General features: G+C 40.6%; 1 protein-coding gene across 1 annotated transcript; it reads right to left on the reverse strand.

Moving 5' to 3' along the window:
• Positions 1 to 7,991: 7,991 nt before the first annotated feature.
• LOC144512778 (rho GTPase-activating protein 6-like) lies at positions 7,992 to 49,379 on the reverse strand. Its single transcript, XM_078243701.1, has 14 exons — positions 48,982 to 49,379; positions 23,590 to 23,749; positions 20,264 to 20,335; positions 17,372 to 17,520; positions 17,111 to 17,239; positions 16,327 to 16,522; positions 16,158 to 16,213; positions 14,308 to 14,458; positions 14,065 to 14,204; positions 11,722 to 11,901; positions 10,638 to 10,729; positions 10,284 to 10,534; positions 10,018 to 10,101; positions 7,992 to 9,401 (listed from the first exon to the last, which is right to left on the reverse strand). The coding sequence occupies exons 1-14, from the start codon at positions 49,021 to 49,023 to the stop codon at positions 8,842 to 8,844; spliced, it is 2,262 nt and encodes a 753-aa protein (XP_078099827.1). The 5' UTR covers positions 49,024 to 49,379; the 3' UTR covers positions 7,992 to 8,841.
• Positions 49,380 to 72,089: the final 22,710 nt, after the last annotated feature.

Consider the following 72,089-nt stretch of genomic DNA (forward strand, 5'->3'; position numbering starts at 1 on the left):
CCCAGACGGCAATTTGAGTCTCACCAGGCATAAAACATAAAAGCATAGATACATGTATGAAAACACAAAATACGCAGCAGATTATAGTATGGCATACACATAAATTACACGTCAAGCAAGACATACCATCACCCTATCAACAACAACAGTACAGTACAGTACTGTACAAGTACAGTGTGTACTGTTACTGTCACCCTATCATCATCACCATCACGATCATCAACAACATCGCATTTTAAACAACCTTCAAATGTGGTTTGGATGCAATTAGCAAAAATCACACTCCACGTGGTTTAATTCCTGCCCAGACTTTCTAAAATCAATCTGGATACAATATGGATATTGCTTTAACATTGTGGTAGGGCATTGTTGAATATGTGTGTTACCTTGTTGAGTTTGAGTAAGTTTGTTACTCAAACTTGATTGAATGAAAGTAAACGGTCACATTTCCCACAGTCGTCTATCACTATGTGCATTTTGATGTTCATCCAGTGGCTAGTGCAGCCTTGGCGGAGGTATGCGATCTCAAAACTTTTTAAGGTCAAATATGTGATTGAAGCTGTTATCTGTTGAGCCTTCTCTCGGTAGTCATCAATGCATGGGTGAGAATTTACTGTAAATATGATGTATAAATGATTCACAGATGGGTAAATTCAGGTCAGGAACCCTTTTTCGCGTTTCCTAACATTTCTATCTCCAGGCCACTTTTTGGACTGCGTGAAGCAACACGTGATGAGAATGAATAGACTGGGCCTGCTAATGAGGACCTTGTGGGTATGAATTCCTTTCAGGATGTGTGCGCGTCCATGTGTTTCTGCATGTGTCTAGGCGAACGAAAAAGTGTTGTGCATGTGCTGCTCCAATTGTAGTGCTCATAAAACATGAACAACCTCACATGCCCCTCCAAAATGTGATAAACCAAACTGAAATCTTGTTTACTGACATGCATTCCCTCCAGGAATGGGGGTGAACTATTGTACTGGCAATTACAAGTGTCTCTCTGTGGATGAGTTCATGCATACCTGTTTGTGCATGTGTGTTTTTCTGGCAAATTTTCTTTTAGCTTGGCCAACTGGATAGCGTTACTCCAGGCCAAGTCATTAGCCACTGAAATAAAGCAGCTTTGTTTTGTTGTCATGGTCCACAAAATTCTAATTAAAACCAGGCTCCCTTCCAGAAACCTGACAAAAATGGGACAAAAGAAACTAGAAGAAGTGCACTCAGAGTACAGTATGTGAAAAAAGAACTACCTCTAGAACACTGATGACAATTAATCAGAACCTCCTCCTTGAACTGAACATGACATGCTCATTTTAAACATCACTGGCACACAGTACACAGCAAAAGCTTTAATTGGTGTTGTGAGGGATGGACACTGGAGTGTGTGCATTTCCTCAGATAAATAGTGGGGGGGAGTAAAGTGGAAAGGGGTAGCTGACAAAGCAAAGCAAAATGCAACTAATATAAAGATCCTCGGTTTGTCCTGTGTAGTGTGTATCTGACTGTGAGATCCAAGAAAAGATTCTAACTTCTTTTCAAAGTTTGCAGACTTGATCTTAACTCTGATAAGCTGCTAGTAAGAGAATGGTTGAATTGACTTTATTCTCATTTCTCGAGTCCGTCACAAGGAATGAGAGAAAGCAAGTGTTATAGTGCACATTGTCTCTATTTGAGTTATTAGCTCGCATCTGTCAGTCACACACTCTCCGTCTCTGTCCCCTCACACACGGAGTTAGAGACTCAAATGCTCATCCACGACCTTTCACAATGTGTCTAATGGCCTGCGAGAAGCTAATTTAACTTCTCTGGGTGTCTGTTAGGTGATTTAATATGCTATCAGGCATGGCTGAGGAGAATTGAAACCAAAAGCCATGAAATCGTTTTAATCGTTTTGTTTCTCATTCCATTTCCTTTATCTCTCCATCACAAATCCATTAACATTACCATACATATTCCCTTTTTTTTTAAACTGTGTTATAGGCGTACCTGTATTTGTCACCTTCTATAACTAGTTTTGTGTAATTCATTCTTTATCAGTTGTGGTTTGGGTGGTATGGAAGAGACAAATGAGTTCATTTGGCCTCAACCTCAGTTGTATCTGCTTCAAAAAGCTATCCAAGGCTCTTGACTGACCTCTAGTGGTATATGTGGGAAGTTACAACGAACACATCCAGCACAAGATTCTGTTTTCTGAGCTCTAAAATATACCAGATTTTTTCCCCCCAAACACTACAGACACATTTAATTAAGGACAGTTGTTCAAGGATTGAAAAATATACTCTATATTAGCTGCCAAAAAAATCAAGCAAACACAAACATGAATTGAGTTAATTGTGTATACCATGGATCACATACTGTATAGTGGACAAAACAGCTACAGGAGACCTTGGCTTGCAGTTTCCCTGCAGTTCTCCTGCAGGGCTGTGACATCCATTTTTCCACAAGAAGCTCTGTTATTCGTGTTGTAATGCTGAGCTGGCTGAAATCTGTTGACTTAAAGTTACATTTCCATCCTGGGCAATGCCACATCAAATGATGCATATTTGTACCAGAATATCTTTGTGTTTATTAGCATGCACCTTTCCTGTTAAAGGGTTAAACAGAACTGTCAGACTTCTTCTCTGTGCATGTAAACAAGCTCCCCAACTTGTTGTCTTCACTCACATACTTGTCTGTCTTTTTGAAGGGGCTTTTTTTCTTTTTTTTTTACCATTGCTCACTAGACCACCGCCTCTATTTTTTGCAACACTTCGCTTGCAGACATGTATTTTTCAGATGTAATAAAGGGTTTACGCACTACAGCTCAACCATTGTACACCGCCCTGTCAAGTCTTTGAAGTTGAGGCTTTCAAACTGCCTGCTCATGCCTCACTTTGACATTTACAGTTGAGTGACTCAGAGTTTTTGCTCTGTTTGTCCTTGCTTCTGAAGCCAGCCATCAGGGCGAAGGGGTGAGAATGACATCTTTCTCTCAGACTCCCAGGCCTTACATTGCTGGCTGGTCTAGGAGCCTTCGTGGCTGAATTTCCTCTTTTATGTCCTACCTCCTAACTATCGACAGTCTCTATACATAGCGTTAATCTCTTCTTAAAGGCAAAATCTTCCAAGACACACACATACTGTACAGTAGAACAAATAGAAGAAGAAAAAAATTAATAGTTCTTTGAAATATATATGACTTTCATATCAGTTTCCCTTCAGTTTGGAATTGAAAATCAAATTGCATGCAAAAAGAAGTGCAAAATGATGGCATGATCATAATGAAAAATGTCTTGAAAAGTAATGTTCCATTTATCTTTTATGAAAGCAAAGCTGATTAGTTAGTGCACTCACTCACTGTGTGAGTAAGGGAGTGAGCGAGAGAGCTCTGTGAATCCTTGAGTGGACTGTGGGAAAGATTACACTACTATGACCACACCACACAAACAGTAATGGTAAGCCACCCACCAGCAAAAACACAGCTCTGCACTGCAGGCAGACACACCCAGGACTCTTTGGGGATCTTAAAAAGTAAATGGTAACCTTTTTGACTTAAAAGCCTTAAATGGCATGGGCTTGTGTAGAAAATACAACTACAGTACGTGGCTTCATCTATAAAGAGGACACTGCCAAACTAAATCACCACACGGCTCATTTACAAACTAAAAAGCTCTTCTCCAGTAGAAATGATTGACATTTGCTCTGCTAACTGAAGATAACTGAGATTGACACTTGTTTTATTAAATCAAAATGAGGGAAAGCAGAATTAACATACCCTGTTAACTACAGCTGGGATACCTGTTTTTATGTGGTTGTGATGATGGACAGGTTCGTTCTAGGGTGTCAGAAATCTGATGATATTTTTTCTGCTTGTTTGTTTTTTTTGTCTTGTCTACTTTTAGTGTCTCAAGTGTTCACACGTGGATTATTTTCTATCACATAGGCTAATATAGTATTGTTTTTGTTATGTCCCTCACCTGTCTTGTGCTGCATCACTTAATAATAAAAAAGGAGCTGAACAGCAGACAGTAAAGCATTATTCTGATATATGTCTGCAAGTACATGGTAGTATACTGTAAAACATGACGCATCATTGCAGGAAAAGCACAGGTGTAACTGATACCATTAAGGAGTGCCCTTGCATTGCGCATGCTGGCTGACGTGGCTTCCTACAGGTGTTTTCATTTACCCGGACTGATTAGACCTTTAGTCTTACTATAACACAATATTATATGGCAAACTGTATGGGCCACTTTGACATAATGCATCTGTACTCGTGACAAAATACCATACAATAATATGCCATATCATGGCATATTGCATACTGTACAATAACAATATACTATGATGTAATATATTATGGCATACTGCACTGTAACATTATCTAATACTGTCCAATGATGTATCATACTAAGACATACTGTACTATCACACTGCTGCAATTATGAGATTTTATACTATCATATTAGTTATATCTAATCTTCTGTTTTATCCTTTACTGTTATATTTTACTGTCAATTGTATTTGTTTAGTTTCCTTTATTCACTAATTTATTTATTTTTTTAATGTTTTTTTTACTTAGATATTTTTTTAAATAGGGTTAGGGTTATTGTATATATTTATCATTTTTACGTATTTATATATAATGTATTACTATTTTTGTTTATTTTTAATTAATTCCACTTTCAGTTAATATTATCACTGTTACCATGTCTTAATCTCTCCATTTTAGGGTATTTTTGTACATTTACATGTCCAGAAATGGCCATTGAAACTTAAGATACGACTGAACTGCTGATCCATGTACGTCCTGAAAATTTCAATAGACACAACTGTGAAAAAGAAATAGTTCTATTTATATTATGCTGTCACACACTACATTCTCTTTCCTTGTCTGTTTCCAAACAGTGTCAATCATTTTCCCAAAGCATTGACTTCAACAGCAGGTGTAAACTTTTATCATATTTAATTCCATTGTAGCATATTGATGATGGCACGCAGTACAAAAGCAATTACCAGACATTCCATTGACAACTTGGACCCAGTAAACCCCACCAAAAATATATAAAATAACAATAAAAAACAATAAAAACACCATAACACTAAGTCTCTCTTAGTTTCATAGTAAAGTCAACGAGACTAACGCGGTCTTGGATTGGGGAGACAAAGTTAGGATCATTAGGAATATTCCCACTTAATTTGTTTTTCTCCTTGAATAAAAACTGTTATATTGTATTTATATATTACAACACTCACCAGAAAACAAAGTAATACAAAACATTCACAAAATAGGAACCTTGACCAATGCGTGAAGACATTTTTTTTTAAGAGCAAGCCCTATGGCACATTTATTTCCTCACATGGATTTACACAATATTCACAAAAAGGTGCTTATAATCACAAGCTAATTGATTCTAAACTGAGCACAGATGGATCCCATGGAAACAGTGGACTGTGGGAAGCAGCAACATGCTAATGCACATGGTCTGACAATAGATGGCGCCATACACCTTACCACAATCCTTCTACTTCTTGCACTTGTGATGCTCTCTTCCGATGACTTCTCAAAGTAGCATACTGTACAAGCAAACCAAGACAAAGAAGACAAAAAATTATACAAAATGTGTCACTAGATTTAATGATGACTTCAACTGAGCACATCATACTTTGCAAATGTGAAATATTTGCCAGCAAATACCCACTTGACTGACATTTGAGAGGATTTGGACAGGGTGGCTGTGAAATGCTTTAAGGCTCTTAGATAGGCCAGGACTCGGCACTCAGTTGGCATATTCAGTCCAGCATGAGAGGTATAATATCATGGATCATTCAAGAGTCATTCATGTGAATGCAATACTGTTGATATGATCATACTTTATTGGATTTTTATAGTTTTTCGATCAGGTTACGATCTTGAAAAATGCATTAGTGTAAATTCATACCAGTTTTTGCATTGAACATGGGAAATTAAGTTCCAGACTGTAGTTCATGTTTTACCTTGATGTAACCAGATTTAGGTCAAATAATACATTCAAATAATTCTCAATCTTAAAGACCAAATGGACATAGAATACTTGGCAATGCGAGAAAACATTTTATACATTGAATTCCGATACATTTACACACAACACTGTTTTACATTTTTCTCTAAAACCTCTGGCCTTCCAGACATGATTTCAAAAGGCTAAGAATTATATTAAAGTAATAATCTCAAAGATTTGAATTTAAGTAAATGTCTCTTAAAGGGCAACAGTATTTTTCAACTTTTTCAACCCTATTTCACATGTTTTTGTGTCTAAGTTGCTATCTATCGCTGAATGAGATAACACAATGGGGATTGAGCCTATGGCCCATTGATCAAAAGCCCCTGCATTTGCAGTATTACGAACTGTGTGTGGTGACATTCCCGGGAAAAATCACAAGCAATGCACAGTAGTGACGCATTTTCCATCACCCAGCAGTGGTTGGTCTGCCAGAGAGAGTAGGCGGAGCTAACGCAACAGACTCGCTCTTCAATTGCCAGCTGACTGACGTCACACAGGCGTCACAGTTTTGGATCTTTGGTGGGGTGAGATCCAAAATCTACAATAAACCGCTTATCACCATAGGTGACGCCAAAGAGAGCAAATGGATATCTTCGAGATTGTAACTTTAAAAGTACTATTTCACATATCTGATATCTAACCATAACCCTGACTCTTATTTATACTACTATATTGATGTATTTGTATGCACACTGACCTTTTTTTAAAAAAACATTTTGATATTTATTATGTGGGCCACTAAGGCTTGGTCTTTCTTTATCTTAATTTAAGTGTTTGAGCATCATGAGTCAGTCATTTAATGAATAGTCTGAAATATGATCCTGGGTCCCATTTCAGAAAGCAGGTTTAGTGAAAACTCTGAGTTTGTTAACCCTGAGATGAGGGAAACTCTGGGTTTTCTGTTTCAGAAAAACAGAAAGACAACCCCGTTAGGCAGACTATAAAACTTTTTTTTTTTTTCTAAAAACATGGCATTTCCTTGTGTCGACGATCCCGTTGATGAAGAAGCTGCTTTACTTCGCAGGGTGTTGTCGGGAGATGATACTGAAGCCCCGACATTTTCATTTTCAGATAACTTCCTATTTGAGCGGTATCGTTTTTCTTCCCAGTCTCTTATCCGTCCACATATCATTAACGTCACCCATCTTGGGCATGATCTACATCCCAGCAGATTATTTGTGTCACATAATTCGGCAGTTTTCTTTACAACATTGGTGATGCGGAGCATTTTAGTAAAGCCACTGTATAGCAAAGCGCCGTCAGAAGAGTGTGATGCTCTGAAACATGTTTTAAATGTTTTTGTAGTGTTCCCTGGACACAAACCAGTAAGAGTCATTAAAAAGGAGTTCCACATGATTGCAGGTGAATGATGTAAACCCTTTGAAATAAAAGATTATGAATTATAATTCTGTTAATGATGGTGCTGCAGCCTCAGAATGGGATTATAGGCCTAGTACTTTTTCGCCCGCAGGATTGCACCTAAATTAAATAGATTATAGGTTCAATACCATTTCACCAGTAATATTAGGCTATACTTATGATTAAATATGATACACCATATTGGAATATTTACTCTAGCAGCAATTTTCTCCCAGGCAAATTCTCTCTCTTTTGCAGCAGCCACTGTGTTGTTTTTTGAACTCGTTTGTGCGCATGAGTATTTCCGCCGACACGTTTTTTTGTGGTTGGTACCATGGGGAATCGTAGTATCACGGCTCCATTCATGCTGCCTTTTTATTGTGGTGGTGCACGCACGTGAACCTACTGAGTTGATTGAAGCAACTCAAATCAGCTGTTCTGTAACCAAAAACTCAGTTTCCCATCTCAGGATAAATCAACTCAGACATCAGGGTTAGACTCAGAATTTGTTAAACCTTATTCCTGAAATGGGGCCCAGATTATGTCATGTTAGTGTAAATTAGCCTCCTTTTCTTATGAAATTCCTGACAAAGACGTGCCAATGTCACAAGCTTTTGAGTCTTTTATTCAAAATGAACTGGATGAAATGAACAGTACGATAAATATTGTGAAGTAAAAAAAAATTGTGACTTTGGCACAGTGTTGCTGCTTTGCAGTAGGTGGCAAGAGCACATATATAAGCAAACTTACAGCCAAGTGCTTTATAATTAAACACCAACATTTAGACTGCCAGTTAAAGAGCTGACTTGCTTTTAGTAGATTGGCAAATTATATACTTTACACGTCAATTTATATATAATGTGTATGTATGTTTGTATATATACATTTTTAGACAGATGTGGCTGAACTACAATACCAGTACGCACACAAAAGTTAGACATTTAGCAGCATTTACTAATGGGTACATCTTGGTGTCTGTATGGAGAAAAAGTGTTTTTTTTTAATTATGAATTGAAAACAAACTAAAGAAACAAATGTGTTCCTATTATTTTCAATTGAGATATGAAGACTGAACTCACTCTGAATAGAAAATATGGTTGTGGTAACATTCTGAGAAACTACAAAAGGATAGTTTTTTTGAGGTATTTCCGGTGGGCATTTTTTATGCTACCAACTCAACTCAGCTCATGTCATTATGGACAAGACATATGGAAAGCAACTTTTGAACATCCATTTTAAACAAGAAATACTAGTGGCTCTTGGATGTAAAAGTCTGTGTAAGGCAGCAGCTGCACACTTAAACAACAACGCCATGGTGCTAGGATGCAGGAGAAGCACAGAGGGATGAAAGACGGGCTGAGACAAAACATGAAATGAAGGTAGAGATAAGGAGTGATTGTCATTGGATGGGGTTTGATCACGCCATTGGTTGGCTAGCGGAGCAGTTAATGGTCTGAAATCACACCAGCGTTTCAGGCAGTGCATCGGCATTGTCCGAGGACAGCAGCTGCCAGATCTGCCACCGGTCCCGCTGCCAGTCCTGCCACTCCGGGCTATGCGGCACCATTTGGTTCTCTGTCATCAAGGCAGAGTTACTTTGCGCTGCACTCAGCCTCCCGCGCTGCAGAGGGGGCCGCTGAGCTGTTGAGGGCTGAGGCGAACTTTGGGAACTAGACAGTTGATGGTGGGCGTTATAAGGGGGACGAAAGCGGATGTCGTTACGAACAGCAGGGCCACCATCGCCAGTGTTCACCCCGCTTTGAGGTCTTGAGGTCGGGTTAAGTCCGTGTCCGCTTGCTCGATGGAGGCCTTGCGTGCTATTGAGGTGTGACGTCACAGAGGGGTTGGTGTTGAGCTGGGTACACACTCTGGTGACCGGGGGATGGGGTCTGCACTCGGCGATGCCAGGCGCTGTCTGAGTCCGTTGCAGCGTTGCCTGCTGCCTGCCATCGCCATATTGTCCGTCGAGACCTTCCTGTGAGCTGCGGGAGCTTCCCTCTGACATGTTGCCATGGGAACCTAGAAACAGAACATCAACTACATCAGTGGAATTAATTAGTTTAATGAGTATCACTGAATGCATCACTAGTTGATGCTTGACATTAAAACATTTTTTTTATTGACAAACCTTTTGGCAGGCCTTATTGCATCTTTGATGGTAAGAGAGAAATAAAAAAATAAAAAACTTCTGATAGTTTTTTCTTTCATTTTTATGCAAGGTCAATTTAGAAATTACAACTCCTTTAAATTTGTTAAGCTGAATAAATTTCCGGTGGGCATTTAAAAAAAAAAAAAAATCTGCAGAATTTTGCACATTTTTAAACCTAATACAGTAATGTGTTGGTTTTCTGCCCTCACAGCTGAATGCATTTACCTAGCATCATATTTGTAAATTAGTTGCTAATTAGATGACTAAAAATGAATAAAAAAGCAGCGGGACTTTGGTTTTTGATGATCAGAAAACAAACAGCTGGGTACTCAGTGCTGCTCCTTAATTTTAAATGTCCTGCAGCTTCTTGTTCCACTGATAGTTACTGTAATAACCAGCACCAGGTGTCAGACACTTACTCATCTGGCTCCTTAACCACTAGGAACAAAATTTGCAGAGGGCCTGCACTGACTGAAAACAGTTTACCTGTGTATGCTTGGTCCTTAAGTGTTGGTTTCAGAGTAGTGTGCCACGTCCCCCAAATGTTAGCGTGCTCCTCTGATATAGCATCTGAAGGAAGCAAAAGGCCGGTCACATTCCTCTCCATACTCAGTTACACAGTAAACAAGGGCACATAGAGTAAGAACCAACTTGCTTCTTAATACCTAGCAAAAACGTTTTAAAAATCAAAGCTACAAATTACAGAAATCAAATCATCTAGCACTGAGAATCATAAGCACTATACAGTTCACCTTTGGCACCCCAAGGGTCAGCCCCAGGCTCTCTGCTCCAGCCGGCCACCTGACCCACCAGAGTGTACTGTTCTGGGACACGGAAGAGAGGCTCGCTGCCCGGGCTTTCTGGCTCTCCTCTCCGCTCACTCAGGATTGGGGAGTTGTTGTCATAAGGGGACACCTCGCCGCTGGACACCTTGTTGGAGTCGCTGGAAGAATGGCGCTCGCTCAGGGCGAAGGGCTCCTCTGACTGCAACAGGTCGGGACTCCTGTTGTTATTTACAGAAGGATGAAACGGGCAAAGACGGACGGAGAGAAATGGCAGACCACGTGTATGTGAACACCTCCTGTGTTTACGTGTGTGGAACTCACTGTGATGCTTTTCTTCTCAGCAGGTAGTCCACCACATCTGGATCCGTCTCCAACAGATTCATCAAAACCTCATTTTGCAGATCAGGAGGCACCTAAAAAACATGGTTTCTTTATTCATTTATTTCACTCAGATAGTTTTGTTAAAAGTTAACGTTTCCTCTACTCATATGCCCGTTTTAAATCATACCTACAAAGTTAACCTGCTTAAAACAACTTTACAATAACAACATGTATTTTCCAAACAGTGGTCAGGTACCAATTCTATATATATATTCTCATAAATTGCATTAACCTAAACATGTGATATTAAAGTGCACTTGAGTTCTAGTGTATATATAATAAAATAATAATAAAACTGGAGGAAGAACCCTGCCCAAATACACTTACTTTCTACGAATTATCCTCAAATGCTTTGAAGGCATAAGCAAGTTAGGAAACAACTTTCAGATGTCATTCAAAGTCCTTGAGCTGCCTACAAATCTGTTTTTACTCACCAAGACTGAGTAAGTCAGTCCCAATTCACTATACACGATTAATAGCTCTTTATTGGCTTACTGCAGGAATGTAAGCCTCAGGGGAACTACAGTGGCAGATTACAAAACATAATGGTGTAAGGTTTCGGACCTGAAATGACCTGAACTGTCTGTCTGAACAGAAAGGAACAAAAGCAAGTGATGATGTGTGGTAATCCGTGCATGAAGGCTTTCATGCCTGAATTTTCAGCTTTTATTTTGGAAAGAATAAGTTCAAAGTATCACAATGAAAAGTCCTTGATGTTATTGTAAGTACTAAGAAGAATTTAAGAATTCGGGCATGATTTTGACTAAAAAACACTCCTATCTGTCATCTTGCACTCTTAATTGTTTTTCTTTTCTTTCTCCCCACTAAAATGGGCAGAGCTCTGTTTTCATTTACTTAGACACAACCATTGTCTGCTAAGCCAGGCGGGATTGTCTTCCTTTAGGCCTTCATGGGAATGCGAGAGGGGAAATTGTGCATGAGTGAATGTGTTTAGCGGAGGAGTGGAGGAATGAAAGGAGGAAACGAGGATGAGCGTTAGAGACACACGCGCCCAATGACTGACCATGAACAGGGTTTGGTAGCTGGCGATCATCCTCTGCAGCACGGCGATGACGGCTGTGCTCTCCTCTGCCCTGGCCGAGCTCTGGACGCTGAACTCCTTGTCTGAGCTCTTCTGCTTGTGGAGCAGATTGGGGCCAAAGATGGTGGCCAGGTTCAGAGATGTCATCTTGTTCCCTGTGATCTGGATTTGGAGAAACAAACAGTTTGGATTCAGACCATAACAAATCTGTAAACAATGATGGGACGTAGCATCAGTGACGTCACCCATTGGTTTATGGAGTGCTGTTTTAAAGCCAGGAGTTTGCATTTTGACCATCACCATCTTGGTATTTTGGATTAAGAAGTGACCATATTTGGACAAGAGGGCGGAGCTGGGAAGGATGACACGGTTAGCTAGCTAGCTTTGGATGGCAAGGTGCTACCGAATGCTGAACAAGCCATTTTTAGGCAACCAAAATGTTCCAATTAACTTTCATGACGTTAAAACACAGTGACTGGGTCAAAGTTTGAGATGTAAACATCGACTGCACCCAAAAACAAGTTCACGGCTATTAATGTACACAGTGCCATGGATACGCATTGCTAAGCCTCTGTCCTGATTTAACCACGCCCTAAAGCATCCCTTGCTTTATTGTCTATTTTAAAATAAATAGGACCATAATTTACCAAATGAGCATCATGTTGTATTGAAGACGTCTTGAAATGAGTGATTGAGACCATAAGCCCATTAGAAAAATGTTTACTGAGGTAATAAATCAAGTAAAAAGTAGGGTAATTTTCTCATAGACTTCTATAGAGTCTGACTTCTTTTTGGAGCCCTGCTGGAAATTAGATAGAATGCAGGTTTAAGGCACTTCCACATTGGCTTCACTTTTCCAACCCAGATGTTGCTGCTTGGTTTAGACACAGAAAAGTAGATAATCAGGTACTTTCTCTGTAACCCATTGAGGAGGCCTTGTTTGAATGAAGGATTGATGGTGATCGTTATTGCACAAAGAATGACATGTGCTGGCACAGTGAGAAAGAAGCAGAACTTCTGTATCTTCTGAAAGTGTGCACCTTCTGGAGAATCACATGGAACGAGACTGAGCAGCCATGCTAGCAGCGCTGTGAGGCTGTCGAACCAGATAGATGGACTTTATTAATCCCAAATTGGGAAATTACTCTGTTACAAGCAGCAAGTAGCGATAAGTACTGCAGAAATGACATTACACTGTTTTGCTGCAGTTACATGGTCCTTGGAGACATTTCCTCTCCTCCCTCTTGGCTCTTCTCTCCCTTTACTTCTCCAGTTCCCACTGACATCTCCATCCTTCCATGTTGATTTTCTCACCTCTCCCTCCAACATTCTGTTTCTCTTGTCACCCCCATCCCCTCCACCCTCTCTGTTTTCGTCACGTTAACAAAAGATGGCTAAAGAGTTGGCACATGGGGTTTGTTAACACTAAAAGTGTTGGCATGTATGACAGCTGAATCTGTTTCTGCTAGGGTTGAGCGATGGTGTAGTACATCCTGTGACACAATTGGCACCTAAAGTTACAAGCCCTTCAAAGCTTTCACAACTTTTTTTTTTAGAGAAATATTCATTTTTCTGCTTCTCTCCACATTTCCTCCATTTCCACTCCCAAAGGAGAAACAGTCACAGGAGCCACAAGCGCCCAAAAGTATGAATGTATTGTTCCCGGACGAGTGTAAAAAACGCTCCCGACTTCCTGTCACAATCTCGGATAAAGATACTGGAGTCATGCTTTTAGTCCATTCTCATGTATACGCACGAAGGCGACAAAACACACTTCCATCTGCGCACAGACTCTCTGCTTCTCTCTCACACTTGAACAACACAGTCACACTCCCTTGCAATCCCCCACACACATGCAGAGACATAAAAACAGTTTTTGGGTTTTTTTAAAGTAAAGAAATTGATGCAGCCAGCCAGAGAGATCATCTTTTTTATTCCACGCTTTCTTCCCTGGTCAAAACCAGGCGCCTACATTACACACAATGCAACTGGACTGCAGACAGTTTGATAGATTTAAGTGCAATTTATAAGACTTTGAGTAGCTCCTTCTGAAGCCATGATAAGCTTTATACAACTTTTTTTAAGACTTGAGCCACACAAACTGATTCCTATCACTTCTTCAGTAATTTCCTCCCAATGAGGTGGAAAAACAAATCAAACAAAATGTGTAAGCTGCCCATAAGTACCCTGTTTGCACTTGACTACTATCTTTGAATGTTTTGGATATGTTTTTTTTTCCTCATGTTATCGTTTGCTACTTAATTCCTGGATTTAATGAAGGACCTTTTTAAGTCGTATTCCCTGTTGATACAAACTGGCACTCACCTCTTTGTCCTGCCGGTCATGGGCGTGGTCGGCCACAGTAGACAGAAACTCCAGGAGGCGGTGGAGAGTATCACTGTTGCATGCTGGGAGTAGGTAGACCAGTAGCTGAGTAACACTCTGCTGCTCATCTGGATCCAACACTGCAACACAGATTAGGATGGATAAGGTTCAATGAAGACAAGAGAGAAAATGAGAAAGGAGGTCAGGCAAAGAGGGGAATAAAAAAGGGAAGATGAAGCTTACATGTGGTGTTGATGAAGGCCGTGTAGAGCTCCTTGGTGAGGAGCGGGTCAGGCATGTCCCTGAGGAACTCCTTCAGCAGGGCAGCCACATCGTGGACGCTTTGTTCCTCATCCAGCTGGACGTCAATGCCGCGATCGAACTCGTCACGTAGCTGAAGCAGGGACAAAAAGAAAAGAAGGGGCAAAGGAAAAAGAGAGGAAAAGGGCGATTCAGAAACGACCTCCACACATAACAATGGACATTATTTTCTAGGTAGTGCACACACAGGCACATACAAGCACACACATGCACTCACTTCCTGTTGGTCCTCTTGGTAGACTCTGCGCTCAAACTAGTTTCACCAGTAAGCATTTTAAGCTCTACAATCTGACTTTTGGATTACTTCCAGAGAATTAGCCTATTGTCGGCCACGATGATGGATATATCGGGGTCAATCTGCTCAGTTTACTCTCGCTTACAGCAAATAAGATGATACATTCTTATTTCAGTAAGCTGACAATGGTGGCAAATGCATTAATGTTGACATTGGATTGTATTAACAAAGTCTAGTAGAGAATGTCAAGAATAACATACAGATGTGTGAATACAAACCATTTCATTCAGTGCGTTTACAATAAAGACGAGGTGTTATAAACATACATGGGGGTAGAGTGGTCCCTCTAATAATAATTAACACTTAAGTATTATGTATGGAGCCTATTCCGACTGTGAACATTTTTATATAAAAGGAGTTAAAAAATAATTTGGTCCAAGTAATTCTCCTCTTTGCGCATCGTTGAAATGTTGTTCCGTAAGGTCCCACACTGACACACAGGCCAGAAAAAAACTGTATTTTAAAGGCAGGAAGAGTACAGCTGATCAATCCATTAAAAGGGACACAGTGATTCAATCAAATGAATTGATTACACAATGAAACCAAGAGAAATTGAATGTCTTTTTATCTGAAGGTCAGTCCTATATTTCATTAAAATGTAATAATTCAAGTGAGACCTCTAGCTGAAGGTAAAAGACATGTGCTTGTGCCCGTTAGTGAATGAATAACCTCCCTTCCCTCAATAAACGATACGTGTCTAGTTCCCTGTAACTGCTACAAGTGGAAAACAGTTTTATAAAAACATGCCACCGACAAGATTATGTAAAAATGATGCTGCCCAAACTGGATGAGCCATGAAGCCTAACCGTGATTTTCTTTGCAGTGTATGACAAATACATTGCTTGAATAACTAATACAGCATTAGGACCAGATCTGTTGGATGTTTTTTTTTAGAAATATATTAAAGTGTTTTTTTTGTTGTGTGTTGGCTTTGGCACCATGGATAACTGTGTTGGTTATTGCACATCTGTTTTAGAGCTGGGCAATATATCGATATTACTGTACATCTATATCGTGATATAAGACTAGATATCGTCTTAGATTTTGGATATCGTAATATAGCGAGTGTTGTCTCTTCCTGGTTTTAAAGGCTGCATTAAAGTGATGTCATTTTCTGAATGATGAACTTACCAGACTGTTGTAACTGTTCTATTATTTGCCTTTACCCACATAGTCATTATATCCACATTACTGATGATTATTTATCAAAAATCTCATTGTGTAAATATTTTGTGAAAGCACTAATTGTCAACACTACAATACCGTTGCGGTATCGATATTGAGGTATTTGGTCAAAAATATCATGCTATTTGATTTTTGCCCTGATCTGTTTATAAAAAGGTTTTGTTTGTTGCGGTTTACTTTTTTTCATAAAAGAATATGAGACGAGCAAAATTAGTCTTTGATTTGTTGTAAGGAACCCAACAATGTCACTTCAGACATCGCTCTCCATCACCAAAACTCCGAATGACCTCACCTGTCGGACTCTCTTCTTGGAGCTTCCAACTCTAAAGATCCCCACAGTCTGCAAACCTGAGTGGAGAAGAAAGAATATAAATTTGATAGATGTCTCTAGCACCTGTCGTAACAATCAAAGATGAATGAATATATATGTTGGCGACGGTGGTAGAGTATTATATGCTCACCGTATTTCTCAAGGTGCTGGCAGCAGCTGTCGACCACCCGGGGCACCTGGCGGTAGATGGGATTGAGGCTCAGCCTTTTGTCCCGGTGCTTCTCCTTTTTACTCAGCGTTTCGGCCGGCAGAGAGAGCTGCAGGGCCTCGAGCAGGCGGGACTGGTTGTCGTCCAGGTCCGTGATCGAGTCCACTGACATGCCTCCCTGAAGGATAACAGTGCATTTCATTCAGACAGATTCAACTGAAAAAAAAAGAAGGAAAAAAAACCTGGTCCCAGGTCTGTAGCTCAGACTGTAGTCTATAGCGACGACATTTCATGTCCGGGATTGTCCAGGTGCGGCCGGAAATTCCGCTGGATGTCCCTCATTTTGGCAGGATGTCCGTCACCTTCCGCTTTCTTTGTGTTGGCATTTTAAACTCCTGTCGACTTATAAGGACTATGGTTAACTGCTCCTCAGATCTCTGCAGGGTAAATCCAGACAGCTAGCTAGACTATCTGTCCAATCTGAGTTTTCTGTTGCACGACTAAAACAACTTTTGAACGTACACGTTCCACCAAAATAAGTTCCTTCCCGAGGCTATTTTGCAGCAGCACCGTTGCTTTGTCTGGCGCTTAGCAGCGACCAAGACGAATGTGATTGGTTTAAAGAAATGCCAGTTAACCAGAGCACATTTTTCTCCCATTCCGGAATGCTGTGTGGACTAGCCAGACCCTCCTCCGCAGCACTGTGGAGGAAGGTCTGGCAATGCGAGACTATTCAGACTGGGATTAATGTATTGTTTTGTCTCACCCTCCTGCGTGCTCGGGGTGCAGCCTCAGGCGTGTTGGGTGATGTTGACTCATTGGCTGTCTCAGATGTGGAACTCAAAGAGGAGTTACTGCTGGATAACTCCTTATTGGACGGCCGCTTGGTGGCAAACTGCAGGAGAGATGATCCAAGAGTTAGTGGCTTGTCCTACATATACTACAAATGGGACAATTTGTCTTATTCTATATATTTCATAAGAAAAATTGTCCTTTTTAGAAAAGGAATTCTCTGAAATTGATAGACCTGTAAAATGGACGACACAAGGTCGGAGGAGTCCTTGTGCTCCTCGCGCTGTGGAGGGTCCTGACGATAGCTGTCCTGACGCTGCCTGTGTGTTCTGTCATTAGCGATGACCTGGGAGAGCACTATACTGAAGGCCTGGGGTATACATTCTGGTGAAAAAGAAGATGAGGATGAAAGAGACAAGGACGAGGAAGAAAAGAGGCAGAAAAGAAAGGGGATGAGTGCAAAAAAAATTAATAAAACTTTGTGGATGAAAACTGAACAAGAAAAGCACAACGTTAGCTGCAAGAAGGGGGGGGGGAGGAAATGAAAGCTCTATTAGCAACATCCAAAAATAGCTCTTAGACTCTTGTAACAGGAACTTCAAACACATCTCCAATTAAACTTCTGCTGCAGCTCGCCTAGCTTTTACATTTGATAAAAGCCTCACAACACGTTTACTACTATGTCAGTTCAATTTCTTAAAGCACTACTATAGTACATCTGTTTTCCAAAACAAGACATCACGGAAAGAAAGTTGGCAAAAAGCTGGCTACGACGGATCACTTATTCTAGTGCCTTTGACCAAAATAACACAACTTTGATTACTCACACCTGCAAGCAATGCCATGTTCTAACTTCCTTTGTTGTATTTACACTAATTTTGACATATGACAGAAGTACACAGAGAACAGTTTGTTTTGACAAGAAGTTGCAAAAGGCATATTCTTAAATTGAGCAAGAGTTTACACAAGAATCTGGTGAAGCGAAACCATAGCAATTAATTTAGGACTTGCAAATGTGTGTTACTGCTGAGGGATGCAAACACTTGACCGAGCTCACTTCAGAGAGAAATGATGTCACATTGGGCCATCACAGGCTATATATTCCATTATACCGAATCCCAAAGCCTGAGCCAACAGATGAGGAAAAACAGTCTAGCTGTGTGTGTGTGTGTGTGTGTGTGTGTGTGTGTGTGTGTGTGTGTGGAAAAGAGGCAAAGGAAAACAGAGGGAGAGAAAGCGAAACGCATTCCACAACCACAAGTGGAGAGCTGTGTTCATGAACAACTTGACCACTAACACTGTGACACAACGAATTTGCTTTGCAGCCTCACAGCATTAACAGGGTTTATGTAACCTACACATGCACATACACAGTCTGGATCGCATTAATGTACAATGCTTTGCTAACGTAATGCAAAGTACTTCACATGCATCCACGGCCAGACCACATTTATCAAACCATGTCAGATTTTCATAAATCTACATTTTCCAGGCCTACAGCTTCAGTCTTGATTTTCAGCAACATTTGTTTTATAGCTATTTCTTATTTATGTCCATGCAATGTGTTTGTACTAGCTGGATATGTTCTATGTCTGTGCAGAATGTCAGGAAAGTTATAAATAATACAAAATGTTTGTTTTAATGTGCACAAAGTGCCAGATGGGTGGAATTTACCACACAGGACAATACAGTGAAAGTGCCAAAAAGTGTTTTAGAGACTAATTTGTAATTCTTTACTTTAACTGACAACTTGCTTGATACTATCTGAGGTAAAATAAATAATAAAATAATAATTACCCATAAAGTACTCAAAGCTGATTAAACTATTACATCTTATTTGCAGATATAGTTTGACTGAGGTCTGGCTACGTCAAAGGAGCCAGCGTTCTCCTTGTCTCTCCGTTTCTGTCTTGCAGAGAAACGGGTGTGCCTGCTTCAAAGTGAAATGCAGGGCTGGTATTCAGAGACCCTGGGAGAAAATTAAATTTCCATCCATTTGGCAGGTTAGACCACGGGTACATCTAAGCCATCTGCTCTGGAGGGGCAAAGCCAGGCATGTAGTGGAGGGGAAACCCACCTACACTCGGCTCCGAGCTGTACCCTGACATAACTGTTACATACAGTATATGGAACTCAAAGTATTTGTCCGAAAATGTACGATGGTTTACCTCACCAACTGTAGTAATATATTTACAGTTGCCCTTGACAATATCAGGCTGGCCGAAGCATGTGCATTTCTTTTCAGACAACTCATACTCATATTTATTCAAGCAGTAAATAATGTTAATTCCAAGGATGACAAAGATAGCACTGAAAAAAGTCCAATTTTAATTTTCCAAAATATGAACAATACTTCTGATTCTGGAAAATAATGCAGACTACATGAGATACTTGTTGTTTTTTTTGGATACTTTTTGCATGCTTGCCAGAGTCAGATGAATGCATGCTTTGTATGTCTATGAACTGTTTATGAATACTTGTCATAGCTCAATGTCTTAAGTGCATGACTGTATAAAACTTAACTAAGTAATTGCCATTATTTACTAATTTGTAGTTAGTTCCGTGAGAACACTGCAGCCTAAGCAGATATCGTCACCGGTGTGTGTATTTTTGACATTTCCATGTGTATTTATTGTAAACAAAACCTGGGATCAGTACAAATCTGACAAGAAAAGCCCAATTCATTTTGCCTCCTGCTCCTCTCGGCAACTGGGCTCCTTTCTGCTTAGTGCAGCAGAGTGGCTGCTTCTCAGAGCCAGTCCCCTTACAAGGAGTCCCTCCACTTAAGCTAAATATAAACTGTCAAAGCCCAGTAAACAGAAACTATGTTTTTCTAACCCCGCTGTTCACCTGCCTGAGGGGCGGGGACCACAGACCGGCCCTCTGTCTCGCTGCCAGGGGGGGGGGAGAGGGAGAGGGGGAGACCGAGAGAGAGAGAGAGAGAGAGAGCGAGAGAGAGAGACGCTGGGCGAAAAATGGATATTGCCATCGCCAAGGTAACAGGTACCCGGGCGGGAGATGAGATAGCAGTGGCATATCAAATAATGCCAGTACTGAACCCCAGGAAAATCAGGATCTGTGTTCAGTATTTTCTTTAACCTCTCATCAATCTAGTCAAGGCGCGTACCTTTGTCTTTACTCTTCTCTTTTGCTAGCGAGTCCAACTTCCTCCTCAGCGACTTTTTCCTCTTCTGTCCATCTGTGCCGGGAAAAAAAAAACAAGAAAATAAATCATCTGAAACAAATGGTTTCCATATCTTATCTCGCTTAATATATCTAATAAGCTGATGTCAGGAATGCAGACATAAATTAACCACAGAGGGGAAAGCCGTCTGTGAACTCAAATCCATTTAACTGAAACATCAGACAGGTTCAGCTATGGTCTTAGCCTGCAGAAAAGCATATTAAATTGATCACCCACTGGCTCATATGTGTTAAGGATTTTCTTAGTTTTGGAAATATTGGACTGCAATACTGTGTGTGTGCGTGTGTGTGTGTGTGTGTGTGTGTGTGTGTGTGTGTGTGTGCGCGCACTTTACATCCAGGTTTTGGGCTGGAGTGCTCTGAAAGGAGGAAAAGCCACTTGTCAGCTCTCAACTTGATGAATGACTCCTGAACTTGCTGATTAATGATCAGGGAAATCTGGAAGCCGTGGCACACGCAACTTTAAAAGTCTCCAAGTCCTCGTGTCGCGCCAGGATGTCAGTTTGTGAAACCTCAGCAGCTTTTAATGCCATCATTCGGTCGCTTTGCTGTTGGTTTTTTGGTATCCAAAACCAACTCTTTTACACACCAGATCATTGTGAATCCACCAGAGAGTCTTTGCTTTCATCTGCTGGTTTAGCAACCTCAGTTTGAACCCCCAGTTGTTCCTGTCAGCTGTATCGAATGAGTCACTTTGCAGGGTTCAGGTATTTTATCCAGCCCCAACAACACGCTCAATAGTAGCCTGCTACGTTAAGGAGCAGGTTGTTTCCTCATGTGTCCAACCGTCTCTGACAAATCTGAACAAGTTCAACATTGCTGCTGTTCTTTGATAATCAATTTATTGCCACTGTAGTGATATATGAGAAACGTGCATGTGCTTTTAAGACTCCAAGCTGTAAAGAAAACGCTTGGAGTCAGAAGGACAAGAGGGGAAATCTTAGGGTCTATAAGAGAAGAATAAGTGAGGAGTGGGTGTGAAATGAGAGAAATGAAGCAGATGTTGTGAGAGTGAGGGCAGCGAGAGCGAGTAGGGAGAAGCAGAGATAGGAAATGGTTTGGATTTTTGACAGATTGCTCTCAAAGCGTAAGGAAATCCCCCGAACCTCCAAACTTACCCAGTCTAACTCCTAACCAGTTGGGAAACTGTCTAACGAGCCTTTTGTTTCTTCTCTCTCTCATCACATCCTCGTCCCATCCCTCTTTCTCTCTCTCACTTCTATCTCTCTTTATTGTGTTTTTCGTTCTTGAAGAAACATGACCCCTGGCACTCGGATAAATATGAGAAACAGCAGGGCTGAAAGCCCACATTAGCACAGCTGAAATGGCACACACACACACACACACACACACACACACACACACAAAACTCTTACACACGAGTTGAAATATTTCCCTAGCAAGCACATGGCGGCCGTTAGGGGCTCTGGAATTCATAAGCAACACAGACAAGTACGTATTAAATCATGGCTGGGAGAGGTTTAACCTTCAGCTGGAATGCAAGGCCCTGGATAATCCACCGGCTACACTATACTGCTGCTATGGCGGCCACTCCACTCCTATACAGTGCAGGGAAAATGTGCTGCACACTGTGCGTAACGTGCATCTGTGTGAGCATGGACAGACCGTTCTAATAGCAAGGCTAAATCTTAAACTGAAAGTAAAATTAGTAAAAGTTGTATTACAACTTGGGTCCGTTTTTGCACTTTTGGCCATCATTGTTATTGATCATGACCTTGTATTGAACCAATTGCTGAGGTCTGGAAACAGCAACAACACTATAAAGAAATATTTTGTGGTAAGAAACAAGAGTTCAGACAAACACTGGTTGTAAACAAGCCAACTGTTTAGCCAGACTATCTAAACCAGTGGTTCCCAACCTGGGGGTTAGGGGTCAAAGATCTAGGGAGTCATGATGGTGATGACTAACAGGACAGGGAAGCAGAAACAGAGCTGTTTGGAGCAGTTTGTGAACAGTGTTTTCTCTGGAAGATGGTAAGTCCCTTTTGGGGTGGACTTTGGGCTTTTTCACTTTCTAAATCTGTAACATGCACAAAAAAGACATAACATGACAAAGGAAAGGGAAAAAGCCAAAAAGCATAATATGAGAAGTCTGAGAAAATAACCCTGATGATGTCTCAGTTTAAAGTTTTCAATTCTTTAACAAGAAGCCTGTATTACAAACTAGGAGCATGGAGAAAAGACATGGGCATTTACCAGGAAAAAGAAACAGGTGAGTTGCGTTATGGGAAATGTAGGATCCAGAGTTTTTGGAGGTTAATAGGGAGTAAAAGTCTTTCTGATACTACTAGTTCAATACTAAATCCCTTTCTATAACATCTGCTTTTAAATATGTTGTGCATTCCAGTATTAGTATTCAATCTGATAACAGAATTATAAAGGTTATTAACTTGTTATATCTTCCCCACGTGTTTGCATTAAATTGAGTGGGATTATGTATATTTTCCTTTTCTATAAACTGTGCATGTGGACATTCTTAGCATGGGCGGGCCCTGTAGGAAAAACCACCAACTCAACCAGTTCCAGTGCAGCGCTCTGCCCATTTCTGCTATATCTGGATTAATTTGTCTAATTTTGTCATTTTCCAAACCCTAGTTCATGTAATGGTTTGGTTTACATGACCAAAATACAGTTGTTTTGCTTTAAGATAGGACCACAAGGACAAATACAGCCTTCTATTGCAACATAAAGGACTTTTTAATAGTGTAGTGACTAGTGGGGTGACTACACTCTGCCTCGGCTGCAGCGGAAAGGGAGTCGCGTGGCGTTATGGAGAGGTCAACCCCCTCTGGTCAACAGATACCACCTCAAACAGGAAGCACCCGATCCCAATGTGATGGATAGCTCACATCTAAAGTCTTGTTGTCACAACTTCCCCAAACATAGACCATACATGACTTCACTTGAGGGATGGTAAGAGGAAGTGGTCAGAGGCTCGAGCTTTGGCTTTACTTTATGGGACACTTGAAAGTAGCTGTGCAAGCTTACACAGCAAACCCGGGTTAGGAACATCTAACGAGTAGCATTTGCAACATGGAACAGTTCCAGAGTCAATCACAGATGTCACGGTTAAAAGGCACATAAATTGAAGGGTCTTGAAAAACTGATGTTATCTGAAGTATGCTGAAGCAGTAAACCCTAGCAACCCGGAACTAACAAACATTAAGATTATGTAAGCGTTTAACTCAGGTCTGCAATATGTGTAAAAACACACACACATGCTCCCACCTTTTGGCATGGTTATCTGACATCCCAGATCATAGTCCTGGTGTAAACGGGTGTAGGCTACTTCCTGCAGCTTGGCCCTCTCCAGCTCAGATAGACTCTGGATGGCAACGGGCGTCAGACGCACGCTCCGCCCCGACAGGCTGCTCCACGTGTAATCACCCTGGGGTAGACAAAAGAGTATGATAAGACTATTAGAACAGGCAACACATAAATATAATGTATGGTGGGTTTTCATGTTATGTAATAAACATTCCTCCCAGTCAATCTTCAACAGAACATTAAGGTTCCCTGGACTTGATGCATGTGAAACTAAGTAAACCCTTGGCCTCTGCATTCTTTGGGTCAACAATTTTTTTTATGATTCTCATAGATGATGAGTTTGGGAGTAGATTATATTAGATTAAATGTAGTACAACCAACAATTACAGTTGGGAAAATATATGGAACACATATGAAAAGTCTGCAAAATATGACGTGCACTGCAGGATGTTACTTTTACAAGAACATGAGCCAAACTAAATGTATAAAACTGAAGTATAGACAAACAGAGAGACAGCCCGTGCTAAGGAAAAAAAGGAGCGAGTGAGGACATGAAGTGGCCTTACACTGATGGATTTGCAATGTGCTTTCCACACACGTAAAGCAGTGTTAAGAATGCGTAGCATATGTGGAGGAAGAGATGTGATTCCTATGGGGCCAGAGTATATAGAAAGCACTTGTTTTTCAGCCGCCGACAGGTTTACTTCGCAGCTTCGCCTTAATCTGTGATCAAGGTGGAATCGAATTGAGGTGAAATGTAATGAATTGCTTTGGCTTTGATGAACACTTGAGTCATCTGGTCATGCATTCCTCTCTCTCTAGTGAGAGAAGAGGTCAGGGAGAGGGAGAGGTTAGGCGGGAGAGAGAGAGAGAGAGAGAGAGAGAGAGAGAAGACCTTGCTGCAATTTATCTAATGCCTTATCCAGACAGAGGGCTTACAAGTGTACTCTAATGTGTCTGTGTTTATCTTTATTTTGTGCTGCTGCAAGCAGAGAGAAACCATTTTACATCAGTTTATATCTTGAACAAAAATATAATTTTATCATGTCATCTCTTGAATTATGTTTATTCCTTACATCTTGTAGAAAATGGGTTTCTCTGAGATGCACTGAAGACTTTGTCACTTTGCTTTTCATGATTTGGCATCTATCACAATATTTTCTCCAAGTCATTCCTCCCGCTCTTGTTATTTGACCCCACTCAGTGCAGTGAAGCAACAGAGCTGTCATCCAGCCATGGGAAAACAAGATGTGGACACAGGCAACCTGGAGAGTGTGTGTGTGGGTGGGTGTTGTGTGAATGAGCCTGTCAACAAGTCCAGTGAAAAGCAAGTTGCATGTTGCCCCCCTTTTAATAGAGCATTTCATCTAGCACAGCTGTTTGTGTATATGCCATTCCTTATAGCTGACTGAGGAAGCCCTTTTCCCTGCCACTTGACCTCACACACAGCTTGAGGGGGTGCACACACATGCCTGTACACACACACTGCAAAAGAAAAGACAAACAGTTGGAAAAGTTAAATAAGAGGCCTCTCCTCGGTCGAGCTGGTTCTGCCCAGAAGGATTTCTGAAGGGGATGGATGAGCTTCAGTTCTTAAGTGTCGTGGAATGCTGACAGAAGAGTGAAAGGGCCAGGCTAAATCCTGGTATCACTGTTGGATTCTGGCAACAATGAGCTGAAAGCCTGCGTGACATGCTGGGACACCCATTCAAATGTACAAACTGAGACGTTCCAAAGCCAACCCACACAGTTTAACTTTTGACAAAGTAGATCCTTGTTGAATGATGTCACATAATTTGGTGTCATGTGTGATTTGAAGGGGTCAAAAAGGCACACCACATCTGCAACCACCGTGTCATCCCTCTCATATATTTTTTCACTGCACGTTCATCGTGGTTGGACTTGTCTATATGCACCACAATTCAGTCTCACGGCTTTTCTTATCACAGCTACGCAGAAGACACCCAACTAATTCTCTCCTTTCCGGAGTCTGAAACTCGAGTAGCAGCACGTATCTCGGCCTGTCTGAGTGACATTATTCATTTCTTCTTGGATGTCCACACACCATCTGAAACTCAACCTTGACAAGACTGAGCTCCTTTTCCTTCCAGGGAAGGGTTCTCCTACCCAAGACCTGACTATAACAACTGACAACTCTGTGGTAGTCCCCACCCAGACTGCTAGAAACCTGGGTGTGACACTTGAGGACCAACTAACCTTCACTGCCAACATTGCTGCAACTACCCGATCGTGTAGATACATGCTGCATAACATCAGAAGGATACGTCCCCTTCTAACACAGAAGACGGCTCAGGTTCTGGTTCAGGCTCTAGTCATCTCATCTCTAGACTACTCATGTGCCATCCGGTCCCTGCAGCTTATTCAGAACGCAGCAGCTCGACTTGTCTTCAACCTCCCCAAGTTCTCTCACACTACACTGCTCCTCTGCTCTCTTCACTGGTTACCAATTGCTGCCCGCATCCGCTTCAAGACACTAGTACTTGCATACAGGGCCGCTGTCCTGGCTCCTAAATGGTGGAATGAGCTCCCTACTGACATCAGGATGGCCGAAAGCCTATATGGCTCTTTGTAGTTTTTCTTATTTAAAGCTTATGTACTTGCACTTGCGTCAGCTAAATGACATGTAATGTAATGTGGCTAACAATGCAGATTAATGTGTTCAAACCAGAGCTGTCGCAAATGTCAATTTTGCAGTTTCACACATTGAAATCAGCAACATACTGTGATGTGAAAAGAAACTAGTTGTTGGTAGTTGCAGGCTTCTGTACCCGATGTATACATTAAATTATATAGAAAATTCTTTATTCTGTTTGGAAGCCATCTCCACACTTGACACTTCCAGGATTAGCATTATGATGGAGAGATACATACTCTCTTTTTCTGCCTAAAATTTGTCAAATTTACAGTTGAAACCAGATATTTACATACACTTCAGAAAAAACAAACTTTTATTTCTTTACTGTCATACATTAAATCAGAGTAAACTTTTGTTTTAGATCAATACATTTTAACATTTTTTGCATTTGTTAAATGTCAGAATCGAGCGAGGGAGAATCTTTATCTGAGGCCATGGTTCTCAGCAGGAAACCGATGGAGTGCCTACTCCAGGTAGGGAATGAGTCCTTGCCCCAAGTGAAGGAGTTTAAATACCTTGGGGTCGCAAGTGAGGGACAATGGAGCGGGAGATTGGTCGGAGAATCGGCGCAGCGGGGGCGGTATTACATTAAATTTATCGCACGGTTGTGACAAAAAGAGAGCTGAGCCAGAAGGCAAAGCTCTCTCCCTATGGTCATGAAGGCTGGGTCATGACCGAAAAGAACGAGATCCAGTGTACAAGCGGCCGAAATGGGTTTCCTCAGGAGAGTGGCTGGCATCTCCCTTAGAGATAGGGTAAGAAGCTCAGTCATCCATGAGGAGCTCGGAGTAGAGCCGCTGCTCCTTCGCGTCGAAAGGAGCCAGGGGAGGTGGTTCGGGCATCTGGTAAGGATGCCCCCTGAAGACGCCTAGGGAGGTGTTCCAGGCACGTCCAGCTGGGAGGAGGCCTCGGGGAAGACCCAGGACTAGGTGGAGGGATTATATCTCCAACCTGGCCTGGGAACGCCTCAGGATCCCCCAGTCGGAGCTGGTTAATGTGGCTCGGGAAAGGGAAGTTTGGGGTCCCCTGCTGGAGCTGCTCCCCCCGCGACCCGACACCGGATAAGCGGATGAAGATGGATGGATGGAGTCTAAGTACTCAGAAATCTCAGAAATCATAAAAAAAGTGTTTTTTTGGTAGAATGAATACAACTTTTCCACAGTTTGCTATGACCCCCAAATCCCCAGAATGAAATGTGTTAGCATTTAACAGCCCTGTCCAACACCAGAAAGACAAAAGAAGCCTCTGTCGAAAAGATGAATATTTTTTTCGATTCAAATACGATGCAGAGTGTGTGGAAAGTTACCAATTTGAACTTACTCACAATCTTACTCTACTTAATGGTGCAAAAAACGATGATTTGGGATTCATTTTGGCCATCAAGCATTGAGAGTCGACGGCCAAGTTTACCTCGTCAGACATCCAAGCCTGGTCTTAAGAGCAGCAGACACAAACACAGAAGCGTATTGCCATGGAGAAGTCATTTTGAATTCATGATTAAAATTATTAGGAGTAGAGATTCATGTTTTCATGACTCATCCTCCCCAGTAAGAAAACGGCTCACATCCAATAACCGTCATCTAATCGAGTGCTCATTTTCTCACTCTCGAGATAATGATAGTCAGCCACTATTATATATCATAGTAAATGCTAATTTGTTTGGCTGGATCAGTGGAGTTAAGCTGGATGATGTTTTCACCAACCAATATCCTATTTTATACTCAAACCTGTTGAGGTCCTGTTACTGGACCACAATTTGCATTCCAAAATCATCCATTCACTGCTCACATCTAACAAATGTCAAGCCACACTGCAGCGTAACACTGAATGCCTTTGGAACATACACACATTCATTATGTTGGACCTCAGTATGACGTGGACGCTTAGTGAGATGTAACACTGTTTGAATAGCCTGTATAGAGACAAATCTGCCACACAGCTACCGTCACCATCATTTAACTCCTAATGTTTGTCTCCAAAATATAGTTGGTTGCTATGCCTTTACAGAACTGCCATCATCTGTTTTCCTCTGTATTTATTAGAACTATTGAACCCCCCACATATGCTGTTTGCTGGAATGGCTGAGCAGATCTAATCAGATAATCCTAGCTTTAACAAATTGGATTTTCTGCCAGTTTGCTACACTTAATTTAATTTTATATTAGCAGAAATAAACCCCAATAAATCACGAATATGCTTTGCAAGAAAGAGAGAAAGAAAAGGATTAGACATGTGAGATAAAAGAATGCAAAGAGTGATTTAAGTGTGCAGTTCATCAAAGCTAAACAGCTTCGTGGGAAGTGCCTGGGTGTTATAAACCATTTATAGTGTTACCAGTGCATGTTATGTATACAAAATGTTCCTTAAAGCCTTAGTACAAAGCTTCTATTAAGCATGGGATTCAACACTTGTTGTCATTGTTGCTGTTGCTTTGTGCTCACAGCTGACCGATGTTTCATTGGAAAGATTGATGACTTTGCTGACATGACTGGCACTGTGCAGTTAGATGACTAAAGCCATTTGGACATGTGGTGCACTGCAGCATGTTGTTTCTGTTCGACAAAGGAACGATGGTGCAAAAAGCCATGGGCAAAGGAATATGTCAGTTTCCGTGGTAACGCATACACAGACAAGCATGAGGGCCAGGAAGTGAGAGAACTATTACTATGGTAACGCACCTGGAACACACACACAGAGGCAGAGGTTGCTGTGATGCACTGCGTGAATCATTCCCAAAATTATTCTCTTCTTTAACATTGTTAATAATATGAATCATCACCGTTATACAGCACATGTTTGGGTTTCATTGCCACTTGATGTGATTGTCCTCTCTGGATCATTATTGTTTTTAATGACTAATTGACAGGACCATGCCTTATTGTAGCCAATAATAAACAACCCAGCCACCCCTTTCCCACTCAATATTCCATATGCCAGAGACAGCAGTGGGACCATAATTGGCCTGGAGCGCCATGGCAATGCATTGGCAAAACTGTGTCCCCATCTGGTCATAGGCATGTGACTGTATGACTGTGTTTGTGACATGGGAGAGAGAGCAAGAGAAAACATTCCCTCCTCTTCCAAAGTAAAGGCTGATTTATGGCGTAGGGTCCGTATCTATGCGAACCTACGTAGGTATTTACAGTGTAGATTCAACACAGAACCATAAATCAGGTTTACACATGCATACACACTCTGCCTTCAAGTGCTGTTGGAAATATCCTTATTGCAACTATGTACAGCAGTAAATAGTGACAATGATGCTAAGCCTATTTTTGACAAAGAAATCTACTATAAAGTCTTTAATCCACTGGTTTGAGCAACAGACAGGGTAAACATCCTGCAAAACTCCAATGAGTTTTGACTCTAAAGAAAGCATGTATTACAAACGTCAAGGCTGTAGGCCATGAATTAAAGCTTTTCAATTTGTGTCATGGTGAGCCTTGTTTTATATTTTGATATACTACATGTATAACAGCTTTTTACATAAAGCATTGCTGTAGAACTGTAAGACGAAAGTGCGGGATGTTTTTACTTAAACTTAAATATCTGTTGCGGATTGAAATATCTTCACTTTTTTGCCATGGAATTTTGTGCAGACATTCATGGTTCCTAGATGATGGATCCTACGTACTTTGATGACCCCCTGACTTTTCATTTAGTGACACCAGGTGAAATATTTTCACATATCCAGTGAAATATTTGCTTATGGATTACCATAAAATGTTGTGTAGACAATTGCGGTTTCAAGAGGATGAATCCTAATGATCTCTGACTTTTCCTCTACTGCTACCATAAGGTTGACATGTGTGGTTCTGAGTGAAATGTGTCAACAACTATGGGATGGATTGCAGCTAACAAATCTGCCGGTGGAAGGAAAACACAGGTAGCCAATTAAAGGGGCTGTACTTGATAGATATACAGGGCTCTCACAGACCGCTTCCCAACTCGTCAAATATAGACGCTTTTTCACGGCCCTTAGCATCAGATACCGACGCACAAGGCACTCGCATGCACTAACATGCACACAAAGCCGGACCACCTATCAAAACAAAGAACCAGAGAATCTCAGATTACAACACACACAGAGGGAGTGTGACTTCATTCTCTGCTCAGGATGCCATTACTCCACTATATCTATACAGGAAAAAGTTGTTTACTGATATATTAATGTTCTGAATATCCAGTACAGCCCCTTTGAGACACGGACACTACTGTATCTCTGATTAATAGCTGTGTTTTCTTCAACCATATGCATTGCATACTCACACATCTGTAATGGCAAAATCATGATGGCTGGCTTTGTATAAACTACATTCAAGAATGACGTATGTAGTAATATTCCAGGAAGGTATCAGAGGCCCAGGAAGACATCACTTATAGTGACTACAGACACTAAAGGAACATTCCAAAATTCTTCACATCGTACTTTTTGGGTTTTTTTTTTTTTCCCTTTTGTGTTGCAGCTGGCTTTAAATGACCCTTGAGCAGAGTTTCTGTGCCACAACAGTGATCCAGAGGAATGCACTAGTATGTTTCAAAAAGTTTTTTTTTTTGTTGTATTTTACAGGTTGGCTTCATGCATGCATGTAATAGATTTCTTTCAAGGTCCTCAAGGTTTACATGTGCTTGTAATTAGTGATCACCCTCTGCCTGTGTGTGTGTGTGTGTGTGTGTGAGTGAACGCACGTGCGTGCGCGTGTTTGTACATGTATATGCCACATAGTAACTGTTATTAGGCTTCTCCACCTGTTTTGCATTGTCCCTTACGATGCCCGAGGGGGAAATAACCACCGAATTTTGGATCCCTGTTATCCACACACAAGTTACACAACCCAATGTGAAAGCTATTCAGCGGTATCAGGCTAATCATTGGTTGTAAAATGTGAGGTTATCAATCTCCAGTATGGGAGGTCATGCAAATGGAGTATTATGTGAAAAAAGGAAGCTGTTGTGTTGGTAAATGCAATTATCATACCACCCATATCAATGCAAAGCAAAGGGCAGCTGCTGTGATTTAGACATAAATGGTTTCGTCTATATGCAGCTATAACAGAAATTATTTAATTATCCCTAAAATGATAAGTCTGTATATCGATTAATCAATCACATGAATACAGGTACAGTATATTCTGTCAGTATGAGAAAAATAGTGGGTTTTTTTAACATTAAAATTTTTTCTAGTAGAAACCTAAAATACAAATAAAATCATGAACCTAAAAATGAGCATCATATGTCCCCTTAAAGTAAGTTGTATAGTAAAATAACTAACATTTGTTGTTCCAGCTGGGTTCAATAAGTATCTTTGCTTGCTATAATGATGTATGGTACTGTATGGGAATTAAAACGATATTATGGTTACATAAGTTGCATTTGGTCTGGCCAAGATTAGGGGTGAGTATACTGTGATAAAATACACCTGCATAAAATCAGTGGTGAAAAAAATACCCTCACTCATAAATTAGCGAAGTTACACAACTTTCAGCCAGTTTTGTCCTTCCCAGCATGCAGCGAATGCCAACCTCCAATCACATTCTAACAACATAGGGGATGTTTACTTAAAGGGGAACTATGCAGTTTTTTTTAGCTTAATTTAGCGCCTGTGAGCAGAAAAACCACCCTTGCAACTTTTGCAACTCAGCATCAGGAAGTATCGTGTGATATCAGGTCTTGCGATGTAACGAATTGCTTCACGGCACTGCACACATACGCCCATTCAGGAACCGGCTAACAAGGTAGCGATGGAGTTTTTCACACTATCGTCATGGCTGAGCCGGCAAAAAAGAAGCAGAAAGCTACGAAAAGCATTGTCGGAGGAAAAGAGAAGGAGTAAACGGCAGACTGACCAAGCGAGGAGTCAGACACAAGTAAACATAGGAGCTGCCAAATATCTATTCCGAAGCTGTAGGGGGAGCTCTATAGAGAGACCTGCAAGAAAAAGTGACAAAAACAGTGAAGAAATGGGCAAAACTGCATAGCGCCCCTTTAAGCATAATATTGTGGTGAACATTTATCTTATTTTCTAAAATGAACCAAAATGCAAAACTTGGCTAAGCATAACTGTCAAAACAACTTTTGTCTTGACTTCCACACTTAATGTTCTTGATTACACAACTTATTCCCTCAATGCACTTGATTGATTCAGTTGAAGTTTATAAGCCCTTGCACTTTTGAAAGTACTTCATCATGTTTTTATATATTTATTATTTCTTGTGGATACAACAAGCAATACATTTTAAAAAATCCATCCACCCAACATTTGTGACTTAGGTCTTGTTATTTTGATTAACAATAAATGTGTGGGGCCATCACACATTAGTGAGGAAATAAAGGATTGCAAAATTAGCACAAGCACTTATAGAGAGAGAGATAGTATTATCTTACACTGCAATTAGTTGTTTTTTTTGTCTGCCTTTGCATTTAATGAGGGCTTCCTGGCTTACTCGCAAGAATGAGCAACTTGGAGTGTGTGTGCCCCCCCCCCAATTGGCAGGCACATCTAAAGCCTCGGGAAAACTTCAAACATTTTAAAGACGGATTAATATGAACGGCCCATAGCAATAATGAGGTCCGACCTTGAAGATTGAGATCTTGCATAATGGTTACATAAGCTGCAAAAGCAAAGAAAGTCAGGTATTGTATCAACACCACAGTTGATAGTAGAAGGAGAAGTTGAGGTAATTTGGGGTTTTAGTGTGTGTGGTTGTATGTGTGTGTGGGGGATAAAGCAATGTATGGATGGCAGTCCAACCACAGATTACATCCAAAAATCAGTCGGCTGTCATTGGCAGACTGGGTTTATGTCAGAAACATTATACTCCTGTTTGCAACACTGACCTTTATGCATACTGACCTCAAGTATTAAGACTGTGGGTTTTTGTGTGTATGTGTGCTGGAGAACAAACTTGAGACATTTGAAGTCTGTGCACAGGCTCTACTAACCTTTTCCCCGATTCTGGCCAAAATAACAGCTACAATGTCTGTCTCTTAGAAATTGTCATAACCTTTCAACAGTAAATATGACATATTTGTCTGTTGTCTCTGTGTTGGATTTCTACGCCTCGATGCTACAGTTTTTTTTTGGATAGGTGTGAATTATAGAAGCGCACCGTTGTGACGAAAAGAGAGCTGAGCCAGAAGGCAAAGCTCTCAATCTACCGGTCAGTTTTTGTTCCTACCCTCACCTATGGTCATGAAGGCTGGGTCATGACCGAAAGAACAAGATCCAGGGTACAAGCGGCCGAAATGGGTTTCCTCAGGAGGGTAGCTGGCGTCTCCCTTAGAGATAGTGTGAGAAGCTCAGTTATCCGTGAGGAGCTCGGAGTAGAGCCGCTGCTCCTTTGCGTCGAAAGGAGCCAGTTGAGGTGGTTCGGGCATCTGGTAAGGATGCCCCCTGGGCGCCTCCCTAGGGAGGTGTTCCAGGCACGTCCAGCTGGGAGGAGGCCTCGGGGGAGACCCAGGAATAGGTGGAGGGATTATATCTCTAACCTGGCCTGGGAACGCCTCGGGATCCCCCAGTCGGAGCTGGTTAATGTGGCCCGGGAAAGGGAAGTTTGGGGTCCCCTGCTGGAGCTGCTACCCCCGCGACCGACCCCGGATAAGCGGATGAAGATGGATGGATGGATGAATTATGGAAAGTGAAAAATCACAGCTCAAGTGTGAATCTCCACATTAAAATGTCCATAAAATTCTGCTTCATATGAACTAGTCATTGCTCAGTGAAGAACGTCTTATATGACTATACATCATATAGACAGGTGACATAGCTCCTATAGTGATGTAGTACAAAGCTACAATGCTGAATTCTCTGTTCACATTGAGTTTAACTTGTCTATCAAGGAAAACCAGGGTGAGGTAGAGTACAGCTGTATTTACAGTAACATGCTAGTAATCTGTCCGACTTTGCCTTGCAAACCATTGATTTGCTTGAAAAGGCGTGTTGGGAAACCTTCAAATAGCTTGGGACGGTCAAGGAGCAGGACCACAAAACAATGGCTAACTTCCCTGTTTTCTCTCTACATCCTGCTTTATCTGCATTCTGCACTTTCATCCATATCTAAGGTTGTAATTTGAGAAAGGGGGGTTTCAAAATCCCCATTTTTGTCCCTCCCAGTTTTACAGTTTCAGTTTGATGTGCTCAAAAGGAATATTGTCTTCATAGTCGAGATGAGGCACGTTTTTTACAGTGTGCAGACAGCATGGTTATAATGGCTTGGTGATCTTTTGTTGCACTTGGCTGCCTCAACCCTCTGGTAGAGGTTGTTGAAGCCGTACACAGCCTGATAGGAAGTCGATACAATTAAACACTAATTAAAGAAGTGACAAGAAAGATACCACTTCTTATCCTTACATTAAATGTTTTAGATTCATTAATAAGCAATTACTATAAAATGTATAATTATTCACTTTTTTAGAAAACCTAAAACCTAATATCATTATGAGGTGCTACTTGCTAGAATGACACCCCCCCCCCACACACACACACACACACACACACACACACACACACACACACACACACACTCTTCTGCATCCTTATCTATTACCTATTGTCCTTTCTCCTCAGCCAATATGTCCTCCAGCATTTCATCACCCTTTTTTTGTTGGACAGACATACACACAAATCAAGCCCTATTTTACTGTACAGTATACAAGTCTATAAATTCTCCTCCTTTGTCTCCATTACCAGACTAGCCAGCTGATCTAATGAAGCTGGTTAATCATTACTAATCCTGTATGGAGAGTAGAGCACTTTTAGGGATTGTTGCGCGTGAGCAGATTTAAAAGTGATGTGGGGATCATGTGCGTTTTAGCATAAATACATGGAAAAATGCATTGCTTGCTCCACTTGAAGTGAGACAAAAATGATTGTGGCCTCTTGGCAGCAGTGGAGACGGTCTGAGCAATTGGTACTTGCAGTCCTTGACCTGCATGCATGTGTGTGTTTATGGGAGTAGGCATTCATCTGTGTTATGGAGTGATTTGAAACTCAAATGAGGTCACAACTCAGCAGTAGCCTAACCACTGCCAAAGAGAACTAAGCAGATGATAAATGCAGTCTTTCAACCACCAGAGGTGAGCGTAATTTTAGTCAACACAACAGACACTTCACAATCATCAATCAATGTTTAATTGAGATACTGATGTAGTTTAACAAATTAAAATTCATGTATTTGGTATTCCGCATTTAAACTGCTTACATTTTTTTTTTTCTGTGATAGTACCCGGCTCCAGCCAATCAGAACTCTTTATACAGTGATGTAATGGCCGTGGATCATGCATACATTTTTCTCTGTGTCCATCAAAGCAATATCAAATTCCTAAACTGATTGGAGGGAGAGATTCATTCTACCCCACCTTCATCCCCTTCCAGATCCCACCATCCTCAATGCAGGCAGCCTGCAGGAGTCCACTGACAAAAATACGATCCCTCAGTGGCTTCCCAACTGTGTGTATGTGCTGTGCCTAATGTCCTGACTACCACAAGCTTTTTTTTAGTTTTACGAATGTAACTGATTATTTTCGTCATCAACTAATGCTGATTTTAACTATCATAAAAGAAACCAGCAAATATTGGAGATTTATTGCTTAAAAGGAGCTTAAAGTAATCAATCGATTTTCATTGATTGTCTAATCGTTTAGTCAATAATCGTTTCTGCTCCATATACAGTTATGAAATAGAATTGTTGAATTCAGAGTGCCTCCATTAATACAGATAGACATTCAACACATCGTCATGGGTTTGTGTGTGTGCACTTTATCAGTCAAAATGGTTGCGCAAGTAGCCCCATGGGAATCTCTCTTTGCAGTCTGAGCACTCTACTATGTCAGCACCGTGAGAACGGGCTCTCACACACACACACACGCACACATGCACAGGCTTCACAGAAACCACTCCCAGAAAAATAATGTGCCACTCCATCAATCCTGGAATGTTAAAAAAAAAGAGATTGAGAGATTACAAATGGCATCTGTGCCAAAAAAAAAGCCGTACTGCATGGGGCCTCTAAATGTAAAGTGGGAATGCGACTTATGCGGTGACTTGGCTTCTCTTATTCGTCACAGACCAAAATCCAACATACATGCAGGTTTCCATCATGGTACCCCAAGTTTTCCCCCTCATACCAATAACACCCACCCACCTCCTAAACACCTTCTAAGTCACCAAGAACATTCTGACAATCAAATGTCAAAATATTTCAATAACAAGCAAAAATGTACACAGACACACGCCCATACACATTAACAGTCACACAACAACCATACCAGTGACCCAGACAACTTTGTCCCATTCTTTCCTGCTGTCCAGACAGACACATGGCCGCTATGACGCTGGAAAACTGAGGGGAAGCCCTTTTTCTTTTTAAAGTGTAACTTCAACAAAGCCAAATAACCAAAGTTAGACTGTTTCCAAAGGTCTTAGGAGATGTCCCAAAGCACATAATAAATTCAAGAATGTATGGCAATTAATTTCTAATTCCAAGCAACCAGTGTCATTAATCTGTCATTTCAGAAACAGCTGCTGTCTTCTGAACATTTTTCACAGAAAGAGCTTGAAATCTTTCTCTGCTTGTCGAATTTCACAACAAACTTGATTTTGCTGTGTGGCTGTAGACGTTTCAGTTGCTCGATAGTTTATTTGCAACCACGGACTGAGCCTCCTACTTGCCTAAGAAGATTTCCTCACTGAAAAGTAGGATGAGTTGGCATTTTTTGAGGAAGTGGGGTTACAACTGCCATTTAAGGTGAGACTTCTGACTGAACCATTTCAGAAGCACATTGCTGAACTGGTGTTTGCCTCTGTGGGCTTTCTAAGGGTGCTTCGGTTTCCAACTAAAGTCCAAAGACATGCAGGTTAAGATTAATGGGCGACTCAAAGATAAACTGCCCACAGGTTTATCTGTGTCAGTGTGTCACCCCACCGCCCCAAGACCCTCAACGATAAGCGAGTAAAGGCTAATGGAGGGATGGATTCTTAACTTGATAAATGCAGAAGTTCAACTCTTTCATCTTAACCGTTTGTTCTCATATTTTCTGCATCTATGTAGCTCCAGAAACCTTCTACAGATCAGAGTGCATTGACTTAACACCTCGGCCTTTATTTTTCATGGATGTAAGCGTGTGCAAAGATTATATGTTGATCCCATTAGGTGAATAGTTAGTTTATTTTTCAGCCCAGTGGCAAGAGCATGAGCTGACAAAAGTACAGCACATTCCCTTGGTTTTTTCTCTCTGTGCTTCTTCCACCGTATCCATTTAACACAGCGGGATTAGAGCAAGTCTCCATAAGACTCTTTATTTTCCACATGCGTGCCAGATCCCCCCCCCCCTCCCAGTTAATCCTGTGAGGTAGTTAAAGAGCGGGGATTATAACCTGCTGGTCTGCGCTCCTCAGAATCCACATGATGTTGATAATGAAGATGACAGAGTTGAGACAGAGTCGTGGTCAATTTATGAGACACATGGCAGCGTTTACGCACAACTTAAATGCAATGCGTGCGTACACACGAGCCACGCATGCAGTCGCACACATGTTCAGAAGATTGCACATGTACTTGAGAAAAAAAAGGCTAAAAACAAGGCTGCTTGCATTCAGAAGATAACAGCCACCATGAAAGATGAATCAATAGTTCTGTCTTGTGAGTTTGACAACGTGCTGCCACTGTGTCTGGTCGAAGCTGACCTTCGGGAAAGCTGTCTTCTTGTTGCTGCTTTTCAATCTGTATTTTCTCTGTATTTTCAGTGACACGTGACATGGATTTGATCAATGTTTTCTACTTTATTTTTGGTCCCAAACCATTTAAGGGCCCCTCTTTTACCCCAGGGCTCTTCCTGCAGCAGGAGGTGGAGTCTGGACTGACTTTGTAGCTTCCGATGGAGATTGAGTCTTCCATGACTGAACTGGAATGTTTGACAGGGCTGAGACACATATTTCAGCCCCTCGGGCTACTGATATCTAAACAATTACAGAGCATGTTGTTTATGCTTCATACTTGTAAATTCATATCATGGGCTCGCATCTGGCCAAAGGCTTTTGTCACATATCTTACATCTTATGCCTCTGTTTCTCCATGTCTTAATTCAATCTTCACTGAAAAGTTCATATAGTTCATAGCTTCTTGCAGCATGAAACATTTTGGTGCACTGGGACATAAAATCCAGGTGGAAATTGGCCCTTTTTTTCAAAAGAAATTCAGGGGTTTTTTTTTCAATAAAACTTGGTAAAAACAAGGAGTGTTAAATATAATTGAGCCAATATGACCATAAATTGATGATACTCCGCTGAATCATAAAGAGATGTAAATCATTCCAAAAAAAAAAAACACTGTATATGGGAGAAAACACTTCAAAAGTAATGAAATCAACATTGGCCTGGTTTCAGTCCAGGAAGTTTTAGCCAAGTGTGACTTCCTGTAGACCCACGCCACACCCAAAACTGCAAAGCGATGCTTTGTTCTCTCTGGACAGTGAATGTGACACTGTATGTGTGTATGTGTGCGCATGTGTAACACAGGTCATAGTGGGGTCAGCTGGTCTATTATTGATTTCCTGACGGAAAGAGAATGAACACAGCGCTCCAGTGCCGCTGGACCACCCAACACACCAACCAACCTTTCAACTGACTGAAGTGTGTGTGTGTGTGTGTGTGTGTGTGTGTGTGTGTGTGTGTGTGTGTGTCAGTAAAGAATGCTATTAAGTGTTAACAATAATGACAAGGTGGAAAACACTTTAAACAGAGGCTGATACGTGCTAACAGGGTGTTTAATTAACATGTTAAACTACTTATCACCTTCCCACTGGCACTACTCAGTCAGAGCAATCACAACTCAAACAGTCTGTTTCTCACTGGGCCTGTTAAGTGTAGGTGTAATAAGTGGTGAGAGTTGAGAAACTAGCTCCTCATAGCATGTACCGCAAGGTAATCAGCACTGAAACGTGATGAAAACAAAGTCGTCCAAAGTTTCTTCTCCACAGTTCTTTGCCGACACTTTGACAAACAGTGTGTGAAAGTAAATGCATGGAATTATCCCTCAAAATTAGATGGTTTGTAACAGTTAAGGGATGTATGAAAATGGTTTATCTGGGGAGGGGGGCTGAATCTTATATGGTACATCTAGGTTCTAACTACTAATTGTGATGTAGAAAATAAAGGCTTGATGCAAATACATGATTGTTGTCCTCTGTACCTGCACCTTTATGGTCCAAGGTGCACATAAAACTATTCCGTTATTTTTTTAAATCTAGAAAGACAAATATGAAATAAAGTATAGTTCTGAGGCAAGAAAAAACTAAAGACCCACCCCTGCTCTCCCAAAACAATTAGACAAACCCTTCTTTAAACTGTACTTGAAATACTGAGAAGAATCAGTCTGGACTGGGATTGCCTCCACACGGCTCTCATCAGAGTTTGATTGACATTTAGAGTCTGGGCCAGGCATACGAATACGAATACGAAAAACCTTATTGTCCACAAATTCTTCTTCGGTTTCACCACAAATACAAGAATACACGAGAGACAGGCATGGCTGCACATGGCTAGCTCACATTCGCGATGTTCATTCGTCCCAACCGGGACAGATATCCAAAACAAAGAACATAGAAACTCAGATTGCAACACACACACACAGGGTGAGTTCAACATCATTCTTAGTCTATGTTATCTTTACATAGCAAATACTTGTTTACTGCTATATTAATGTTCTAAATGTCAAGTACAGTCTGTTATTTCAAAACATGGTGAATAATTTCAATGGAATCTGGTGAAATGTTAGACATTGGGCTGAGGAACAAGTCCCTGGATGGCTCTGAATCTGAATTAAAAATTATTTCTTAACTTTGCAAGATGTTAGATCCATTATGCCGTTTTCCCTTGAGCACTGACTTGAACTAAATAAAAATAAAAAATCTGGCACAGGAGAGTTATATTGACACAAACCATCTTAGTATTTCCAGGAATAACACATCAGATGTACCGGCCTTGTTAAAATATATTCAGAATAATATAAATCCATTAGTAAAACTAAAAAAATCTTCCTTTGAACAATACTAGTAGATGCCAACTATAAGTCAACACAGTAAACTATTCACAAAGGACACAAATGATTCTGTTGAAACATTCCCATCTGTTTTGAGAAATAAACTAATACTGCCTCATATGACCACTGCAGCCACTTAAATAAAACTAGAAACACCTGTCTGAAATGTTGACATGGGAAAGGACACACACAAAAGGAGATGCTTCTTCATGTAACACATGCTGCTGACTTCCCTCAAGCCAGCATAACTTTGTCCTCCAAACTAAGTCCATCCTAATACCACCATACCATCTTCAGGGAGAGACAATGGCTGTCTTTCATAGCTTACAGTTCACTTTAATATTCAAGGAAGAATTCGTGACCTGCAAAAGCTTTTCTGCAAACAAAACGTGCAAACATTCGCTTAATCAATTATCATAACACAATAACTCTTATGTAACGAGGTGATGGCACACGGCTGCATAAACGAGTGAAGATGCAGCCTTGCAGAAGTGAAACGCTGCAACCACAAACACTGCGTGATGGATGGAGTTATTCATCCACTCATCCATCATTCTGCGCGTGCAGGTCCTCACGTTTCCTGTTTATACGCTCTCATCAGTTTTCGATAAGTCTACCAGCCAGATGGTGATAAAGCACCCTGAAGCTTTTTCATTCATTCGTCTTTTATGGCTTTTGCCTCTTTATTTATTTTAATTTGTAGTCATATGCTTTTGGTTCAAAAAGCAAAATACAATGCCACCCTCATCTTTTTTAACAAGTGATGTAAATGATAAAAAAAAAACAGAACGGAAAGGAGAGAGAGTGGAGAAATATTAATAGACTGTAATAGACTGAAAGGTAAATAGTGAGTGTGCTGCGATGAAATGGGTGTGTGTGTTTGCGCATGCACTGCCACAACAGCCTTGTTGATCCTCGCATTCCAGTGGCAGCCTTAGGAGCAGCTAATCCAGTCTTAGTCAAAGGCCCCTTGAACCTGGGTCCCACTTCTAGAGTTAAATGCATGGGCACACACATTAAATGGGTTTGTCCTGTGTGCAAATATGTGCATACTGGGCACATGAATGCACACACCCGCTGCAGGTATGCAAATGTGTGTGTCGCAAAGAATCTGTTATTCCTGGCATCATCTGTGTTATTCCTGGTTTAACTTGAAAAATTTCCTTCATTCAGGCTCTTTGAGATGTTACCAGACTGGAATTTTGACTTCCACCTTGTGTGTCAGCTCTTATCTGTCTGGGTTTGATAATATCTGTCCATATGTCTCCATTGGTCTGTCTGTATGCTTTGCAAGCTAAATCACTAATGCTCAATGGAGCGAGCGTTTTCTGGGCAGGTCACGTACGCAGCGACTAGCAGCTAATCTCTGACAGGCAGTGATGGCCATCATGACTGACTGAGAATCAAAGTTACATATGCTAATTTCCCCCTTGAGGCGTCATACAGTGCAACCAGAAGTAGGAAGTGGAGCCGCGTTGTAAACAAAATATGCTGGTTTTATTTAGACAAAAGTTTGACAACATTTTAACTTCTTTCCAAAGGGAAAAGTGATTACGGCTTTATATATGTTTGGTTCATAATGATTACAATGTAACTTGCCTATTTTTAACCCATTACATCCATGTCCATTCCAAAGAAATATAATTATCAGGGGGATTTAAGAACTTCATATTCGCCATTTCCTTGCTGGAACATTTCACTCTTCATGAAAACCAAGCTAGGAAAACAAAGCTTGGCATTTTGGTCACATTCATTGTTATGTTGATCATGTCCAATATATTAGGCAAAAAGCTCTTCTGTGCTGTTGCAGCGGTGGGGGTTCTTCTTCAGCAAAAACCGTCCACCAAGGAAAAGAGTAGTGACATACATTATCATTGGGAAAAGGTGTATGGATGTTTCCGATGTTGTTTGCACTTCTTTCCGAAGCTTTGGCCATTGGTTTTATTTCTGTAATTGTGCAGAAACCGGAAAAAAGAAAATGTAATTTCAGCAAATTAGCTGTAGAGAGCTGAAGTAAAACCGCAACTTCCAGTTTATTACCAAAAGTAAGAAAAGCTCATTCTCCTTTCAAAATAATGCAAATTACTAAGAATCCATCCCTGGAACCTAAGTGACTGTTCGTTATTTATTTAAGGGGCCACCGGAGGAGTTTTGGGACCTTTAGCCAAAAAAGACATGACCCTCCCCTCACCATTTCTGTGACCTTCCAAAACGATTTGGAAAAAAGGCATGACCCTCCCCCAGCAATTTATCGATACCTTCTGTACTGGTTTGCACTTGGCACATATACAGATTCCCATTGTTTTTTAACAGCCATGACATATGTGACTAAACCTCTGCATTCTGATCTGACGCATCACACTCCTCTGTTATGGTGTGGTGGCCATTTCAGTAGATTTACTCACTAACATTGTTGTGGAAACAAAATAAGCATAGAAACTAAATGCACACTTCCTGCATTACTTCAAATACTAAGTTACTCCTCTAGTAAACTAGTATTCACATGAAATAAAACAATAAAATAGTGAGACCATTCAGCAAGGCACTCTGGGTAACATTCAACACACAAACCGGTTGCTATGGACTCGTCACTAGGCTTCATCCACTTCGCCGTTTAAACAAAGTGGAATAAACGTATTAAAAGTCCAAATCTACACAAAACCCGCAATTAATTAGTAAGCTGACATCAAATGTGGCATTTAGGAAACCTTTATTGCAACCTTGGCACGGTAAGATGTCCAGACTAGCAACAGTCATTTTCGTTTTTTACGTCCTGCTGCTCCCATCGTCAGCCAGGAAATACTTTTTTTTTTTTACTGAAGCATGAAATCAGATGTATTACCTACCACCATTTAGTTGTGTTATTTAAGATATTTATAAAATATCTGATCATGTCAGACTTAATTATTCCACTCATTTTTTAAATAATGCAATTATCCGTTTCAGCCACCAGGGGGCAGCTCCCCCTGCCCCATATGTCTATGCCCTGCCCCACAGCAAACTCATGGGTCAGACCCATCTGGTAGCGAAGGAGGGCAGAGACTGAGAGAGCTACATGGAGCTACATGGAACAATATGCACCAAACAAGCCACTTTGAAATTTTGCTGTTTCATGAATACAAAAGTTGGATGACCCTCCCCTCAGCAAAGAATAAAAAGACACGACCCTCCCCTATTTTCCTCCGGTGGTCCATTAGATAAATACCGAACGGTTCCTAAGCTTGTTCTACAGTATGTTGTGCAGTTAATCCTATTGGTCATTTGACAGGGATGGTGCTGTAACAATGCAATATCCAATTTATTTAATGTCTCATGAATTCTTTGTTATTTGATAGAAATACATCCACTGTGGGGACACTTGCGGACACACTTGACATACTTTGCCCTGTCCCCTTTGAACTGAAGCAGTAAACCACATGACCTGATGCTTTTTTGACTCGTTGACCCTCTGTGAAACCTTCCTGGAAATTCCTAACCCCTAGTATATGGTATGGCTAAATGTATTTTGCTGCAGTCCCAAGTCTGCAAGCATTACTAGTCCTCATAAGACTGCTATGAGATGCAAATACGCTGATACAAAAATGTGTGGGCTGTGAGATGTATTAGCTGTGTTGCTAAGGTCAACCGGAGAGCAACAGCTGTCTGAGGTGTTGGAAATAAGAGCAGAGATTTTCTCCACTGGACAGCACAATCTGTTATTATTTAGCATCTAATTCTGCTTTGTGTGCATGTCTCATATGCATCCATGTATGGCTGTGCAAACATCAGGGTGTGTGAAGTAGTGGATTACAAAACTCTTCATACCCAGGATGGGAGACTTGATTAGTTCTGTTTTGATCCATTACGCCGGTTTGCAGCGAATCAGGAAGAACACTCTGTTATAATTCTTTTAAAGTTCCCAAACTATGATGTAATACTGCTGCACTTCACACAGCAACATGGTGATTGACATCATGCCCTCAAAGGCTTTTACACAAACAGCCCGAAAACGTGGTTGGCCTTTTCTTGAACCTACTGACCAACTCCCTTAACTTTCCCCCGAAGAAAGAAACATCACTGGATGAAGTAATGAAGAAACGAGGGCAAGAGCTTCAGCTCTAAATCAAACTCCTTAAAACATCACATATTTTGCTCAGGCCGAGAGAGCGACTCCTGCCTCTGGTAGCACATCTCCCTCGGCAAACAGTAGATCAGATCTTGCCAGAACTTTCTCTTCTGCCTTTCCTCTGCTCTGTTTTCCCCTCAGCCTTCGACCATCTCCATAAAAAGACAAGTCTTGGGGAGGACGGACTTCTCTTTTGCTGTTGATAATAAAACAAGTGCCTTCCACCGACGGGGTCTAGAAAGCAAAACGAATGATGGACGGCGTTGTCCTGACGAGCCAGAAGTGACAGCTGTGGAACGTGGAGAGGCAGTTTTAGACTTTCCCTTTTTCTGCCATGCTGGAGCTGGGCTATACATGCCAGGTTAATGAATGTGTGTCATAAAACATGGCATGCGAGGGTAACAAGCCCTACATGCATTATGAAATGTATTCAGTATCTGTGTGCATTCCCAGAAAGTACACTCCTGCGAACACAATGTCTACACTCCTGCTAAGTTCTCCCTCTGAGTCAGAGTGTGCTTAGCAAAACTTGTGATCAATGTAAATAAACTCGCTGTGCTGATGACTAAGAAGCCGCATTGGATGGGTGATGCCATCTGCCCACACATGCACGAGCAAAGCTGTTCATTACAGACACGAGAGCATCCAAGGATGGGCATTCATGACTTTTCACTTTTGGATAACACTTAAACAATAATGATTTATTCATGAATCCATTCCGTAAAAAACTTCTTTCTATTTGGCATAAGACTTAACCTGTGTCTGCCAGAGCTGTTTGTACTGGGAGTGGCAGAGGAGTACAACAAACACACATACTGCATTAGAACCAGGTCATACATCAGCAGGTAAGGAGAGCGAATAAAACATGTTTGCTCTCAGCATTATTGAGTCAGAGAGGAAAAGCAGGGTGAGAGGATTTGAAGTTTCTGAAAACAATGGAAGTCCATTGTCAAGAGAAGCGGCAAAAAGAAGAACAATTGAAAACAGGCGAGGAGGGGTGGGGGGGGGGGTGTTTGTCTAAACAGGTAGCTGCACTCAGGCTGACAAGGGTCCCTTGATGGCTAGAGGAAGACCAAAAGAGTATTCTCTGTTTGGTCAGTGATGAGAGACAGAATCCAACGGACAAAGAGAGACAGAGGAACAGATGATAGTGGAGGAGGGTAATTAATCATTTCATCAATGCTTCCTTTGTGTTGTTCTCGGTTTGCCTTCTAACTCCTCTGCAACAACCACAGCAGGGGCACATCTCTAAATCCAGTCTGAGCTAATTGAAAAATCAATCGCAAATCTTTTAACACTCAGATCCCCTTGAACTGTTTCACCTGTAAATGCACAGTCTGCAAAAGGATGCAACAAAGCCTACTTGTACAAGTTGTAACAGCTTGCCAACACTTGAAAGCACAAAACACGTGAAAAAGGTTTTGGGACAAAGACAATCATTATTTGACTATTGGCAAAAGCCTCAGCGCTGGCTGGCTCCACTCCAGGAGTGTTGTGTTCCAAAACTTCCCTGTTCGTTCATTTCTGTTATCATTATGTGACTTTCAGACAGCATTTTACTTTACGCTGCACATGACTCACGACTCAACTTCAGTCAAGACCCCTAATCAGTCAGAGAAAACCATTGTTGCAATTCTAAAATGTGTCCGTTTGGATAAACTGACAGTCCCCTGTGACAGTACATGACTTAGATTTGTTGCCTGACCTAACGTGATGAATCATAATATGTTTAGTAGCAAAATAATGAGTTAATAGCTCATCTGCTGAAGCTAAATCTGTCTACTGGGCTGAACAAACCGTTTAGTTGATCAAATGATACAGACAAGATTGATTAATTTGTTCAATCGATTCAATTTCATGTTGGTGTGTGCCCAGACAAACTTGCTAGGAATTTGCTCCTCTTTTCATCACCTTAGCATGTGAGGGTTTTGCTTACATTGGCTAAAGAAGTTACCCGTGTATCATTCTTATAATCCTCGTAATATTGGAAAACATAACTCCTTCCAAGATGAGAGCTGAGTGATCCATCCAGAGTGTTATGTTATCCCTGCTGGTATTCCATTAGTACAACTTTGACGCCATAAGCAAAATGCATAACACGTCACTACTCTCGCACTTTCTTTCTGGCTCTGTCTCGCCGTCTTCTCCATCGCTGTGTGTCTCCAGTCTGCTAACCTAGAATCTGAAATATTTTTCTGCCCTGGCAGGAATGACGAAAGCCTGCATTTGTTTAATCATCGGCGGAGAAAGAGCGGCTTCAAGGGGCCTAATCCTCCATTAACACAAATGCAGTTTTCTTTGGAACTGCTTTTTTGTTGTATTTTAACTGCATTCTTCTACCAAATTCAACTAAGTGTTAAGAATCAATGAGACAGCAATAAGTAGCCTGGCTGAAGGTCCACTAGCATGTGTGACGTGATGTCAGGACATAACTATTATGCTTTTACTTGCTGTTTTTTTGTTATAAGGTTTCCTGAGGAAATATTTCATATATTTCAATCACTAGATGCTGCCCAAATGAATTTCTTACCTTATATAGCATCCAAAAATGAAATTACCATCCATGACTTCTGTTAATACGCATTTTCCAATGCAAACTATATTGGCTTTTACAGTTATGGCTAAGACGAAGTGCACACTCCAGACTTTCTTTGCTAGATAACAAGTACTGTAATTTGTACTGCTTGCTCGTGAAATGTAGAGCATCGACAGAAACTGTTCAGACGTGTTCATATGCCTTCAGCAGCCCACATACTCCTAGTGTGTCCTCACATAACAATCTGCTCAATCAAAGAGCTGGGACACTGTCTATAATAGGTTCCTAATTCAATATTTTTGATCCAGACAAGCACTTTGAGCAGTCTGATTCCCTGCCATAATCCCCAGAATGCACATTAGCCATACCAATGACTTAGATAATTGATAAAGAGCTGACAAGATTGATTAATTCATTTAAAAGAAAATGCAGCGATTTACAATAGATGGTTGATTTGTTGTTTAAGTCATTTTTTTTTCAAGCAATAATACAAATAATTCCCTGGTTTTAGCACCTATAAAGTTGCTGTTTGAAAGAGCACGCTATTGTGATGTTACTTGGCCCTTGGGACATTTTTAGGGCTGAAACTAATGATTATTGTCATGTTGATCTACTAATCATTTTCTCCATTCATTGTTCGGTCTAAGACATGTTGAAAGATGCTATATTCATATAGGTATTCTACATAGTGTGTCTTTTCACTTTGTGTTTAAAATGTGTCAGTTTTGCTCTTTAGTCCAATCAGATCGCCCATTTTGAAGACCACTGATTTTCCATTATGTATTTATTGGGTTCACAAAAGGAGACAAGTAACAGCCCAGATACATCAAAGTTTAGTGTCTCTAGAAAGATGACATGCCCTGTAGTGGAGAAGTGCATCAAGAACAATTTGGTGAGTGCACTGATCATCAGCCTGTGTTGGATGAATTTTAGACACCGTTACTGTGGGCCATGTGGCAACGACTTTCACACCACACTAGCCACACTAAAAAACACAAATCTAGACCACAGCGTGCCACCAGCCGAGCCAAAGAAAATGGAATTGTTTTCCAATCAATGCTTGTAGCTTTATGAGTGCTTCCAGCCACAGAAACATTGCTTATAAAGAGGAGACAGACCACTAGAGCAGTCAGCAGAGGATTCCTCACCACCAGAGAGGAGGAAGAGAAAGGGTGAGGGGGGGGTGGAAACAGAAGGAGGGGTCCGAGTAGAGAGGGCTGATGATAAAACACTAGCATGTTTAAATCGGTGTCCACGACACGAACCAACTCAATTCCCACATTCGTATAAACCTGTTCTGCAATCTGCCAAATATGAGCTCCAAATTGCTGAGTTTCATTTTGAAGGTGCAGTTCTCATCAGAGCCCTCGTTGGTCTGTCCCCAAGGCCTCGACCCATATCTGTGTGTTTTGCCCTCATGTGGCCACCGAGCTTTGAGGTGTAGAGTGTCAAACACAACACCTGTGGCTATAGCAGCAGTCTGCTGCAGGCTTCTGTGTCTTTACTGAGCTGCTTTCAGAGCAAAAGTCTCCTCTTTAAAACCAGGAAACATGTGTGGTCTTGTGTGCCTGTATATGTTCAAACTCTAACCACCACATGTCACTTAAAACGTTCCATCACAGGAAGTTTTTGCATGTTGAGGCCCCCCCCCCCCTTTTCTCTGTTTCATAGTTTCTGTTTTCCGTCACTGACATTCTACAGCGAAATACGTTTTTTGTCAGATTTATATATTGCATATCTTAAAATGCATGCAAGTTTGTTTACTAAAATACACAAAACTAATTCTGCACTTTTCATGCACAATATCAGTATGCACAATATCAGTAAGACAGAGAGATGGTTTAAATTCGATATGCAAAATTGTCCTAAAGTCATGCAGGAAATAAACATATGTTTCCCTCTGTTCCTCACACACGCACGCACACACTAGACGTGCACACGCGTACGCGACAACAGAAGATGCAAGCCTTCAAGCCGCGTTCATTATAATGAATTTATGGCCAATAAACCGAGTACTTACAAGATAGGAATTTTGCCTTTCGAAGAACACGGAGTCTCCCATGGTCCCGAAAAAAGTATCCACATATAGTAAACACCCAAAAATGTAGATGCAACAAATTATATCCCCTTAGCAAATAAGTCCAAAAGAAAGTGTGTGTGCGTCGGAGCGGAGCGTAGAAAAGGGTCTCCGCGAATCACTTGTCTTCTCCCTCTTCTGCATTCAAAACAAACAATGTCCTTGGACTTCTTGTTCACTGCAAGTCACCGCAGCTTTTAAGAGTTGATGTCATGTCTTTACACCAGTCAGACGCGCGTGTCAGAAAACCATCTGTGCCAGGAAGGACACCATAGCGCGTAATGCGTAACGGATCCATACCGCGCGCTCCGTTGACTCTGGTGAAGGCAGATGCTGAAGCAAGCGAGTAGAGGCAGAGAGAGCGCTGTCAGTGTGAGTTGGGGCTTCCGGTAAAGATTTTCAAAATATAATCGGCTTTGGCCAGGGTTGTATTTTCAACAAAAATACCAGAATGGAAAGGATGGCAACTGCGTGTAGCATATTACTGAAAAAAATATCTCGAGTCAGACGTGTATAGAAATTATGTTCAATATAATAAAAAAAAATTCTAGAACATAATTAAAATAAGAGTGACGGTGCTTGTTTTAGAAAAGGTGTTTTAATAATTGGAATTATTTAGAGATTTGAGTCACATAAGGTCACTTTTGACCATGATACAAATGTGGCCAACATTAGCCATGACATATCTAATACTCCTTTCAATCCAAAACACCTGTTTGTTCACCTCAGTCCTACTTGTATGCATATAATAGCATGCATTTATTGCATTTTAGCTATATATTGAAGCATAAGGACACAGAAAAATGGAGAGAGCCAGAGGGGGGAGGGGAGGGGCACTAGAGGAGGAGGTCTAGTAGTGGAAGAAGCTTTTGATTATCAACAGCAGGGCTGCTCAAATGTTTTCATGTCAGGGATCCACAAATGGAGCTCCGTAGTTGATAAGATTTGACTCTGGAAACTCCATATAGGGAGATTCTAGTTTTTTTGATAGTTATTCGTAAATAACTATACCTGTTTTTGCTGTAAGAAGGAAATAGTGTTGATAATTACACATTGAATTCCATGTGGTATCTCAAATTTATCAAAACGAAAAAAAAATTAATTACAGTCCAATGCTGCCATTTAAATTATGGCGATTTTAAGTCTAAAATTTAATTAATTTTATTAATTTAGTTAATTTTTTTCTTCTTTTTTTTAAACTGGATCTTCTGTGAGAAGAGCAATTACTGCCATCCTCGCTGGAAATATGCAGAAATGCATCATACTCACTTATCTGAGCTTGTGGAAAGTTGATATTTTGGAGATAAAAGGTTTCTTCCTTGTGACAAATAGCTTGCTGTAGGCCACATTAGAGTAGCAAATAAATCCCAGCGTAGAGAATTTACTGGACAAACCGCAGAACCAAAACTGTGATTGCTTGCTTCCATTGTAAAAATCAATGGTAATTTTAATTTATGAGCATTCCTTTTGAAATATGGTCTTACAAGAGCGACCATGAAAGGGCCAGTCCACCACTGGAAGATTTTAAACAGGAGGGGGAGGCTTGTCTGGGTTTGTGTAATGTGGAACCAGCATTGAGTAATCTTGTGTCTAAAGACCGCGCTTGCATCGTAGCTAGTGAAAAAAACCGAAGCATCCAAAACAAATAGAGCACAACCCGGTTTTATCGAGGACGAAATAGCTGAAGAATATAAGCTGACCTCATACACACACACACACACACACTTACTGAGAGTTAATGAAAACATTTGCTTTGCGTTGCAGGAGTGGGTTTATCGAGGACACAAACACAACCACATTCTTTTCTCAAATTTTTATAAACATTATGTGTGAATGAGTGAGTGGGTTAATGAGTGAGAGAAAGACACTGAATTCCTCTCTGCTTATCAGATAGTGCCGTAGCCATTTAAAGTATGCTGAGAAGTTAAGAGGAACACTTACTTTACTCTAAAATCTAGAGATAACAGATAAGCTAAGCGAGTCAGTGATAAAGCTGGCGCTGTGCTGTATGTGTGTATCTCACACAAGCATCATTACAATCCTGCAGTATGATAAAGTTACAGGTGATGGAAAACCTGTTCTTGCAGGGAGTAGCATAGACGGACTGCATATCAGATCTTGTCTAAATGAGGTTGGTCAAACATTTGAGGTGTTGTATAAAATTGTCTTGGAACAGAAGGTGGAGTCTTTAATCCTCAGTTTTGCCACTTTTCTGTTATTTATTCAGCTGCATGCAAGTCATTTGGGATAAAAATGACTATTGATGTGAGGATATAAAGAAATAAAAGTGAATCCTTGCCCAGTTTAAATATTTTGACAAAGGAATCCCAACCTAACGCCACTTACTTGTTTTTCTTGTGCCTTCAACCATATCATGTAGTCTTCATCAGTAGATGTGTTTTCATCAGTTGTCATGGAAATGAATCTGTTGATATGCGAGCTCAGTAGCTGTTATGATTTTATCCATATACTTTGATGTCTCTTAATCAGCATTAGCAGTGTTAAGCATCGATGAAGACAGTGTGATGTGGTTTAAAAAAGCCAGGGAAAAACTTTGAGTTGGGATTGTTTTGTCAAACTATTTTCAAGGTAAAGAAATGGACTTTCATGCTTAATGACAAATTGATTAATACTACAAAAGTAAATACAAGGTCAATATTTGAATTGCTGTTAAATAACTGTCTTGCTATTGCTTGCTAGAACAAAAGAAATAGTCCTAACATATGAACATATGAAAACTACATTCCTCGGGATGATGTTGAGGGAATATAGAAAGGAGAAAGATATTTTCCTTAAATTTTCTCCTTAAAAACACTTTTTTGGTCCTGTAGGAGGAGCCCAATGTCTCCTAAAATGGTGTTTCAATTGTCCCAGTATGACCATGGCTCACACAATAAACAGAGTCCTGTGGGAGCAGGAGGGAAGACTTTAGGAGAGGGAGTACAAGAAGAAGAGAAGGGAGGAGAGGAGAAAAAGGCTGACATGGATGTGCGTTTTTACACGCATGTTGCAATTGGCAGGAATCGGCTCCTACTGCACGTTAGAGCACGGTGACATTGTTTGCAAAGGCCACTGCAAAGCAAAGTTTGAATCTACACGTCCCTTGAGCCGGCCATCACTTCTCATATCATCTTGAAATTGTTAAAATGATGCTGAAATGAGGCCCTGTGTGATCATATATCAATTTCAAAGCACACTCTGGATTTTCCACTGTTGAATTTGGCACAGCCTATTTGTGTCGATATATCATATCCCTGCTATTAAGTGTCAATCTGGAGAAGAAGCAGCTTGCAGTTTAGGGAACAGAAGTGACAGTGAGGAGTATTTATAGCAATTTAAATCTGCATCATGTTTTCCTTTTTTTGCAATCCTTAATAACCTCTAATACACCTCAATAAAAAAAAAGAAGATACTTTAGACCCACACTGCTTAAATCATTTCCTATAAATGCACATTTTGAGATGTCTTACGTTATTTTACAGGGAACATATAAGCCCAGTGTGTGATTCCAGAGCTGTACGGTGAAGGCGGGCTGCAAAACGTTAATGTATACATCCTTCAGTCGGGAGGTGCAGCACCCCTCCTTCCAAAACCCGAATGCCTGAGTTGTGAAATCACTCCATCCAGTGGAAAGTATTCTGTAAAAGTGCTTTAAGGCGATCCAGTAAATGACAGAGAAAAATCCTGCAAGGCCTTCGATCTGTTTTATAAACACTCGCAAAAAAGATTTTGCAAGGCCCAGATCGAAGTATTTGCGTGTGTTGCATCACATGCACAAGTTTGCCTCGCTCCCAGAGGATGCTGGGGTCAAGAATCACATCTCATTATAGTTCATAACTCATAACGACAACTGCAAAGGTTATTCTCAATATGTATACATGTGTCCAAATAGCTGCTGGCAACATGATTTCTCCAAGTGAGTGATATCATCATTCACTTTATATATATTTTTAAATAATTAAAAAAAAAAAAAAAGCAGTACGACAACAACAAACAAAGGGATGGTTTCTGAACCGAATATTTTACAAAGACCCGCTGATTAATTTTGTTATCCACGTTTGGGCCTTTAGTCTGGTTTCCACAATAATCACAAATATAACGTCCTGCCTACAGTAGTGTTTTTAAACCCTCTAAAAAACAAGAAAGTATTAGACTTAGGTATCTGAAAAAGACTCCTATCCACAAGAATCTCATCAAATATTTTAACAATCTTATCAAATGTGATCCTATGCCTGTTTTTAACCAAATCAGACGCAGCTGATCAAATTCAAGAAAAAAACCTAAATAAACAATACATATATGACAATCGTGCAGCTGATAAAAAGGACAAAAGAGCAGAACTATGGAGTGTTTTCCTGCTTATTAGCTGTATCTCTCTTTCTTTCAGAAGATGAACTATGACCTCAGTTTCACAAGGCAGCCCGAACAACGGGTGTTAGAGAAAGAAAATGAGGGAGAGGGTGGGGGGGAATGGTAAAAACTGGGCGCACACAAACGAATTTACAGCAGGAGCTGCACAAAGCAGCTCTGGGGGGATGACCTCAGAAGGGGGGAATGTGTGTGTGTGTGTGTGTGTGTGTGTGTGTGTGTGTAAAAGAGAGAGAGACAGAGGGGAGACAGTGCTTCACTTAGGAGGTAAATACAGAAGACACACGCAAAAAAATATATATAAACAAATTATTTCTTGTCAAGGGTCTTAGACCACAATGTCCCAACAGAGACAACCCTCGTCCAGCGAAAAATATGTTTTTTAGAGGAACTGATCACTCAACATCCACCAAACACAGTACACACACTCTCTCACTCACACACACACACACACACACACACACACACACGTGACGACAGCGTGGGTCTGGATTCAATCTGGACGCTTCTATCAACAGGCCAACCCAGTTGTCCTAAATCTCCATACTCTGTCCTGAGGGCCAATAGACAGAGAGAAGGGGAGGGGGGGTAAGTAAAGAATTTTGGGTACTAGCCCAGCAAGGCTATATGGCTTTCATCTCCTTACCACCTCCATTAGACCGTGCTTAAAGCGGCTGGCAGGTCAGGTCTGCTCTGCAGTGGAATTGATTGGCCCTGACCTGAGGGCTACTACATTTTGCAAGATAGAGATATATGTTTTGCAAGACGAAACATTTAGAATGGAAAATATAAATGTAGAGAGGTGAATTTATGGTTGCGATTTAGAATCACGAACCATCTGCATACCTTGTGTGGAATATTTGTTTCTGAGGAATTTATGTCAATGTGCAATTTTAAAAAATCTATTTTGTCAGAATAGAGTTCCCATTTTGAGAAAATAGGGCAGATGAGTAAGCTAAGTTCCATTCTCTATGGAAAACAATCTTGACTTTATTCCTTGACACATGCACTTCCAAGCCATCCATCGGTTGTAGCCAAACCTATGTATGCGACTTCGACTATTTATTCAGTGACACACACCTGTTACTGTTTGATACCTCTGCTTGACAAGAGCCAATCTGGACTTGAAATGTTGCACCTTTCTTAGTTTAATGACAAAGTATTCTGAAAGGAAACAATGACAGTATCAAGAGCAGTACTTGGACAAGATAGGTGTACAAATCTTTTCACACTGACTGTATATACTGTGACACATTCTTCTTGTGACATGATACATCACAATGTCAAATGAACATCCGAACGACCACCCAAGTATGATCACAAATATTGTGTAAAGTATCTAAAACCGACTGTGCCCCAGGGATTTGAAGAATACATTCCAAACTACATTTAGAAATCACCTCATTTAAGGAACCAGATGAAGAAACAACACGTCTGCCTTCAACAGCAAGGACAAGCAATTCACTTTGATCACTTTGTCAGAAATTCATAATGAGTAATCACACATCATCTCTTATTTTTGGCATTTGTTTGCCTGAAATGAGAAAGCACTGTCATGTTGACGTCAAGATTGCAGTCTTCTTTATTAGAGCATAGATAAAGTGTTGTAAATGTTTATTTTCCAAGCAAAGGCCGACAGTAAATGTATTTTTGGTCTTGTTCCAGTTGAAATGTAGTGGTTTAAAACCAGCATTGCTGACTCTGTCACCTCTTAAGTGGACTGAATGAATTGCTATAATATTAATACTGATTATTAGGGCAGCACTTCAAGTGAAGTGTTCAATCACACCAGATTCAACAGGGGTCACAAACAGCTGTTTTTGCTTGTCGAGAGTAAAATAGGTTGAGTCTGTTTTGAAAAATTTAAATACTTTTCGGTGGCAAAACTTTCTAGCGTACTACAAAATATGTACACAGTCTGACATTTTCTACTCACAAGACTCTAGTACCAGCATGGGTTTCTCAATGTTTCTGTGTGCTTGTGTTTATATCAGCATGCATACCTTTCAGTGTGTTTTCGTCACACAACTTTTAGTGACGTCATCTCCAAGGAAGGAAATAAATCAGGTTTTTGCTAGTGAAGTCTGCCCGTGTCAGTCTTTTCACTCATCTGTGTATATGTCTATCTGCGTCTCGCCTCATCTGTCTGTCTCGCCGTCCATATATATATGTGCAGATCTGACCTTCTACCCACCCATATATCTATCTATCTTCCTGCATGCCTGCTCTGTCAGCTTGTTTGCATGACTGGCTGGGCTGGCAGCTTTCTTCCTGAGAATCCCGTAGTAATGCTGGGTAGTTTTTCCACTCGGGTCAGGTGCTTTGAAGATGGAAATGGAGCAAGACATTTTTGTTTTGAAATATGTTCTCTTAAAATCTTCACCTTTTGTTTATCAGGCACTATCACACAAGACCGAATAAATGGTATTATCTTATCACAAATAGCATAACTTGATCATACTGTATGAGTGAGTTTGAGCTTTTCTTCTGTCACCGTTCATATAGAGCTCATGTGCGCGACAAATATAACCTGTTTGTGCCTCAAGTGTGACTGAATGGCCTTGTTGTCTGCATAGTAAAGGCTGTTTCACATACAGATGCCTTGTCTTTCAGCTCCAGGTCCTCCACCTTAACACACACACACACACACACACACACACACACATAGTGTCCTCCACCTCCCACGCCTCCTTAATGTTTTCTGCCACAACAGTTGCCATGGTGTCTCAGCTTGCCAGCTGTGCCGGACAGCACAATAACAAGTATGTGTGTGTTTCGGCGATAGTGTGTGTATGCATGTGTTTGTATACCCACGTGTCAGCATATAATATGATGTGATAATGCAGTCGATCAGTGCATTTTAAACCATGTGCAATGATCCCTCAGAAACCATTAATTTTATATTTCATGTGTGGTCAACTATTTGTGTAATGTCAAGTCTGACAAATGTCGTTCTGCCTAATGTAGTTTTTAATAAATGCAGTCTCCATTCCTGCCATTCAGAATTATTTTCACATCAAGCCAAACTGTTAAGAAAACACTGCAAAGGCCCTGGGGAAATAATTGCAGAAATTTGTGAGTTTTTGTGCTGTGTGTGATGCATTTGATGGCAGTAAGAAAGCAGAAAATATCCTTCACTTGTTGCCATGGCACCACATTGAAAGCGTCTGGATCATCATGTGAAACAGGGGGAGCAATGTGAGATCAACATGCTCACATGGGCTTTGGGATAAAAAGTCACAGATTTGTCTGGGGTTCTTGAATATTTCTTAAAAATACCAAACTCCAAATTTGAGTTGAAGTCTAGACATGAGACTAGACAGATTCTAGAAAAACAACAGATCAGAAATAAACTTTGGGTTCAAATATGACATAAGTTTAAGAAGAAGAAATGTCTTCACTCCTGTGCAAAATTCATTTAGTGTCTGATTCACATAACACAGTGAAACAAACCATAACTTATTTTCTCTCTCTTGCAAACTAAAACACACAGAGGCTTTCCCACAAATTAATTTTTCTTTAATTAAAGGTGGCAGTACTTGAGAAAACACCAGCTCCACACCTGCTATAACACATCAAGAAATCCACACTTTGAAAAACAACAAGAAAAACTCTTTTGACACTGACACAGTTCTGCCTGACGTAGAGGGTTTGGACCAACTCTTGAGTAAACTATTGGAACAGCCGTTGAGGAGTCTCTCTCTGTTGAGTGAATCTCCAGAGACGCCTGAGAGGAGGGTTTGGAATAGCTTGAATAATAGAATAAAATGTCCACTGAGTGATGTGATGTGAGTGTGTTGGCTCAGCCTCCTTCGGGTGAAGAATAGCATCTCTCTCGGCACATTTATCCAAACACTTGGTGTGCGTGTGTGTGTGTATTTGCGCACAGGCTTTTGGATGTATGAATCTGCCATCATGGATGTGGGAGATCTATTAGCAACCATTCTGGGAAATTTTGAAGATTATGCTTAGTGTTTTGCTCTGAGTTTGAGTTTATGAGATTATATGAACTTGTTTTACATAAACTCAACTGGTTTTTGGTCATTTGACTTATTGACAATTGACATTGCAAATCTGCACCACAAAAGTACATGAACTAATGCCACGTTCCATTTACCTCGGAACTCGGTTTTAACGAGGTCAAAGTCGTAAACACGCCCCCTGACCTCGGATTTATGAGCTCGCAACTCAGACAACCTCGCAGTAGCCCGAGTTCAAAATCCAACATGGCTGCCCCCTGTATCAACAGTTGTGAAAAGCTGCAGTAACATAAAGTTATAAGCACTTCTGTCTTATTTGTGTCACTAAATCAGTCATTCACACAGGCATGTCCAACTTCTATCTGTGGACATGTTGTTACGCTGTTTGCATGCACAAAAAACAGCGTAATGCGTTGTTATCAACTGGTATTGCTAACAATAGCTAAGAGCTAATGAAAACAATGAAAATCCGACTTTTAAATAGAACGCATTTAACTCGGGTATGACGTCATTCCCAGTTCCGGCTTCCGAGTTCCGAGGTAAATAGAACGCGGCATAATACGGTGTCTATATTATTACCTACTTTTGAGGCAGAACAAATGGTGAATTGTTATTCTTACACTTTTTTTTACAGGCTATTGTACAGATTGAACAAACAAGCTTTCGAGGTGCTGGTAATTGGATTAGGTATTGAAACGACAGATATCTACCAGACTGAATGGCAACGCAGATATCAGTGCCTAATTTCAGTGTGACTTAAATGCCATGCACTCCCCTCCATGAAACTGACGTTAAGTTAGAGGCAACAGAAGCATCACTTCACAAAATAATTAGTGAATTCCAACACCGAGACGTGCAACAGTCTGCAGCTCAGTGTAGCTGCACTTTGCGAGACACCGTGGCAACTGCCGCTGTCGGACTCTGAGAAACAACACAGACAGGACTTAATGGTGCATTCAATTGCACCTCATAAACTTATGGTGCATTCAAGTGCAACTTGAGGAACTCAAGCTGTTGTTTCCTACTGCCATCCAGTGGTTCTATTTTTTAACAGCAATTGACAGGTAAAATAAGCTATTGGTATTATATTTTAAATAGATTTAAATTTGACCATATGGACTTAGCAATCAACAAGCCTTTCTTTAATGTTGCCAACTGTCATTTTGTGATCTTTTTTTAAGCATCATTTCTTTCATTGTTTAGGCACTGGCACCGTTTTAAAAGTATCGTTTTAGCACCAAAATCAAATTATCCCTGGCTGGCAGGCAGGTTTTGTTACCTTTGGACAGAGCCAGGCTAGCCATGTCCCCCTTGTTTGCAGTGTTTGTGCTATGCTAAGCTAACAATCCAATCTTGGCGGTGACAGGGTGCAAACACCATGCACAGACGGTGAGAGCAGTAATAGGTCATTAATGTTTCTCTGGCCTCATGTACACCACATATTTGAAATATTCTTAATTGGCGTAAAGGCAAGTTCAAGGATGAATGACTGTTTAGTCCATGTTCACTTCTGAAAGGCAAAATAATTGGGGGTGCTTTTACACAATTAATCTGATAATTTACTATATTGATTGAGGAGTCAAATTGCCCTGCTAGCCAACAGTTCACAGCAATCAGTCATCTATTGTGGATGGTGACTGATCCATGTACACACACATGTACATCCAATCACTTGCCCGCATGCAAATGAGTTTGCTTAGCATCGCCTGCGCTTTGTCAAATCACGTTTTTTTATGCAAATGTGGTTTAAATGAAATCACTCAAGCACCCTAGGGGAGGGCATGTAGACAATATGGAACTGAATAGCCGAGTGTAAGATACAAGGCCTCAACTGCTTTTATTATTCTGCTTGTTTTCTATGTTAATCAGCTCAATCTGGCGAACAGTTCACTTGTTTCAGATGTTCAGTTGTTTCGATTTTTCAGGTATCAGGTGGTTCTCGAAGCTTGTAAAGGACATAGGTTTCTATACTTAAAATGATGCAGTTGTTAAAATTCAAAATAAGAGACACCATCTTAGAAAATATTCAGAAATACACCTGAGTGACATATTTTCCTCAACCTCTGCCCTTCTCCTCCTCCCTGGAGTTGTATCTCTTTCTCTGTCATACCTTCCTTTTTCTTTCTTTGTATTCTCTTTCATCTGTGTCTTCTTTCTGGTGTTTTTGGTACAGTCTGTCCCACCATTTACCCCATTTCAACCCATCTCGTCTGACAATTGCCAAGCAATTGCTCCGTTTATTTGCAAAATGGAGACCAACAGATGTAGTGTATAGTATGTCAGTGTTAATCTGTCATTGTTACTTTGGTCAGGCCTTAATAGACAACGAACTCATTTCAACCCTTAGAGCCATAACAAACGAGCACAAGTGACATTGCTTGGACATTCCCTGCATCTGTGTTTATCTGTGTGTGTGTGTGTGTGTGTGTGTGTGTGTGTGTGTGTGTGTGTGTGTGTGTGTGTGTTTTGGAATTCCAAGATTTTTCCAATATTCATTTGCACTTGCATGCATGTATGTATGCATATGTTTAGTATGTGCTTGTACGTTCACAGACACTATGTACAGTATGTTTGCATAGCTCTATACACAGTCTATTAATGTGACTGTGTGTGATCTCTGCAGCATGTAAGTCACCCCCCCCCCTCCGAGCCCATCAAACCTTTATCAAAGTCAAACTGAGCGGCCTCAGTTCAAGGCGTAAACATTTAGTCAGCAGTATAAACACAGCAGCCTTCTACGAATGCTCTGTTCACAAATGACAGCAATGCTTTTATCCTGCTACAGATAATACGAGTGAAAGACAAAACTGTTGATCCATCCAAATATGCAACACATGCAGCTATGAAGTTATACCGCTTTGATAAACTGTCAAGTCTGAAGCAGTCCTTTGAAATGAACCATCTTTATCAGAGATGTGATATTTTTGACAGATGCCTTGAAACAAGAATTTGCAGTAAATTCTGACATAAAGAAATGCAGAAAGAATACTAATGTGTGGCTAAGGCTCGGTGATGTGTAGTAAATTGGTAGTGTAGAAGAAAATAAATTAGCTTACAGTTTTAGTCTTATTTTATCGTGATATTCTCTTTCCTGCTCACTGATTAAGTTCCTATTATTTTCTCTGTTAAACTTTTAGTGTCTCCCGAATTGATTAAGTCTGCCTGCATTTTGTCTAGCTTAGTGTTAAAAAAAGCATTTTTGCTGTGGTCACTGTGAGTGAGTGAGTCAGTGAGACACCTCGTTTAAACAAAGGACTGTTTTTCAATCGTTTGAGGAGGCGTATTAGGTCTATGCAAGTCTACTCAGATAGTTTTGTGAGTGAATGCTTTCTCAGCTTTTGTTATTCTGTTGCTTCCTGTAACTTTGTATGAAACCCTGACCAGAAAACTCATCCTGGTCAGAGAGAATCCTACAGCTTCTTGTGAGCTTCTGTCTCCACTGCACAGTGACTAAAACTCACCTGAACCAGCCACTGAATTGGACCTGAGAGAACTTAAAGTAAAATTACGTGTAAAAATGATTCTGCTGATCTGAACTCCCAGAAACTTCTTTCCTATTTCCACTGGAGAGTTGGACAGTGGTAGACCCTTTACTGCTGCATGTCATCAACATTTTTATTTTAGTATTTGGCATTATTTTATTGCAAGTGTTGGAGGAGTACCAACGTTAATGATATACATGGATGAATTAAATGTTTATGCTCTTATTACCCACAGTCTAAGGATGGTGTTATTCTATATGTTTATGCCTCGGTGCCCGTCTGTACGTCCCATTCTCGTGAACAAGGTATCTCAAGAACGCCTTGAGGGAATTTCATCAAATTTGGTCCACTTGGACTCAAAGATGAACTGATTAGATGTTGGGGGTCAAAGGTCACTGTGATGACATTTCATACCCAAAATGTCAAAGGTCAACTTCACTGTGACATCATAATGTTGTGCAAAAACACCTTTCTGGCCATTATTTAACACCATAACTCAGGAACAGAGAGGGAAGACTTTACGGTCGGATAGTGAATTAATGACACTGATCTTAAGTGCCCACCTTGAAACTGTGTCGATTGTATGGATCTTTTGTGCTGCTGGGTTGAAGATGTGTGTGTGTGAATCCACGTTTCGCCAAAAATACGCCTTATACCTTTTTATTATTAAATTCCTTCGAAGTCTTCACTACTTATATTCTATGAGTAAGGACAGACATGGATGTAAACTGCAAGTTCTTACTGTCAAAAAAATCATTGAAAAGCCAATAACAACAGTGTGTTAGTCCTGTCTGTGGCCCATTTATGCCAACTGAAGCAGTGCAAGTTTAAAAATGGATCACAAAACTATAGTGTAATTAAAATAAGCCCAATAATTTCCACAAACAGCTGGACACTGTGGTTTTTAGCAAACACTGCTGAAATAAGAGGACAATTTTTTGTTGGGGACTATTTCCTGCTGTGGATGAATACTATTTCGTGCTCCTGAGTATTTTTGGCAACAGTACTGTGTGGGATTGGTGCAAACAATTAATGACTTCTTGTGTCTATGGTACTGGGAAAAGGCTGTATCTGGCTTTGGCTGCACAGACAGTACCAGTTGTTAGCAGAATTTATTGTTAGTTTTTCATGGGATTTGTTAACAATAGGAAACATGTAGAATATCAACAGCGTTGTCCTTTAACAAGTTAGTTAGCCGACCACTCTACCTCCTATAAATGCGCACACCTAAATGCACAGGTTTTGTATTCTGAGGTTTTTCATTTCCCAGACAGTATTGTCATGTGGTTTAACATGAGCTTCACCAGGCAGACTCAGTGTTTGTGTGTGTGTGTGTGTGTGTGTGTGTGTGTGTGTGTGTGTGTGTGTGTGTGTTTGGGTGGAGGCATAGGATGAGAAGAAGAAAGAAGTAGAAGAAAGACAGGAGGTGGGGGTGGACAGATCCATTCCATCTCTTGTTTTGTCTCTGGAATGCAGCTGGAATTCAAGCTCAACTCCCCTGTTGGCTCCACCCACACTCCCACCACCTCATATCATGCTACACACACACACACACACACACACACACACACACACACACACACACACACACACACACACACACAAGCTGGGTTTGCACTAGTTACTCCCTCAGTTACTGTAAGTCATTTAACCATGAAATAAGTGGTTGCCTGTTTGCTTCATGCACACTCCTTTTGTTAAGTAAAAGCATGATGAAAGCATGGTATGTAAAAAGAAAGATGTAAACTAAAACGTGTACGGTAGTAGTTTTTTTCTGTCAGGCACAAGCATATAAAATGGAATTTGCTAAGAAAAGCATCTCAGTTTCTTTAATACCTTATAAAAATGAATAATGATAGACAAGGTAATCTTAATCGTAAGGTACAAGAGTTAGACTAGAGTATAGACTTAATAATGCACCTCCTGCACGCCTGAACACATCTGTATTCTGGCTACTTAGAGCTGGCCTGGATGTGGAGATTCAGGGAAGGTTGGAATAAAAAGTACGCTTACATTTTCTAGTTCACCATGTATTTCAAATGATTTCACTTGTTTCAAACATATAGCACAGCATAGCTAATAATGATGATCCATATCTGATTCTCTGTTGCTGTTCCACACTGCACCCTGCCAGCTATCCCTTTTTACATCAGCTTCTCTAACTCAGCTTTATTTGCAAGACATTTGCCATATTTCATTCAATAAATCTATGGTATGCATTTGTAAGTAACTTACCATTCAACTTTGAAATCACAATATGCTCAATAAGTGACTTATGCAGGTTGAGAAGAATTGAGAAACAAGGTTTCAAGTTCTTCCACACTGTCAGCATGAATTATTTCTAATTACTCCATTTTCTCTAGGGAGTTTAATACAGTGCCTTGATTTTTCCCCCCGTAAAACGTGACATACTTTCCACACCTTAGAGGCCACATTTTGCACAGAAATCATTGCTGAACCTGTGCTGCTGAGTTACTCGAAAATGTAAATGTTCCCTGCAAGTGCCACCCTCAATCACCACTATACATAACAGTATGAGGCCATAATGTCAGGGAATGCATGAGTGATGTTTAAGATGTTTAAGGTAGATGATGTTTTGCACCTCTCAACATCTTTGTTGCTATTTTCAATTATATTTATTATTTCAGTCGATGTTCCTCATGTTTGATTTTTCCTTTGCCGAGAACCTGCACTAACTGCGTCAGAGCCTTTGAACATATAAACTATCTCCTAATGCTTACGTTCGAGAAGGATGCTGTCTTTGTTCTCAGTCCTACAGCCAGGGTCCCCAGCGTGTTTACATCACTGAGTTGTTGCCACGGCTACAGAGAACCTCACAGTCACAAAGAGAGAGTCTGTGGAGTTAGATTTGAAATCCTTGAAATTAATATGAAACAAAGAAAGTGCGGTTGCATTATGCTACACAGGACTAAGTTAATTTCAATGTGATCCAACTTTCTTCTCAGGTGCTTTTGTATCCTCTTTGAAGAATACAGTAACCTTGATTCAACATTAGCGAACGCAGCTTTTTAGATAATAAAACAAATGCTCCCCAACGATCCAAATTTATACCACATAGTTTAATGTGTTTGTTTAAAAACTCATCATTGTCGGGTGTTTAAAACTCGTGGCCTCAAAAATCCAGTATCACTCTGGCACTAGAAACTTACAGTTTACCAGCATTCTTTCAGTCCAATGTAGATTCCCAACTAAATCCTGTAAACACACCCAATGAACCAAATCCAAACATCTATTTTGCATGTTATGATTACCCAGCATGTTGGCTTCTCAAAAGACGACTGTCTCCGCTGTCAGCAGAAAGCAAAATGGAAAGATTTAATAATGTCATGAAGCCAAAAGGCATGAGGACATGCAGGTAAACATTAAAAAAATACAAATCCAAGCACAAAACACACACACACACACACACACACACACACACACTGCGGTAAATCATTTCAGAGCCTATTAAATCTCCATTAACACACAGCCTCCCTGCTAGCCCAAGCTAATCCAACCCAGGTGTGTGTGTTTGTGAGTGGTTTTACCCAATCTCTCCACTGCCCCCTCATTCTCTTTTTCTCCCTCTACTTTCTCTCTGTCTCTTACTGTCTTTATATCCCTCTTTTTCATATCGCTTCTCCAACAGAAGTCCCCATTTCCCACGCTCTCTCACTTAAACCTGGCAGCTCTGCAACAGCAAACCCCCTCCAATTAGGTCAAAGTATGGCAAATTGCAGCTCTCAGCGTGAAACCAGACTGACACACCTCATTGTTAATCTTATGCAGCACAGCCATCTCTAAAGTCACCTACAGTCTAGAAAAGACAGTCGTAGATTTCTCCTCTTTGAGTCGATTCGTCTCTCTTCATCATAAGTCCGTGTTAAGGGCTTTCATCGAATCTTTAGTGTGTATCCCACATGCTAATAGACACCTGGGTTGCGACATCCATCCATCAGCTTTTCTACACCCCTTTATTCTTATTTTAAGTGCATGTGAGTGAAAAATAGATGATCAATTCTAAATGGAAAAAAAACATTTGCTTTCTATTCCGCAGAGTGACTGAATTAGGAGGCTGAAAGATGATGCACAGTAACAACAGGGTTATAAAATAGACCGAACCATGAACTGAATTAGAGGTAGCAAGATGAAAAGATGAATGATGTGTGAAAAGTGAGAAAACATTCATACAGGGTTGTTTGTTTTTTTTAGCCATGGTGGCCGTCGCTGGTCATGTCAACCACCCGCTTCTTCTTCTGTTTATTGCAAACAAACCGCTGTTTTTTGCTGCTGGGAATGTAAAACACATCACTTTCTGCACTGGTGGAATCTTTCCAGTAAAAGACCTACTTGACAGAAGTTTAAAACCATTCCTGAGCTGGCATTTGGCTGATTTGCTCTTGTGTTATAGCAATCATCCATAGAGAGTGGCAAATGAACATTTACTTATTAGAAAAAGTAATACAAATAGCTTTAAGCCTCCTAATTGTGTGCTTAAGAATTATACTTGAAGCCCAAAGTCAAACTCCTCCTTTAAACTTTTCAAAAGGAAAGTCCAAAAAGTAGGCCAACAATACTGTTTTTTGTAATGTGGGGGACTACTGGTTCTCAAAAACTAATATGTTATGTATACACACACACGCTCTCTCTCTCTCTTTCTAACACACACACACATTAATGTTCTGGGAAGGTCCTCTGCAGGAGAGAATATGATCTCTGCTTGGAAGTGACGCTGTTCCTTACTAAAGCAGAACAAACACACATTGTTATGTTTGTGTGTGTGTGCATGTGCGTGCGTGCGTGCGTACACGCGTTGGTGACAGTACAAACAATTTCACTCCACTAGAAATGTCTTATGAGAATACTTTGCAGGTGTGTAATAGCCCACATTTACCAGAAGGTTTTTATTAGTTAAATTGTTTTAACAGTAAGGCTATTTAAAAGGGACATATATGCATGCATTTATTGTATAAGTGCTCTGCAGACAACAGGTTTATATTCAAATGTTTGCAGTCAACTACAAGCCTGTAAAATATCATTGAGTGGACACACTTCAGAGGCTAGGATCAAATTGTTAGGTTTTTTCTCCCTGTCCAATGCATTTTAAACGGTTTTATTTGGCCCCAGTGCTGTGAAATATGCTCTGCTTGCAGCTGGTATCAGCTATTGTAATGTTTTTGTAAGATACTTATGACATGGAGAGGCCTAGGAGACAGATGTGCGCAGCTGTGACTGGTCACAATGCAGCCCACCCACATTTGTACTGTGATTCATCATTTGTGTCAGTGTGAGTGTTTGTGTGTGCGGCCAGACAGTGTTGCTGAATGTTCCCAAAGTTCATCCAACTCATAGATTTGTTAGAAGCTCACTGGCACCCTCTGATGGCAAACACAACTCCTTACATTTACTTTTTATCTTCACTTTCACAAAAAAGCCAAACGTGCATATGATAATATCACCAAGAGCTGCAGTGATGGAAGTAGATTTATAAGTGGCTTATTTCTAGTTCTACTGGAAACTCACGGACTGACTTGGAAAGGCAAATTAAGTCATGCAATTAAAGCTATGTTGTGTTTAAATTGAATGTATTATTACACACTTCATTTGAATACTAACATACAATTTATTATTTAGTTTCTTGTTTTTGTGTGTCTATGAGGCAAAAGTATGTGATGGAAGGTGGAATGTATGAACAGTGTAATGGGAAGATTATTTTCATGAAGAGATTATTTTAAAAGAATGTCCACTAGATGGCATCAAAACATTCTGATACTGACTCTTGTTCAGTATTCTCATTATAGTGCCTTTCTGATAAGAGGCTTAGGAAGTTGTTTCCTAGCATGGTACCCACTACCTTTGCACTAAAGTTTATCTGGCCTTAATGAAACACACATCACATTTTAACTGGAGGTATATACATAAACTGCACAATCCTCAACACGCGCACACACACACACACACACCTGCAACCAGAATGACTCTCTCTGCCTCACTTCTGGAACTTGAGTGTTCCTCCGCTGAGCTATTTTTCTATTTATAGCCGCAGAGCTCCGGCTGTGTCTAAAATGCCTGCTGTCTCATTCTGTTTTGCTCCCTCACTGTTGGAGAGATTTGGGAGGGGAGTTGGGGGGTGGTGAGAGGTCCTCCGGTTTAAATCGCTTTGCTTTTCAGGGGCAGAGTCATATTTATATGACAAGGATTTGCTTTCATAGAGACTGGTGAGACAGGCAGTCACAAAAGAGAAGCCTTTGTCACTTGAGTATTGAGTATAACATGACTTCATTTCTAATCCTTACACCCTACTGACCTTAAAAGAAACTTGCAGCAGATGTATGCAGCTAACTGACTCCTCGTTCTGTTACTTTAATCAATTTGCATTTCTCGCTGTACTGAAATAAAAGCCAAAGTTTATTTTTCTCCAAAGACAAGTCCAATTGAATTCAGTGTTGGCCAATTGTTTGAGCCCAGGTTTGCTCCCAGCTTTAATGGTGACTCCCGCCAGCCCGGCTATGGGGAGCGAGGAAGATGACTCTGAAGTGAACACAATTAGAAGAGCAGAAGTTCCTTAGGAGAAAACAGTTTGAAGCCATGCTAGTGCAACTTTAATGAATGAGTTGGAAGGAAGCTTACTAATGACTTTGCTAATGCCAAAGCTCATATTATATTTTGCGCGTCTGCATTGCCAAAAAGGGTTTCCCAAAAAGTTTTCCCATCCGCCAACAGGCTATCTGCACAGAGGCTAACTGCACATGCGTGGACATGCCTGCTGATGCAGACTCCCAATGTATAATAGACCACAATTGAACACGATGACGTCCATGTCCGTTTTGGAATATATCAGGGCTAGAGCTGAAACAATTAGTTGATTAACAGACAATAAGTCTGCAACTATTTTGATAATTGATTAATTATTCAATTCAAGCAAAAATGCCCAAGAATTTGGTGTTTGCAGCTTCTCAAATGTAAGGAGTGGCCGATTTTCCACTTTTCTGTATTACTTGCCAATTTGTACTACTTTTTGGTGTTTTATAGTCCAGACGATTCATTTATCCACTTGGCAACATAAATGTACTGGGCAATTTTCATGCCACTCTGCCAAACAGATGATTAGATATCTTATATGCAATGTTGACATTGAAACAAGCTCATGTTGGGTGAAAAAATGGAAAAGTTTTGTTCCTCCTCCCCCTCCTGGGGAGCTTGAACATGCTCAGTAAGTTTGATGGAAGAAATAATTTTTTGATGTTTTGTATTGTCTATGAATGGAACTTTGGCCTGAGAGGTCATCAAAAACAGCATTTTGAGATGGAAATTGAGTTTAGTGAAAGAAAAGTAGAAAGCACATAAACAGTTATCTATAAACATTGAGTTTTACGCAGCAGTTTGAGGAATGACACACCCTCAGCTCCTCTGGCAGGTCAGTTCAAAGGAGCCTCCATGTCAGAGAACAAATTGCTGCATGCTTTCAGTGCAGTCTTTGGAAGGGCAACGCTGGACCTGTCCAACAAACACAGGCTGTGATCCCAGCTTGGTTCTTGTTTCTTCAAAAGTAAAATAAACCTGGTGTGATCTCATGCTTTTGATTCAGTTGCTGCATTTAGCATAAACTGGACATTAGAAAGAAAGGGAGTTTTGCAGTCCAAATGAGAAGGAGACTATAGCCAGGAGATGTCTATAAAAGTGATTCAATAAAAGTGAAGAATGGACAGGAGTAAGCTAATGTGAAGAAAAATGAAACCAGGCAGAAAAGGGATGGGTGGAAGTGGAGAGAGGAGGAAGTTGGGCGGTCAGTAGCCACCCCTCTTTCAGTAGGAGCCCCAGGGCCTCGGCATGAAGCTCTGACCTGGAATGTCAAAAAAATAATTCCCTAAACCTCCCACTGAAGGAGACTCAGACACATAAATGAAGGGGGTGCACCAAGCAAAATGCACAATTTCTCAGAAAAACATCTATCTATCTATTTTCAAGTATTTGAGGGTATATTTGATCAACACACACTTGATGATTCAGCAAGTTAAAACCACACACACAAAAACACACAAAAGTGTACACACTCCCAGGTATTAATTCAAGATTAGCTACGCTAAATCCTGCATGTGTGAGCAGAAACAGTTTACAGTTAATCCTTACTAAATACAGCATGAAACCATTTTATTCAGTAATAACTAGGCCTGCAAAGGAAGGCATGGGATACCACCATGGGTAAAACAGACTTAGTAGAACAACAGAAACAACAAAGAAAGTTGATAGTACATCTTTGAGAGCTGTAAGCAAGATGTCCTAAATTGCACTCAGATGCACCAAGTTCACAGACCCACATTCAGATGAAATCAAAAACAATATTGGATTTTATTCCTTCGGGCTCATTTTTCAGCAACGGGACAGGATATAAACATGCAGTATCCTCTTGATATGCATTTGAAGATTGTTGCACGCATACACACACTCGCTGAAACACAGCTATCCATTGCCCTGAGCAAAATGTCAGGATTGAAAAACTCCCTCGATTGGTATCATTCTAGAGATCAGCAGAAAAATAATGTCAAACGCTATCAAGTTGTCCACATTCATGATAAAAGTCAGTTGTGGGACTGAGGTTTGATGCTGCTCATATTTTGCAGATATTAAAAGCTAATTCTGGTTTATTAAAACTTCATATTTTTGTAGTTTTGCCCATCCTTTGTATTGATTATGATAACATTGTGCTCACCAAATTGCTGGGATCTGGGAACATGGCGACATTGTTGCAACAAAGTCAGACGGAACAAGAAACATGGACTCAAACAGGCCTTCCTGGATGGTATGTCCTGAAACATGCCGCCATCCATGCAGAACCTTGGGTTTTTTAAATGCAGATTTGTTTTCGGTCTGAACCTCCATTAAGTTTAGCTAACCTTGGTGGTTGTTTAAATGGCTGATTGCTAGTGTATCTTACCCTGTCTGATTTCTTTCTCAGCACTTAACTTGGTGAACACAATGTTATTATAACTGACAGAAATGAAACAACAAATCAAACTACAACAATAAGACCCCAGAAAGTGGCACAGTGAAATCCGTCTGTGTGTCCTCACGTAATAGGCGGTTCTTGAGGCGCGGTTACTACTACTCGCAGGGCTAGTTGGTGAAATAGAGTAGCTGGCAAGCTGACAGCTAATATAGCTTGCTAAGCTTGTTTCTCTCCAGCTCTCCATTCCCACAAAGGTCAGCCATTTGTAAGAGCATCTGAGACAATGCGCAGAAGAACATTTCCATTGTCAACCCTGTCCCTTAAAAAATGACATTCCCATACAACTAAACTGCATGTAAGTCTCGTAAGTAAAGCACGTTGCGTAAGTTAACTTAAGTATGTAAATAAATAAGTCAACATTGACTTTTGGTTTCACACTAGACATGAACAGTGGTCTCCTGGGTGTAAGTCCTGATTGTTTGACCCATCCATCCACCTCCTACTGTAACTACGCACACTTTTAACGTAGACTTTGATTAGAAACATATTTGTAATACATCAAAAACAAACGCAAAAGGGACAAAACATGTTTCCCTCGAAATGTAATTGAAAATGCAGTTTAGTTGTATGGGAACATCATTTTTAGGACACAAGGCTGCTGTTGCTTATCTGATAATGATAAAAACAATAAACTGTTGTAAACAGTTGCTACTTTTCTAATTGCATGTTTCTTACAAAATGTATGGGAGGGGAGTTAGAACCACAGCACTAAGACAGCATTAAAAACCCTTATATACTCAACCATTTTTTTTTTCTCGTTTCTATCTTACTGTTACTGTTCCAAGATTAGACAAAGAGCGGGTGTGTTGGAGATGTTATGAAACGTTTTCCCCCAGTGTGAGTATCATATCACCGAAGTTTACACTGATTGAGACAAATACATAAATGGGAAGTTGTAAACTTAACACACCATGGCAGATGTGAGAGGATCTTATCCATGTTTTCCCTCTGGCCCATGACAAACCACATTAGAGAGAACATTAGTGGACACAGAGGTCACTGTAATGCGTGTACACACACACACACACACACACACACACACACACACACACACACACACACACACAAATACACAAGGGGATGGCCATTTTTGCCTTCAAGACTGAAAAGTGTACAATTAGATCATCCACCAACTGCCTCTCCTTCTCTACCAATCACACAAAAACACATTCATACACACTGAATGTAACTCAACACGCTTTCTCACTGTAGGAGAGGCTTTAATCTGCACCAGGCAGAGAGATTCTGGCTGCGGAAATTAATGTTTACTTTTCAGATGTCTCTATTTCAAACTGCCTTTTTTTCCTTCATTGTTGAGAAAACATCCCAAAGGATATGTAAGATTGCTAAACCTAAACACTGCCAAACAAACCCCGCTGTTTCATATGGTTCTTTTCAGCAGAATATCATGCAAACTTGTCAAAGCAATTGCCCTGTGAGCTATCCTGTTTCTGTGCACAAATGAGAAGAAGCTTAAAATATTCTTCCACACACATTTTACAGTGGGATGGGGTCTCTAGTAATAGTAGCATGTCATTGGAAGCAAATGTTGATGTCACATCCTATTGGCCTCTAAACTGAATTTCACACTGTGTGTTCTGCTATGGTAGTTTGTCTGATTACTTTATGGCATAAAGATAGATTTCTTTACAGCACAAAATGAGAAAAGGGCGCTTTTGAGAAATCTGTGATTCGTGAAAAGCCAATATAAAAGGTGTCCTCTTTCACAGAACTTAAGAATTTTGTTATGGGTATGTAGTGCATTCATACTGGCAAAAACAATGGTTTGAATGAAGTGTACTAGTACCAAAAGTGCGCCGAAAATGTCCTAATGATGTGTTGATGGGCAGAGCTCCAAAATATCTAAGCAGAACATAAATGGCACTGTGATGACTTTCGTGACATCTCCGAAAAGCCCCCCAAAAATAAATATTACATCTTTGGGAAAAAAAAAAGAGTTTTGGCATTTTGACATGAAATATTCATGATGTAGTTGTCACAGATCTTGTATAATTTCTTGTTTGTACAAAGTGAAAAGGTACATAATAATAATTCCATACTAACAAAATAGTGCACTGTCACACACATCTATGTCCTATACAGTTGTAATAGTGAAAGATTTAAATAGGTCCTCTATGAGAGCAATGGGTTTTATGATGATCCAAAGATAAATTGCAGGGTAACAGCGTAACTAGCTTACACACGTAGCCCCAA

Source organism: Sander vitreus, chromosome 24 (assembly GCF_031162955.1).
Source record: "Sander vitreus isolate 19-12246 chromosome 24, sanVit1, whole genome shotgun sequence".
Classification (NCBI taxonomy): Eukaryota; Metazoa; Chordata; class Actinopteri; order Perciformes; family Percidae; genus Sander; species Sander vitreus.

What these genes read in the sequence shown, in the direction of transcription:
- LOC144512778 (XM_078243701.1), bottom strand. Translation starts at nt 49,023, where the DNA reads ATGGGAGACTCCGTGTTCTTCGAAAGGCAAAATTCCTATCTT. An exon ending in TCAGATAACCATGCCAAAAG is followed by an intron (nt 20,336 to 23,589) that starts GTGGGAGCATGT and finishes TTCCCGGCACAG; the next exon opens with ATGGACAGAAGAGGAAAAAG. An exon ending in AGAGAAGAGTAAAGACAAAG is followed by an intron (nt 17,521 to 20,263) that starts GTACGCGCCTTG and finishes CTTTTTCACCAG; the next exon opens with AATGTATACCCCAGGCCTTC.